This window comes from Melospiza melodia, unplaced genomic scaffold (assembly GCF_035770615.1).
Source record: "Melospiza melodia melodia isolate bMelMel2 unplaced genomic scaffold, bMelMel2.pri scaffold_32, whole genome shotgun sequence".
Classification (NCBI taxonomy): domain Eukaryota; kingdom Metazoa; phylum Chordata; class Aves; order Passeriformes; family Passerellidae; genus Melospiza; species Melospiza melodia.
This window is the reverse complement of record NW_026948638.1, coordinates 7,034,585-7,106,375: the sequence shown is the minus strand read 5'-3', so window position 1 is coordinate 7,106,375 and position 71,791 is coordinate 7,034,585. Positions and strand designations below refer to the sequence as shown.

General features: G+C 49.3%; 1 protein-coding gene and 1 pseudogene across 1 annotated transcript in view; both read right to left on the bottom strand.

The window, feature by feature from the left end:
- Nucleotides 1–8,619, bottom strand: part of LOC134434120 (olfactory receptor 14J1-like) — a gene marked incomplete at its 5' end in the record, with an annotated part of 20,124 nt that extends 11,505 nt beyond the window's left edge. The window contains one exon of the mRNA XM_063182811.1: nt 8,158–8,619. Within this exon, the coding sequence (XP_063038881.1) occupies nt 8,158–8,619 (462 nt within the window). The remainder of the gene's footprint in view (nt 1–8,157) is intronic.
- Nucleotides 8,620–40,286: 31,667 nt separating this feature from the next.
- Nucleotides 40,287–42,729, bottom strand: LOC134434155 (serine/threonine-protein kinase pim-1-like; annotated as a pseudogene).
- Between the last annotated feature and the right edge of the window lie 29,062 nt (nt 42,730–71,791).

Sequence of the window (71,791 nt, the reverse complement as noted above, 5' to 3'; positions counted from 1 at the left end):
CTTGGTCTAAGAGAAAAGGCAACAAGCTGTGAATTGTCCCAGTCGGTGCCAGCAATGGCAGCCAAGGAAGCGTCCCCACGCAGAGCAAGGAGTGCCCACGAGTTGCAGCAGTGGAAGGCGGCTGTGAGGGTGCTATGGGGAGATGGGGCACAGCAACAGCCCTGCCAGTGGCAACAAAGGGCAACAGTCCAGGAGCTGCCCCCAATGGAAAAGGAGGGGACTGAGCCAAAGCTGAGCCAATGAGGGGAAGGAAGTGTGAACAGGCAGGAGAAGCAGGCACATTCTCCTGTCCCCAGGGAGGAGGTGCCATCAGCAGGGACACAGAGCCCAGTGCCTGCTCCAGAAAGCCCCTGCTGCCTGGCCAGCCCCTCACCCAGCCCACTCGGAGCCAAATGCCCCAGGGAGCAGCTGGAAGAGGCAGAGCAGGGCTCAGTGCTGGCAGAGAAGAAGAGTAAGAAGAGCACCGTCAGCTGGCAATGATGAAGACTGGGAATCCTACAGCCAGACTGAGCTTTGCCAAGAGTGCCAAGGTGAGGCAGAGCCAGAACTGTCCCAAGGAGAGTTCAGCAGCTCCCAAGATCTCTGCAGCTGGGAAGACTGCAGTGAACCAGAGCTCAGAGAACTCCGAGATGATTCCATGGAGGAAGACAGCAGCAGCAAAGACCTGCCACAGGACTGCTGTGAAGGTAACAGCATCTTCAGCTTCGGGCCCACTCCCTTGCTGTGGGAGGAGGAGGAGGAGGATGACAGCTGGCATGAAGTCAGCATCCTGGAGCTGTCTGAAGGAGAAGGCAGGGCCCAAAGGCTGGCAGATCTTGCGGCAGATGGGCTGCCACTGCCCATCCCCACAGTCACTGCTGAGGCCAGCCCCAAACAGCACACATGAGACATGATTGGTGCCAGAGTGCTCAGCAGGGAATCCCAGAGTCATTGAGGTGAGAAGAGACCCTGACGCTCACCCAGTGCCACCGGCACCCTGGCAGCACCATCATCACCTCAAAACCACATTCCCAAGGACCACCTGGAAGCAAGGGACCGTTGGGACACTGTGGGGCCCCATGGAACTCAGGGAACATGGAACAGGTCTGGCTGCTTTGGTCACCCAGTGGCTACGTGACAGCTCTGGCTGATCTTAGGAAGTCAAGGGCTGTCTCTCATCAGCTCCTGGAGCACTGGGCCTCCGTGCTTTTCATGCTGTGGAAAAAACCTGTCTGACTTTTCAGATGCCCATTGCCAAAATTGGTACTCTCCCTAAAAAATTTCCTCTATGCAAGGGTATCTTGCGAAAAAAAACCTGCCAGCTCTGGCTGGCCTTGGCCTCTGGTGGTCACCTCTCATCTGTGCCTGAAACAGAGGGGCTCTGTTCCTTCAGTCCTATCAAAAAGAACCGACCTTCTTGTCCAGGGACCATGGCCAAAATTAGAATTTGGCCTCCAAAATCCCATATATCCAAGGATTGCTCCCACACAAAAGTAACCAGGACAGTCAGTTCAGGCTGGCCCTGTCCTCTGGTGAGCTGAATGTTTTCATTTCGAAACACTTGGAGAGGGCCCATAGATGTCCAAGGGGAGGGGTTTGGAGGCCTTGGGCACATGAGCGCTGGATAGGGACAAAGGAGCTCTGTGCTCAGTGGGGTGGAGACTGAGGACAGTGGAGCAGAGCCATGAGAGTGTTTAAAGGGAGATTTCAGGGATGGTGGGTCCTTTTGACATAGTGGAAAACAGCCAGAGAAAGAAAGAATTAATGCCAAGGGCAACTGGGGAGGCCCAGACTGTCACCAGGAGCAAGGAATTTCCCTGGCAGGGCAGGGCTGTGGTGCAGCACGTTCCCAGCAGGAGCCTGGAGCAGCCCAAGACTTTGTGTGGGCAGGCAGAGGCAGGCAGGAGGCAGAGCTGTCCGCAAAGGAAGGGCCCAGCCAGGTGGAGCAGCCGGGGGATGCCGACAGCCTGCAGGGACAGAGGCACAGGGCAGGGACACCGTGGGACAGCCTGGGCTGCACAGGGCACAGGGATGGGCAGCAGCTGCAAGACAGCCCTGTCAGAGCCAACTTGGGCAGCACTTTGGCCATGGCTGCTGGCCTTGGGGCCAGGAGGGGACAATTGACCCTTGCAGGCCTGGGGCCTCATTGCCTCCTTGTCCCTGCTCAGCAGCCTGGCAGGGGCCGCCCCATGCTTTTGCCCTTGGCATTGCACATCCCCACATGCCAGTGCCCATCCCGGGAAGAGCCCTGAGCAAGGAGGGAGGGACAGGATCTGCCTGGCCAGGGGCTGGGGCTCAGGCCTTGGCACACATCCCTGACACATATCCCCACCATTTCCCTCACCCAACCCCTGGCACTCAGAGCAGCTGAGGAATGGAGTCACATCCAGGGGTGTCCCCAAGGCTCAGGATTGGGGCCCAGTCAGTGAAATCTCTTTATTGTTGATCTGGATGTGGCCATCGAGGGCACTCTCAGTCAGTTCCCAGGTGAGCCCAAGCTGGGTGGGACTGTGGCTGTGCTGAAGGGCAGGAAGCTCTGCAGAGGGATCTGGACAGGCTGGAGCCATCCATGGGCCCAGGACAATTGGATGAGGTTCACTAGGGCCAAGGGCCAGGTCCTGCCCTGGGCTCACAACCAGGCTCCAAATCCCTGGCTGTGCCCTGCCCCGATCCCCACAGCCTGTCCTGTTTCCTTCATCCCTGCATTGCCAGGGACTCTCTGGGACAAGGGAGCTCTGCTCTGGGTATGGAGGGAGGTCCAAGTGCCACCACTGGAGTGGGAACCACAACTCATCAAGTTTGTGTCCTTAGGGGGTCAGGAACTGGTGAGACTCAGAGGCACAGAAAGTTTCTCTTCATGGCCAAAAGACCACAGTTGAACAGGAAACAATTTAATAACAATCTCACTCTTCCCTGAGCTATGTTCAATGTCCCAGCAGAATCTGATGAGTGCACCATCCACAAGTGATTTCCATACTAAAATTATTTTTAGACAAATGTGGTTCTGTGATAGATATAAACATAATTAAGTTCTTGTATCAGGATGCTCATCCTGGACTGAGGATAGAACAGCTCAAACAATTCCTGATTTGCGAATCTATGGATGGAAAAGGGAGGTCAGGCTGCTCTTGGTGTTGAGGAAATGCTGAAAGCAGCCTGACTCATTTCATCTCCTCCTGCCCTGGCTGATCTCTCATCTTTCTCCTTCCACCCATTGGCTTTTGTCTCCCACCAGCCACCAGAGAAGAGCCTGGCTCTGTGTTCTCCATCCCCTCCTCACTGGCACTGCCAGGCTGGGATGAGGAGCCCCTCAGCCTTCCCTGCTCCAGGCTGGACCAGCCCAGCTCCCTCAGCCTCTGCTCACAGCCCAAGGGCTCCAGCCCCACCTTGGAGGCCCTTCCCAGACCCTGCTCCAGCTGCCAGACATCTTTCCTGCCCTGGGGAACCCAACCCAGGCCCCAGTGACTTGGATAATCCCTTTCCTTGATGTCCTGGTCACACAGCCCTGGCCCCTTGTCCCCTGTCAGGCTCTGGGGTGGATCCTGTGGAACATCCTTTGGTGGAGGCTGTGGCTCCAGGTGGGCCGGGGGGATCCCGGGAGACAGGGACCCTGCTGGGCATGAACAGCGTTGGAGTTGTTGAGAGAAATTGTGAGGGGGAGCTGGGGCAGAGTGACCAACCCAGTGACCTGACACAGCCCTGCTGGGATGTCACACAGCCCCTCTGTGACGTTACAGGCTGATCTGTGATGTCACAGCCCATTCTCTTATGTCACAGAGCTGGACTCTGATGTCACAACCAAATCTCTGATGTCAGCATCTGCTCTGTGATGTCAGATCTCTGCCCAGTGATGTCACAGCTGGCTCTGTGATGTCACGGAGACAGTATATGATATCATAGATGCTCAATGACCTCACATATCCCACTCTCTCACATATCCCACTCTGTGATGTCACAGCTCACTCTGTGACCTCATGTTACCAGATGTCTACACCAGGTGAGCTGACACCTGGAGCTTGTTCTCCACAACCCCAGGCCTGTGGAAACCACACAGTGCCCATTGTGTGAGAAGGGGAACTGGAAGTTCAGCAGCCTCAGTGTCCTGCCAGCTCAGCCAGGCCCACTGGAACATTGGGGTCCATGACACTAGGGACCACCAGAGAGACCCCCAGGACAGAAGAACACATGCAAAAGGGGAGGGGAAACGTGTTAATGATTTTGGGGAAATGATTATCATATGTATGTTTAGTCCAGGACAATCAATGAATGTATGTGCAAAATACAGAAAATAAAGAGAAACTTCCCTGTTCTCAGCATGCACAGCTTTGAGAGGAGCTCTCCCCCACGCATCCCCCTGAATAAAAAATTCTGCTTCTTAATGCTACATTGGTGTTAAGGAGTTTTCTGTTTTACTGAATCTTTGGTAACACTCCCAGTGCCAAGGAAAGCTCTGTCTGCTGCTGTTCACAAACAGAGAAGGGCTGGTGGCAGATGTGGGGCTCAGAGGCTGCCTGGGGCACAGTGACCATGGAATAATCAAGTTTTCAAAGTTCTGTGAAAGAAGGAGAGGCGGGAACAAAACTTCTACACTGGAATTAGGAAGGGCAGACTTTGGCCTGTTTAGGATGCAGATTTGGGGAGTACCAAATCAGGTCATGATTTTTTTAAGAGAAACAGCCCTTAAAAACAAAGGGGTCCAGGAAGGATGGGCACATTTCAAGAAAGTAATCTTAAGGGGGAAGGAGCAGCCTGTCCCAGTGTGGCAAAAGATGAGCTGGTAAGGAAAATGACTGGCGTGGCTGCCCATGGAGCTTTTGTGGGAAGTCAGGGGAAAAAGAGTGAGCATCACCTTTAGATAGAAAGTCAGGCAACTTAGGAATTGTTTAAGGATTTTGTAAGGTCATGCAGAAAGAAAAGTTTTGATGTGAAAGCTAAATTAGAGTTTAACTAGGACACTTCCGTGAAAAATAATAGAAAATATTTCTATAAATAAATTAATAGCAAACAATGGGATAAGGAGAACCTCTACTCTTTATTGGACACACTGGAGAATATAGAAACTAACGATAAGGAAAAGGCTGAACTACTTAACACCTTGTTTATCTCAATTTTCAATATTAGGACAGGTTGTCCTCAGGACCAGTGTTCTCCTGAGCTGGTAAATGGGCACAGGGAGCAGAACAGCCCCTGGAATCCAGGAGGAAGCAGTTGGTGACCTGCTGAGCCACTCAGATGCTCACAGGTGTGGGGATTGGATGGGATCCATCCCAGGGGGATGAGGGAGCTGTGGATGATCTCCCCAAGCTGCTCTCCATCATTTAACATCAGTCCTGGCTCAGCAGGGAGGTCGCATAGGATTGGAGGTGCCAGTGTGAGCCCATCCCCAAGCAGGGCTGGAAGGAGGATCTGGGGAACTCCAGGCCTGTCAGCCTGACTTGGATGCCCGGCAAGGTTATGGAACAGATCGCCCTGAGTGCCATCACAGGGCACCCACAGGATGGCCGAGGGGTCAGAGCCAGCCAGAGTGGATTTAGGGGTGGCAGGTCCTGCCTGACCAACCTGGTCTCCTTTTATGATCAGGTGACCCACCTGTGGATGCAGGAAAGGCTGTGGATGTGTCTATCTGGACTCCAGCGGAGTCTTTGACTCTGTCTCTGACAGCATTCCCTGGAAAAGCTGCAGCCCATGGCTTGGGCAGGTTCCCTCCTCGCTGGGAGATTTAAGAGCTGGCTGGAGGCTGGGCCCAGAGAGTGGTGGGGATGGTGCTGCACCCAGCCGGTGTCCAGGCACTGGTGGTGTTCCCCAGGGATCTGTGTTGGGCCCAGTCCTGTTTAACATCTTCACTGATGATCTGGGTGAGGGGATCGTGTCCACCATTCACAAATTGTAGATGGCACCAAGCTGGGTGTGAGTGTGGATCTGCTGGAGGGCAGGACAAGAAGACACAGCCTTAAGCTGCACCAGGGGAGGTTCAGGCTGGACAATAGGAAGAAGTTCATCACAGAATGGATGAGTGGGCATTGGAAGGGGCTGGCCAGGGGGGGAGGTGGCAGAGTCACTGTCCCTCTCCAGTGGCACTTAGTGGCATGGTCTGGGTGACAAGGCAGTGTTAGGACATTGGTTGGACTTGATGATCCAAAAGTTTTTTCCAGCCTATTTGATTCTGTCACTCTGTGATGATTGGGACACTCTGGGGCCATTGTGACACTGCAGGGCCTTGTGGAACTAATTGGACCATGGTGACACCGTGCAGCCCCATAAAACCAGGGGTCCATTGTTGTGCTCCGGGACCAAATGGACCCAGAGAGTGCACTGTGACACTGTCAGTCCTTGTGGGACCACAGAAGCCATTGTGACACTGCAGGGCCTCGAGTAACCAAGGGGTTTCACCATTTTGGCACTGCAAAACCAAGGGCACCATTGGGAGACTCCAGGGCCGAGAGGAGCCAAGGGGCCATTGTGACACAGTGGGGCCTCGTGGAACCAAGGGGACATTGTGACACTGTAGAATCCTGTGTAACCAAGGGGCCACTGTGACACGATGGGGACCCAAGGAATCTGGAATAATGTGACACTGTGTGGCCTCGTGGAAACAAGGAGTCCGTTGTGACGCTGAGGGGACTTCTGGAACTACAGAGACCATGGTGACAGTGTGGGACCTTACGTGACCATGGGGTCATTGTGACACCATGGGGCCCCATGGACCCAAGGGGCCACTGTGAAACTGTGGCACCAATGAGAACATTGTGACACTGTGAAGCCCCATGGAAACAAGTAATCCATTGTCACATTTTGGGGCCCCACAGAACCAAGGAGACCATTGTTGCTCTGCATGGCCTCATGGAACAAAGGAGACCAGTGTGACAGTGCAGGGCCTGGTGTAACAAGGAGGCCATTGTGACAATGAGAGGCCTCACGGAACCAAGGACATCTTTGCAGATGACACCAAGCTGGATGTGAGTGTAGATTCTGTGAGAGCATAGGAGGTCTCTGCACAGGGCCCTGGACAGGCTGGATCCAGAACCCAAATCCACCAATGTGAGATTTAGCAAATCCAAGTACCGAGTTCTGCACTTTGGCCACAGCAACCCCTGCAGCACTAAAGGCTGGGGACAGAGTGGCTGGACAGCAGCCAGGCAGAAAGGGACCTGCAGGGACTGATGGACAGCAGGCTGGACATGAGCCAGCAGAGTGCCCAGGTGGGCAAGAAGGCCAATGGCTTCTGGCCTGGATCAGGAATGGTGTGGCCAGCAGGACCAGAGCTGATGTGCTCAGCACTGATCTGCCCCCACCTCTGCACTTAGACATTGCTGCTGCAGCTCCAGAATAGGGAACACAAGGGGATCACTGCAGAAAACTTTGCTGGGAGATCCTTTAGCTCCTTTAAAGACACCAAGAGCACAGCCCCTCACTGATGCAGTCTGTGGGCACAGGAAAGGTGCAGAGAACCAAAATGAGAAATGGCTCAAACAATGGTTTTACTTGGTGGACAATATAATAAAACTAAAACACAGGGGAAAAAAGAACAAATCCAAAAGAACTATCAAAGATTATTTATATTACAAATTATTTAGATTACGAATTAATTATATTACTTGGCCTGTCCCTGCTGCAGCCCCAGCACTGCCACCCCCAGGGCTGTGCCCGGCCCCGAGAGCACTCAGGCCCTACAGAAACACCAGGGCCACCAGGGCAGCGGGGCAGGGCCACAGCAGCAGCACTGGCAACACCAAGTGCTGCTGCTGCTGGGCACAGCTGCTGGGCCAGCACTGATCTGCCCCCAGCTCTGCACACAGACATTGCTGCTGCAGCTCCAGAGAAGGCAACAAAAGGGCATCTCTGCAGAAAACTCTACTGGGAGATCCTTTAGTTCATTTAAAGCCACCAAGAGTGCAGCTCCCCATTGAAATGGGCTGTGGCCACAGGGAAGGTGGAGAGAAACATAATGAGAAATGTCACAAGGAATTACATTTATTTTTAGATAATATGAAAAAAGTAAAACAAAGAAAAAGAACTTCCAAAATGAAAACAAACAGAAGTATCAAAGATTATTTTTATTACATTTATTTGTAGAAATTGGCAAGCATTTCAACGTTTCTGAAAGCATCCAGTCATCATTGTCTGCACTGCAGCCTTGAGCTCCTGGTTCCTCAGGCTGTAGATGAGGGGGTTCAGGGCTGGAGGCACCACCGAGTACAGAACTGACACTGATATATCAAGTGATGGGGAGGAAATGGAGGGGGGCTTCAGGTGAGCAAATGTGCCAGTGCTGATAAACAAGGACACCACAGCCAGGTGAGGGAGGCAGGTGGAAAAAGCTTTGTGCTGTCCCTGCTCAGAGGGGATCCTCAGCACAGCCCTGAAGATCTGCACATAGGAGAAAACAATGAACACAAAACAGCCAAATGATAAACAAAGGCTAACTACAATGAGCCCAAGTTCCCTGAGGTTTGATTGTGAGCAGGAGAGCTTGAGGATCTGGGGGATTTCACAGAAGAACTGGCCCAGGACATTGCCATGGCACAGGGGCAAGGAAAATGCATTGGCTGTGTGCATGAGAGCATTGAGAAAGGCACTGGCCCAGGCAGCTGCTGCCATGTGGGCACAAGCTCTGCTGCCCAGGAGGGTCCCGTAGTGCAGGGGTTTGCAGATGGACACGTAGCGGTCGTAGCACATGATGGTCAGGAGTGAAAGCTCTGCTGAGATGAAGAACATAAAGAAAAAGAGCTGAGCAGCACATCCAGTGTAGGAGATGTCCCTGGTGTGCCAGAGGGAATTGTGCATGGCTTCGGGGACAGTGGTGCAGATGGAGCCCAGGTCAGTGAGGGCCAGGCTGAGCAGGAAGAAGAACATGGGCGTGTGCAGGTGGCGGCTGCAGGCTACGGCGCTGATGATGAGGCCGTTGCCCAGGAGGGCAGCCAGGGAGATGCCCAGCAAGAGGCAGAAGTGCAGGAGCTGCAGCTGCCGTGTGTCTGCTAATGCCAGTAGGAGGAAGTGGCTGATGGAGCTGCTGTTGGACATTTGCTGTGCCTTAGCATTTGGATCTGTAAAAAAAGTGATCATTTGGATCACTTTTGGAGAGGACCTTAAATATCCCAGCACAGCTTGGGGGCACATTCCACACACTCCCTACCCAGGGCTCTGCTGGCTGGAGCTGTCCCTGCCAGCAGCTGCTTCCCTGTGCCCAGGGCTGGGCCCTGCCAGTCCTGCCAGAGCTCAGCCCAGTCCTGGGGGCTCAGCTCTGCCCTGCAGACCCCTCCCAGCTCTGGCACTGCCCAGGGACAGCTCTGGACCTGCAGGCTCTGATGGCAACGTCAAAGCAACCCTGAGGAGGCTGGATAAACAAGACAAAATGCAACTTCTAAGGGGCCCTGTGCTGTTTTCTGTCACTGCCTGGTTTAGCAATATCTGAGGAAATTTTTTTTTCTCATTCTGGACTGCCAGATGAATATCTGTGTGCAATTTCCCATCAAGACAACCCAGAGCAGTACTTTAAAAAAGCAGGATTTTCCCTTTTATGCAGTCCCTGCCTCGCTCCGCTCCCTGCATAATCTACTTGGAAATGTTCTGCAGTTAAATGCCATGCTGGGAGCAGTCCTGAACCATGCAGCATCCTCCTCACAAAAGGACAACACTTCCAAGCCTTACCAGCTATCTCCTCCCACCCAGATCTTGTCCCCCAGTGCTGGAAGCAGCTGCCAGGGCTGGCTGAGAGCTGTCCCTGGCAGGCAGCTGAGTCCCTGCCCCAGCACAGTGCCCTGGGCTGCAGGACCCTGCTCTGCAGGATAGCCCTGGCCACCCCTGGCTGCTCTGCACAAGAGACAATCAGAGAATGTACTCACAGGGTCTGTAGGCATTGGGATGTTCCAGCTTGAGGAGATGGCTCCGGGAGCTGCAGCTGCATTGTCCTGCAGCCAGAGGTTCCTGTGCCAAGGGCTGGCAGTGATTCTGCCCCAGGCACTTCTCAGCACCTTCCCAGCCCTGACTGATTGAAGCTCTCTGTGCCTCTGTGCTGTGTCCAGGGTGGCTGCAGGCAGTGCCCCAGCCCTGCTGGGCTGGCAGAAGAGCTGCTCATCAAGAGAAATGTGCTTTTGAAGCTCTTCTGGGTTACCAGGATCTGCCTCTGTGCCAGGAGCCCAGCCCAGCTCAGCAGCACAGACACAGCACAAGGACTTTAATGAGCCTCTGGGACCTTGTGCCCAGGTCCTGAACATCAGTCCCTGAGATGGAGCTGAAGAAACCTCTCCAGAACTCCAAGTCAGAATCACACTCCAAACTTTCTTGGACTTTTAATGGGTCCCACTGAGGTTCACGACTGAGCAAGTGTCCCCAGGCCCCAGGCAGAGCAGAGAACTGCAGGCAGTGATGACAGGTGGGGACAAAGAGAAGCCAAGTCTTGGTGCCCTGGGGCAAAGCAGGGTCTGTGCCACCAAGGGCTGTGAGGAGACACCTTGTCCTGAGGCACTGGGGCCTCCTGGCACAGCCCCAGCCAGGCTGGGCACTGTCATCCCCTTGTCCTGCCCTCAGCATCCCCCCCTAGCCCACATCCCAGTGGCCTCAAGGATCTGCTAGAAGGAGTCCCTGGGGAGCCTTGCTCAACAATGGCCCTGGGGCCTCCTTAATGCTCCCTGCGGGGACTGCAGGTTTTTCAAAGGACTTAGGGTTTTGCTTTTGCCTTGGAGTCTCTGAGAGGTTTATGCAATCCTGGCCTGCAATTATCTGCTGTAATTAGTCCCTGGAGAGGCTTTGTCAGTAACAACACTCATTGTGGCTCATTAATGCTTCAAGGTACTTCAGTTGTTTGAAGGTACTTGGTGTTTCCCTTTTGATACAGACTCTGTGAGAGGTTTGTGCACTCAAGGCCTCAGTTATCTGCTTTAACGAATCCCTTGAGAGCTTTGTACTGACACTCAGTGGGGCTCATTAATGCCTTGAGAAACTCAAGGTTTTTAAGATACTTTATGGATTTAAGAATACTTTTAGGTACTTTTAAGAATTTTCCTTCCCACGCTGAGTCTCTGAGAGGTTTTTGTGCCATCCTGGTCTCCAATTCTCTCCTCCAAGGGGTCCATGAGGAGCTTGTGTTGGGTATCTTCCCTCTTTCTGTTTTACAACAAAGATGGAACTGAAAGAATTTTGTAAGACTTTCTAAAAGCATTCAAACAAGCATGGGACAATTAACAATACAGCAACAATCAGTAAGAAAATTAATAGTCCTGTTTTAGCTAGACATCATCCAACCCTTTAGTCCCTTGGATTGGAAGAGTTTATTTACCCAGTCTTTGTTTTCTACTTAAAGCTTCTTGACTCCTTCCTTCAGTACCTGAATGCTCTTGTGGATTGACTCGCTGTGGATGGAGAGGTTCATGCAACACATGTCCTCAGAGTCTACACGGCCATGCCCCATGTGCCCACAGTAAAAACTCTATTGCTGTTCTGCAAGGTGGCATGTCTGATGGTCTCTATGTCTGAGAGCGGGCAACTCAATGTGAGGGAGGCAGCATTGTTTTGCTTACTTAACAGGCACCCAAGATGGTCTAATTGTCCTAAAGCTTTAGCTGCAGCCACCCAAGGTAGTCCATATTGAGGGTGCTACCATCCGATACCTGGATTAAAGCTTGCAAAGCCATGTCTTTGATATCATCCAATACTTCTCTGGGGATACCTGCTGCTTGATCATCTGGTAGGCTGTGTTGTCCTTCTCCAGCTAGATGGTTGATTGTCAATTCAGATCTTGCCTCATTATTAGCATTCTCTGCTATTACTGATTTAGTAAACACTTCCATCCCCCTTCCCACAGGGTGTATTCTGTAGGTGACAGCAACATGGTCATAATACATTTTAAATCATAGGGGGTTAAGACATGTGCTGTAAATATGGCCCTAATTAGGCCATTAAAACAAGGTTAGTCCTTCCTATGCTCTTTAGCTGCCCTACACAGATCCTTGATTTCCCCATAAACCAATGGCTGATACCTGGGATCCTGCCCCCTTCTTTTATAACATACAGGGACAATGAGGAATTTTGAGACTACATGCCAGTCTTCTTACTTTCCCAGGGATCTTCTGGGGTTGAGGGGCAAGGTGGCTCTCCTGGTGCAACGGGAGGATTTTGACTGGAGCTTTGCAAACAGTGTGTGCCTGCAGAGTGCTCTGGAAAATTTTTCAGGGCAGGTCATTTATCATCTGCCCAGTCATAGGCTACTGCATATGGCAAAATTCACACAAATCTCTTTGCGGCCCAAAAATAGTCAGGAGCCTGTGCAAGGACCCGCCGTCTTCACTGATGGTTCAGGGAAAACAGGAAAAGCCATTGTTACCTGGAGGGATGAATCTGAGTGGCAGGTTCTGGAAGGCCATGAGGATGGGTCAGCCCAATTGGTTGTAACTGAGGGCTGCTGTCATGGCATTTGAGAAATTTTCCCAGGAACCTTTCAACTTGGTCACGGATTCCGCCCATGTGGCTGATATTGCACAGAAGTTGGGTCATTCGGTTTTGAAGGAGGTCAGTAATCCTGCCTTGTTTCATTTACTGAAGACCTTGTGGTGTGCCATTCAGGCCTGGGTTCATCCATTCTATGTTCTGCATGTGAGGAGTCACACCAATTTGCCAGGCTTTATAGTGGAAGGTAATGTGAGGGCTGACAAGTTGGCTAACCCAGCGTGGGGGGTGCCTCAGCCTGATACACTCACGCAGGCCAAGGCATCGCATGGGTTTTTCCACCAGAACGCACATACCCTGCAGAAGCAGTTTCAGCTGACGCCAGCTGAGGCTCGTGACATTGTCGAGTCATGTGATGACTGCCATGCACTTGCTTCGCCTTTGCCGGCAGGGGTAAATCCCAGAGGCCTTAGGGCCTTGGAGCTTTGGCAGACTGATGTCACCCAGGTTGCCGAGTTTGGCTGGCTCAAGTATGTGCATGTCACAGTGGACATGTTCTCCTCTGCGATGTGGGCTTCGGCTCACACTGGGGAGAAGGCCCGTGATGTCCTTGGCCACTGGAGGCAGACCTTTGCCATTCTGGGCATACCTTCTGCTGTGAAAACCGACAGTGGTCCTGCTTATGCATCGCGAAAGGTGCAGCAGTTCCTGCTGTTGTGGGGTGTCTCGCACAAGTTTGGTATCCCTCATTCTCCGACTGGTCAAGGTATTGTAGAAGGCACTCATGGTACTCTGAAGTGGGTTCTTCAAAAACAAAAATGGGGAATGCAGGGTGAAACCCCGCACAGTCGGTTGGCAAAAGTTTTGTGCGCAGTCAATCATCTCACAGAGCCACAGAAGTCAAATAATCCTGTCACTTTGAATCACCATCTCTCGTTGCAGACTGCGGATGAGGCACATCAGCATCGAGCGAAGGTTCGGGTGTGGAATTTATTCACCAAACAGTGGGAAGGTCCCTATGACCTTATTGCTTTGGAGCGCAGGTATGCTTGTGTATCCACAGATACTGGGGTATGCTGGGTACCTTCGAAGTGTGTTTGCCCTGACCTGTGACCGCAGAGACAGAATCCAGCCGATGAGCAAGATGGAAACCGTGACCAACCTGAAAGGCATCAAGCGGGTGAATTGTCAGATGCAGATGATGAGAGTGATCACTCTGATGATTCCTCTGCAAGTGGGCACTGAACATTGTTCATGTTTTCTTTTTCATATTGTTCATTTTCTTTTCTCTTTTTCTTTTTTAAATGGAAAACGGTGAGATGTCGCCCTGGTATTTTAAGATTTTCTAAGCCTTGTGATGTTGACATTCTTGTAGTGAACTTTCTCACACACTTTCTGTAAATAACTCATTGTTTTGCATTCCTTTATGGAGGAGGAGAGAGTTGATGCACTGTTGGTTTGTCCAGTGTCATTGGAGAGATGGGACAGTGACCCTCCAATCCACTGTCACTTTTGGAAAACTGTAAATGTTGGAGTCAGAAAATAAACTTCTCCTTTTTACTTCACCTTGAGAAAAACGAGGTGAGCTTGTGTTCTTTTGTGTCCTATAGTGACACTCCTGGGCTAGCGACTCCCTCTGAGTGGGGCCTCTCCCAGCCAGGAACTCTCCCATTTGCTGCACTCAGGGATCCTGAACAAGGACGGAGCCTGGGCTGATCCCCCCATTCCTCCAGGCTCAACCCTTCACCCACTGGGTAGATGCCAAAGCATCCACAGGGAACATTTCCTGCCTTCAGGGGAATTTCTCACAGGTGCCTTGCACTGAAGGTGAGGGTCAGTCCAAAAATCTTTCATTTTTGCCTCACAACTATCATGAAGAGAAAAGACACTGAAAGGTTAAAAACTGTTGAGCCAATTGGGGAAGAAAGTCTTATGCTTATTCAGTGTGTTCACAGGTGGTGTTTGCAGAACATGTCATGCTGTACTCGAAAGGGACATGCTGCCCTTTCTGAACAATGGATCTGGACTTTCTCCCTACCTCCTGACCTGTCTGGTCTGAGCTCTGGAGTGGTTCCCCCTCTCCAAGGGAAGACCCCTTTTGCCTGCCTTCAACCACTGTGACAGACAAATAGAGATGTGAGCCTCTTCATCAAGGAACCAAGACAAGACAAGAAACCCCCTTGGCACCCCCCTGGCACCCCCCTGGCACCCCCTTGGCACCCCCTGGGACTGAGCCCCCTCCAGCTCGGGGTGGGGGTTGTGCACGAAGGGGGAAAATTGCCCAGAATAAACGCACATGCGAAGCGTTCAGCCATGCAAACAATGGAATAAGCACCCCCTCCTTTTGTTCCTATTCTTTTCCCCTCCTTGGAAACCTTATTTTGGCCACCCTTCCCCCAACAAAAAACAGTATATTTTGGGGTGCAATCTGACCATGCTTTGAGATCTCCCTGAGATGTGCACCAGTGAGCTTCAACGGCTGGATCCCCGAAGGACAATGACACGTTTCGGTAGCTATACCCCACCTGGCCTTCTTTCCTCCCTCTTCCCTTGTCTTACCCTTTTCTTCCCTAGATTCCCTAACCAAACGCATATTCAACTGTGGTTATCATCAATAAAATTGCATTTTGTTGATTTGTTACTGCAAACACCCTGTGCCTTGTTGGTTATTTTGCACCAAAAAATCATCCGTCACCCGTTCACTCAGGCGGATCTCGGCAACTGACTCTTAGTTTCTGTGTGCACAGAGGAGTGCCTGTGCTGGGGAAATATGGCAGAAATGCTGCTCTCTGAGAGGTTTGAGTGCCTTGGATAGCTGAGTCAGTCATGCCTATAAGTAAGGTCAAGTCACAAGGTCTAAGCTAAGTTAAATGCTGCTAAGAGTTGCTCTTTTGCTAAGTTGTTAAGTTTAAGTTATTAGCTAAGTTAAATACTGTTAAATGTAATTCCTCTGTTGAATTGCAAAGTCATAAGTTATAAGTTAGGTTAAATACTGTTAAGTGCTGTTCTTTTGTTAAATTGTCAAGTTTAAAGTATCAGTCAAGGTTATGTTAAGTCCTGTTAAGTTTGAGCTCTGTTAAGCTTTTAGGCCATATTCCTTTTATCCTTGCCCTCACTTTCCTTGTGTCACACACACACACACACACACACACACACACACACAAACACACACACACACACAAACATACACACGCAGTTCTCGGGTAATTTCTGGTTTGATTGCCTGGATTTGGTTTGGTTTTGTTGTTCCTTTGTTTCCTTGGTGTGCCTGAAGTGTCCAGTCAGGAGCAGAGTGATTCTTACCGAGGAACTTTGCCATTCTGTCCCTTAATATTAAATCTGGCTTTTGCTGTTCCCTTGCTGGGGATTTTTTCAGCGCTCTCAAGCCCTCGTTCATACCAGGGTGAAGGAGCCCTGGCCCAGGCTCTGGCCCTGGGGGACACGGGGATGCTGCTGGGGGGTCCCTGTCCCCCTGTGCCACCCCCAGAGCCCCGTCCCCGTGTCAGGCTCTGGGGTCGATCTCGTGGAACATCCTCTCGGGGAGGCTGCGGGGCCGGGGGCAGGGGGACCCGGCGGGACAGGGCACCCCACTGTGCACGGGCAGGGTTGGACTGCTCTGGGGGGGAACTGTGAGCGGGGCTGGGGCAGAGTGACCTCCCCAGTGACCTCACACAGCCCCTTTGATGTCACACAGCCCCTGTGATGTCACAGAGCCAACTCTGAGATGTCACCCTGTGATGTGATACAGCTGCTCTGATTTGGTGGTGTTCACAGGTGTCCCAGGACAAGGGAAGAGAAGAGAATCTTGACTCCATGTTTCAAAAGGCTGATTTATTATTTTATTATATATATTATATTAAAAGAAAATTATATATTAAAACTATACTTAAAGAATAGAAGAAAGTAATTCATCAGAAGGCTAGCAAGGAGTAGAAAGGAATGGAATGATTATAAAATCTTGTGACTGACGAGAGAGTCCGAGACAGTCCTGTGATTGGCCATTAATTAGAAACAGCCACATGAGACCAATCAAAGATGTACCAGTTGCATTCCGCAGCAACAGATAATTATTGTTTACCTTTTGTTTCTAAGGTCTCTCAGCTTCTCAGGAGAAAAATCCTGGCAAAGGATCTTTCATAAAATATGTCTGTGTCACTCTGTGATGTCACAGAAGACTGTGATATCACACAGTCACATTGTGACATCATAGTCTGTTTTGTGATGTCACAGCCAGTTCTGTGATGTTACTTAGTCACCCAGTGATGTCACAACCCACTCTCTGGTGTCACAGAGCCACCCTCTATGATGGCAGAGTCTGCACTGTGGCATCACATCCTACTCCATGACATCACAGCCAGCTCTGTGATGTAACAATCCCTTCAGTGATGTCACAAAACCCTCTCTGTGATTTCATACTGCCACACTGTAATGTCACAACACACACTTTGACATCACAGCCTGCTCTATGATGCCATACAGCCATGCCATGGTGTCACAGCCTGCTCTGTGATGTCCCACAATCCCCTCCATGTTGCTGTATCTGCTCAATGACCTCACACAACAAACTCTGTGATGTCAGAGCCCAATCTGTGACCTCACACAGCCCGCTCTGTGCTGTCACACAGCCCCTTGCTGACATCCCAGCTGCTCTGTGCCTCTATGACATAGCCACAGAGGAGCTGCTGTGTCACAGCCCCCTCTGGGACATCCCACAGCCCCTGCCAGTGCTGAGCCCTTGTGAGCTCTGTGTGTGCCCTGCTGGTGTCCCTGAGGGGCCCTGGCAGCGTCCCAGCCCTGCTGGGCTGTGCACAGGAGCTGCTCCTGGCCAGAGCTGTCTCTCTGCAGCGCTGCCCTTGCCAGGAGCTGCCTCTGGGCCAGGAGCCCGGCCCAGCTCAGCAGCACAGACACAGCACAGGGACTTTAAAGAACCTCCGGGGGCTTTGGTGCTCTTCGCATCAGACTCAGTCTCTCAGAGAGGGCTCAAAAAACTTCTCAAGGACTCAAAAAGAGAGTGAAACACTGAAGTTTCTCATACTTTAAATAGATCCATCTGAGGGACAGGACTGAGAAAGTCTCCCCAGGTTCCAGGTAGAGCAGAACACTGGTGGCATTGATGACAGATGGTGACAAGCATGGAAAAGGTGTCTCTGATGCTGAGCAAACCTGTGTCTCTGTCCCTGCAGGCTGTCGGCATCCCCTGGCTGCCCCACCTGGCTGGCCCCTTTCTTTGCGGACAGCTCTGCCTCCTGCCTGCCCACACAAAGCCTTGGGCTGCTCCAGGCTCCTTCTGGGGGATGTGCTGCACCACAGCCCTGCCCTGGCAGGGAAATTCCTTTTTCCTGGTGTCCAGTCTGGGTCTTCCCAGCTGCTCTTGGAATTATTTTCTTCTCTCTCTGGCTCTTCTCTGCTATGTGAAAAGGATCCACCATCTCTGAAAATTATAGTGGAGCCCTGGAAAAAGTTAAAGATAGAATCTAAAATGTTAGGCTTTATGCTTTCCCAGATCAACTGCACCTGCGTAAGCAGTATGAAAAATTATATAATTGTTAGATGTGATGATTGTTTAGTAATTAAATATAATTATTATATAACCATAAGAAGAATAATGAGAAACTATGTTGGAAATTCAGAGAGGGGCTAAATTTATGTATACAATAGAACAATATAAGTTTAATAATTAACATGAAAGTTATGTAATGATAGAGTATAAAACATGATCATTTAGGATGTATGGTCGGAGTCAGATTTGGGTTGAATATACCCCTGACACTCAGAGCTCTTAATAAAAAGCACCACATAAAATCCCCCGTGATTATGTTTTTGAATGTTAACATTTTGGGACCCCCAGATTGGACGCTTGTGCGTGCTGCTGAGTGAGTTCGCGACTCGATCATGCTCCAGCCAGCACCGAGGGATTCTTGGGGAGCCCATCAGCCGCGACCGCTTCCGCCACTCACAAACGTCCCTGGGATAAAGGTAAGGTGCTTTTTTTTACTTTGGTTTGGTTTTGGATGCCTGCCAAATAAGATGCAGCGAAAGCTACACTTGGTTGGGCTAAAGGAATTCCTGTTGGTACAAGCCTAGGCGCCGTTCCGTAAGACAATCGCAAAAGCCTTGTGGGTTCGGCATTTGTGGTGTATTTGAAATGGAGAAACTTAAAGGGATTTTGGGCAGTAACACCCCTATCCGGCAAAATTCTCCTTTGGAGTGCTTATTAGCACATTGGAAACAGGGTAATTTTGGAGAAGAATTATGTAAAACTAAGTTGATTGATTATTGTAATTCATGGTAGCCAGAATATACCTTGGAGAATGGCGAAAAATGGCCAAAATATGGTACTCTGAAATACAACACTATTTCATGGTTAATGTTGCTTTTTAAACAAGAAGGAAAATGGGATGAAGCACCATATGTTGATCTGTTTTTCTATTTACAGGGAAAGCCAGAATGGCAGGATGAATGTGGATTATTAATGGTTAAAACACCTGCAAAGTGTGGGGTTTGTGAGGAACGTTGTTTAGAACACTTGGCGTTAAAAGAAAGCTCGAGTAGGGAAAATTATACAGATATTGATTTACAAGTAGCTCCAATAGGAAGAAGAGAACTTAACCCTATCCCACCTGTTTCACCTGTTTCATCTGTCCCTATCCCACTGCCTGCTCCTCACCCACCTAGTCCTGAACCTGTCTCATCTAGACCTTTCCCTCTTTATCGTCCTCTCCCATCATCACCTGATCCCTCTTCCTCAAAAGATGAGCAAAACCAAACTGTGATGGAAAGGAGAAAGAGGTATGCAAGTGAAAAAGATAGCAACGGTAATGAATCAGTGACCCCAATAGCCCATAGAACCCGGAGTCATACAAAGCTTGCTCCAGTTACGCATAGGAAAGGCATAAGGAAACAAAAACGGACTGTGATTGCCCCCTTGCGACAAGGTGTCGGAGTGGAAGGGCCAGTATTTGTAAAAGTGCCTTTTTCCCCGGCAGACTTAGTAATTTGGAAACAGTCAGCTGGAACTTATGAGAAAATCCTGATAAAATGGCACGCATAGTAAAAATGGATATAAAAACTGAAAATCCTGACTGGGATGACATACAAGTAATATTAGATACTCTGATGGATTCTACTGAAAAAGAAATGGTACTTAAGGCGGCCAAAGAGAGGGCAAGAGAGGATATTAGAAATGGACTAGTAACAGGGAATTTAGATGTGAATTTCCCAATTGAGGATCCAAATTGGGACCCTAATTTATTGTGCGATATGAGGAAATTACGGAAATATTAAGAGTGGATCCAAATAGGAGTTCAGAATGCTCTGCCCAAAACAATAAATTAGTCCAAACTATATGAGGTTCGACAGGAAAAGAAGGAATCTCCCACTGCGTTTCTGGAGAGGCTTAAGGAAGGTTGCTTGGAAGGTATATATCAATCGCAGAAGAGAAGTTAGTAAAAAGGAGCAGCAGAATGTTTTGGCAGTAATACATGGAAAAGGGAACCCAAATTTCAGGGGACGTAACAGGAATCGTCGGGGTAGGAGACCAGTTACCCAGGGGTCAAGCCTGAATCAATGTGCATATTGCAAGGGGGTGGGACATTGGAAGCGAGATTGTCCAGAATTGTTTCACCAGGACAATCAGTTCCAGCAGGGAAACGCTGCCAAAGCCATGGTGTTAGGAGAATATAACTAAGTGAACCTGTGGAACAGGTTCAAGAACTCACCACAAATATGCAATAGAATTTAACCCATGAATATTTCCAGTAAAGAAACCAAATAGGTGAATATAGTTTAGCGCAGGATTTGAAAGCAAGAAATAAAAAGGGCATTTATCCAGTGGTAACAAATTCTCACACATTGCTAACATCCATAAAGGGGATATATAAGTGGTTTACTGTAATTGATTTAAAAGATGCCTTTCTCTGCATACCCTTTGACAAAGAAAGTAGGTAACTGTCTTTGAGTGGAAAAACCCAGGGAACAGAAGAAAGACCCAGCTCACCTGGACACGAAAAGAACTCGCCGACCTTATTTGGAAACTAACTGGCAAAGAAACTGGAGATTTGAAGCGAAATTGGGTAAGTACCAAGAGACCGATACTTATTGTTGCAGTATGTTGATGATATACTAATAGCTACAGAAGAAAAAGAAACCTGTATAAAGGTAACCACTGTGATTTAAATTTCACAAGGGCAACGAAAACTAGGTACTAACCATATCCAAGCTATTTGTGCTATTCCAGAGCCCCAGAATTTACATGAGCTGCGAGTCTTCCTCGGGATGGCAGGATGGTGTCGCTTGTGGATCATGGACTAGGGACTGATTGTGAAACCCCTGTATGAAGCTCAGAAGACACAGCCATTCACCTGGGGCAAACCACAGAAAGAAGCCTTCCTAAAATTAAAGGAAGCACTGATAACTGCTCCAGCATTAGGGTTACCTGATCTGTCTAAAGATTTTCAACTGTTTGTACATGAAAGGCTGTGCCTAGCACTAGGAGTCCTGACCCAACGTCTGGGAAGCTGGAAAAGGCCAGTGGGCTACTTTTCCAAACAACTCGACAACATAAGTGCCGGGTGGCCCCCATGTCTGCAGGCAGTCGCAGCTACTGTGATCCTGATACAAGAAGTCAGGAAACTTGCTATGGGAAGGCACCGAGATGTCTATGTACCACACATGGTAACCACTGTCTTAGAACAAAAGGGGGGCCATTGGCTATCTCCCAGCAGGATGATGAAATTCCAGGTAGTCCTGACTGAGCAGGATGATGTCACATTAAAAACAACTAACCTTTTGAATCCATCTTTGTTCCTAGGTACCACAACTGAAGAAGGCCCATTAGAACACAACTGTGTAGAAGTAATAGACTACACCTATTCAGCAAGAGAAGACCTGAAAGACGTCCCACTAGAGCAGCCGGAGTGGGAGCTGTTTACAGATGGGAGCAGCTTCGTGGAAAACGGAACCAGATACGCCGGATGTGCGGTAACAACAGTCAATACAGTAGTGGAGGCAAAGGCATTACCACCAAATGCATCTGCCCAGAAGGCAGAACTGGTTGCTTTAACCAGGGCACTAGAATTAAGTGAAGGGGAAAAGGTAAATATCTGGACTGACTCAAAATATGCTTTTGGAGTGGTGCATGTACACGGACCACTGTGGAAAGAAAGAGGACTGTTATCTTCTCGGGGTACCCACATTAAACATCAGGATGCAGTCCTCCAATTGATAAAGGCAGTACAAAAACCTGAACAAGTGGCAGTCATACACTGCAAAGCACACCAATCAGGAAACTCCAAAATCTGTGAGGGAAATCGAAAGGCAGACTGGGCAGCCTGACAGGTTGCTCGAGAGGTACAAACAACAATGGCATTGATACCTTTGAAGCTTAATGTATCCCAATTCAATTTGCCTCCAAAACCAAAATATTCAGTAGAAGATGAGAGACTGGCACGTTTGCTAAATGCACAAAAGAATTCAGAGGGATGGTATGTAACTGCACAAGGACAAATTGTGGTACTCCCCTTGATAATGAGAGAAGTTCTACAAATTAAACATAACAAATGTCACTGGGAGCAGAGGCATTGGTAAAATTGCTAAAGCAGAGTTTAATTTCAGTACGGGTGTTAACAATGGCAAAATCAGTAATGTCAAAATGTGATATCTGCTTGAAAAACAACCCAGTGGCCAGGAAACAGGCACAGCTAGGAAGACTTTGGATAGGAATAGAGCCAGGAGACTATTGGCAGGTAGATTTTGTAGAACTACCAAGAACTCGAGGATACAAATACCTGTTAGTGGGGGTTGACACATTCTCTGGGTGGCCAGAAGCCCTTCCCTGTCACACGAACCAAGCAAAGGAAACAGTTAAGTGGTTACTACAGGAGATTATTCCCAGATTCGGGGTATCCCTAGGGGTATCATCAGATAGGGGACCCCATTCCATAGCTACAGTAGTAAGAGAGGTAAGTAGGTTGCTGGGGATAAACTGGGACATCCACACACCGTGGAGACCCCAGTCAAATGGACAGGTAGAGAGGATGAATCAGACACTAAAAAGGCAAATCAGTAAAATATGCCAAGAAGCCAAATTGCAGTGGCCCCAGGCTTTGCCAATAGCACTGTTGAGGATTCGGATAAAGCCTAGGAGTGGGATGTCAGTCAGTCCTTATGAGATATTGTATGGGAAACCATATGAATCTCCTGAGCCTAACCCTAATGTACACGTCACAGGAAAGCAGGACGTATATAATTATGTTCTGTCTCTTGGGAAAACTTTAGCTCGGCTCCGGAGTATCCTCGTGTGGAATAGACCAGTGACTCTTGAGAACCCAGTTCATAACATACATCCAGGATATGAGGTGTACATCAAGAACTGGAACGAGGAACCGCTGAAAGAAAAGTGGAGTGGACCCCATCAGGTACTACTGACCACCTTTACAGCAGTCAAAGTAGCCGGCGTGGAACCCTGGATCCACTATACCCGAGTGAAGAAAGTCCATCCTGGATCACAGACTGTATAAACTCTGGAATGAACAAAGGCTGCAGATAAGACGTGTTTAATTGCTTTCAGAATGCTATCAGTAATTGTGCTAACGTTATGGTTATTAATATCTTTGGGATGTGGAATGCAAAATGATGAACTAACCACTCTTCATTCTAGAATGAAGAGAGAGGTACAAACGGAAACACAGGTGATAAAGGTTTCTAATGCAGTTCGGGTTGAGAATGTAATGATTGGATTAGGCAAAGATTTTGCCAAAATGCAAAACACCAGCCAAATAACTGCCTGTCTGCCAATACCAAAGGCAGCAGGAGACCCAGTAAATTGGGGAATCATAACATCAAAACTACCTGAAATACAAAAGAACAAAACAATTACATGTAAACAGGTTCCTGAATCGAGGCAAGTTACAGAAACCACTCTGCTATGGGAATGTGAGGCCAAGGATAAGAAAGATCAGATAGAACCTTGGGACAGTGCGTGGTCTGTGAGTATTCTTCAAAGATTCCAATATATGGCAAACACCCTTTGGTCTATTAAGTGAGAAGGCCCTGAGAATGAAACAGATCCAGCAATAACGAACACTGACACTAGTAGCAGAACGAGGGCAGACAAAGTAAGTTGGTGGGCATGTAATAAAATTTACGACTGCACTTCAGATGATGAAGAGATAAAACAGATGCCACCCCTGGCAATAGCCTTGCAAACTGGTTGTGCTTGCAGAGGGATTAAACATAAACAAGGCAGAGTGAATTATAGAGTAATTACAGGGTGTACCAGGGTTGCAGTCCGAGGTCCAGGATAATTTGTATGGGCAGCAAGTGATGGTACCTGGACAACACATCTGCATGTAGATGGGAAAGTAAAGGAGATTACTTTAGGCCTGCCAACCTTATGTCCAATTTGGAAAAAGTCCCCATTTAATGGAAAACATGAACTTCTGCAGATAAGAGCAAGACGAGAAGTTCTAGACAATGAAGATCCAGATGACACTTGGCAAGAACCCTTTAGTGGAATGAATTTTGGATGGGCCCTAGAGTCATTGCTTGGTCCTATAGCAAACTATCAGAGTAGAGAGATGCTCTACAAACTTACAGGTCAGGTAGGTAGACTGGCAAAAGTCACCCGGGAAGGATTTAAAGAATTGAATATACAATTACAAGCCACCACAAAAATGACTTCACAAAATCGATTAGCCCTATATATGTTACTCCTGAAAGAGCATGAGTATGTGGATTTTTAAAGGGACAAGTTGATCATTGCTGCATTCATATCCCAAATGTAACTGCAGATGTAGAATATGACATCAATCAGTTGAAACAAATAGAGCATGAAGCACAAGAAGAGCAAAAGGATTTGGCTACAAGCTGGTTAGGAAAAATCTTTAAAGGATTAGGGTGGAATGTGAGTTCATGGATTAAATCTATCATTGAGAGTGTGATAATCTTACTAATTGTATTCTTAGCAATTTGGTTAGTTTACAGCATCTTAAAGGGAGAGATACAGAAGAAAACATCCTGGAACCAGAGGATAATGAAGGCACTAACACGAGATCCATGCCCACCATCTTCTGGTCCAGTTTGTAACAGCATCCACGACAACGTTTACATCAACCCTGGATTTGAAGAACCAAATACGAACTGAGGAATAAAGGACAGTATCAAATGAAAACATTTACCCCTACAGTGAAGTGAAAATGCTTTCAAAAGGGGGAGAATGATAGTGGAACCCTGGAAAAAGTTAAAGATAGAATCTAAAATGTTAAGCTTTGTGCTTTCCCATATCAACTGCACCTGCGTAAGCAGTATGAAAAATTATATAATTGTTAGATGTGATGATTGTTTAGTAATTAAATATAATTATTATATAACTACAAGAGGAATAATGAGAAACTATGTTGGAAATTCAGAGAGGGGCTACATTTATGTATACAATAGAACAATATAAGTTTAATAATTAACATGAAAGTTATGTAACGATAGAGTATAAACACATTATCATTTTGGATGTATGGTAGGAATCAGATTTGGGTAATACCCCGATTCCCAGAGCTCTTTAATAAAAAGCACCGCATATAATCCCCGTGATTATGTGTTTTTGAACGCTAACACAAGGAGAAAATTTTTGTACGGAAAAATGGGGAGGGATGGAGATTGGAAAATACGTAGTTTGGGTGGTGTTCAGCACGTTTGAGGCATGGACTTGCAAGTCCTTGTATGATCACGTATTTGATTGCCGCCCACAGGATTTTGAGGAAATCGAGTATGCCGAGATGTGGAGGTACGCTTGTAGGAGTTTATACCCAGTATGAACCCTCCGACGCGCGGCAAAGAGGGGAAAGGAATGGGAGCCCTTTGACAATCTTCCACCTCTCTACCTTGTTCCTCTGCCCCAGCCCGGACTGGCTTAGGCACCACCCATGCCCGCATTGGCTCTAGAGGCAGCAATCCCACTGGGTCAGGTCTCGGCACCACCGCTCCCACCGGGGCCGGCTGCAGCGCCTCTCCTCCACGTGAACAAGCGGCGGCACCTCCGCTCCCATGTGAGCAACCACTGCCGCCAACCTTCCCAAAACTGAAGAAAAACAGGTAACCATTCCCAAAACCAGCTCTCCCCTGGCCCATCAAACGAGGCAGTTAACGAGGAGGGCAACCATGGGAGACAGTGGGGATGAGGAAGAGAAGCCTGGCTTCTTCCCTTTACGGAGGTGCCGACGACTCCTGGAGAGATTGGCTTCGTACACGCGCCAATTGATACCAGAGATGTGAGAGTGTTCAAGAAAGAGATGGGAAAATTAATGGATGATCCTTTGGGGGTGGTGGAAAGGCTAGATGAATTTCTAGGGACCAGCACCTACACCTATGAGGATCTCCAAGTGATCCTGAGATCGCTGTTCAACAATTAGGAGAGGGACATGATCAGACAAGCCACGATCATAGATTGGGAAAAGAGAAACACCACTGGGGAAAGTGGGAATGAGAGATGGCCAAACCAGAAACCATCCTGGAATGCCCAGATGGAGAAGGGGAGGCAGAAAATTATAAATTTGAGAAATATGATAATTCAGGGTATCAGGGAAGCGGTACCCAAGGGACAGAACATGAGCAAGGTACTCAGGGAGTGCCAGGGGAAAGGTGAAACTCCCATGGAATGGTTGGAGAGGCTCCGCAAGTGTTTGAGAATGTATTCAGGGACGGATCCCGATTCTCTGATCGGGGCGGTTTGTGGCAAAATCCTGGGAAGGCATTCTGAAAAAGCTAGAAAAGATAGATGGTTGGCAGGCAAGGGGTTGCAGGAACTGCTTCAGGAAGCCCAAAAAGTCTACATGAGATGAGACAAAGAGAAACAGAAGATTCAAGCTAAGATATTGGTAGCTGCGGTAAGGGAAGCACAAAAACAGGAGCAGGACAGAGAAACGGCAAAGAAGGCACAGGCAAAGAAGCAGAACTCTTCCCAAGGGAAAGGATTGAATGATCAGAGGAGAGATTTTGAGTGCTATTACTGCAAGCAAAAGGGACACATTCGAAGGAATTGTCCCAACAAAGCCAAGGACCAGGCAATGTTTCAGGAAGATTAGGGTTGCCAGGGGCTTTTCAGTTTGGTGTCCAGAACACCGAGGGAGCCCTTGATAAAATTAAAAGTAGGACCCCACAGGCAGGATATGTGGTTTATGGTAGACTCAGGGACAGAACAGACAGCTGTGCAGCAGCTGCCGCAGGGGTGCTCCCTGAGCGACAATTCCATGATGGTAATCGGGACAAAAGGGGAACTCTTTGAGGTCCCGATCATAAAAGATGTAGAAATAGAAACGGAGAACAAAAAACATACAGGAAACATATTATTGATATGGGATGAGGTATTCAATTTGCTGGGGCAAGACATGATGGTTACCCTAGAAATCAGCTTTGCAGTGGAGAATTCCCAGCTCAAGAATGTATAAACTGAGGATGTATAAACTCACCGTCCAGGATGAGGAGAAAATAGATCCAAAGTTTTGGTATGTCCACGGGGAAGCTGGGAGGTTGGACATAGAGCCAATCCACGTTGAAACTGAGAGACCAGAGGACCCTTTCAGTTGTTTGTGGACGTGAGCAGTCACACAGCACATGGGGTGCTGACACAGGACTGGGCAAGGGTCAGGAAACCAGTAGGTTACTTGTCGAGGCTTTTGGACCTGGTCAGCAGAGTCTGGTCCACCTGCTTGCAGGCGATAGTCACCGCAGCATTGCTGGTAGAGGAAGCTAAGAAGGTAACCTTCGGCGCACCATTGGTAGTATTTGCACCACATAATGTGCAGGGCATACTACAGCAGAAGGCAGATAAATGGCTCACTGATGCAAGGTTGTTGAAGTATGAGGCCATTTTGATTCACTCACAGGATTTGGAATTGTGGACAATGACTGCGCAGAACCCTGTGCAGTTTTTGTTTGGGGAAGCTTCAGAGGAGCTCGTTCACGGTTGCGTGGAGGTGTTTGAATTACAAACAAAGATCAGATAGGATTTAGAAGAGGAAGAGCTAGATGAAGGAGAAAAATGGTTTGTGGATGGATCAAGCAGGGTGGTTGATGGGTAAAGGAGATCAGGATACGCAGTCATGGATGGACAAACGGGAAAAGTGATTGAAGCAGGTTCCCTGAGTGCGGGTTGGTCAGCACAGGCTTGTGAACGGTATGCAGTTCTGAGAGCCTGGAAAGGAATGAAGGGGAAGAAGGGAACAGTTTTTACAGACTCTAGGTATGCCTCTGGGGTGATTCACACATTTGGGAAAATCTAGGAAGAAAGGGGGTTGATCAACACACGGGGCAAAGGACTGATGCATGGACAACTGATCCAGCAAATTTTGGAAGCAATAAGAGGGCCGGAGGAAATTTCAGTTTTCCAAGTGAAGGGACACCAGGCAGGGATGCAGTTCCGAACACGGGAAACAATTTGGCAGACCAGGAAGCCAAGACTGCAGCACTGATGACGGTAAGTACCCTGGAGATGGAAGGGATCAAGGTCCCAGACAACCCTCCTCAACCCTCCCAAAATGAGATTGAAAGCTATGAGAAGACTGGGGGAAAACTGGAGGAAGGAAAGTGGAATTTACGAGATGGGAGAGAACTAGTCTCTAAAGGTTTTACCAGAAGGATTTTGAGGAAACTGCACCAGCAAACACACTGAGGGGCAAAGACCCTGGCAGAACAATTTTTGAAATTTTTCAGGTGCAGGGAAATTTACGAATTGGCCAAACAAGAGGTACAAGGATGCCTGATTTACCAGAAATTAACAAGACTAAGGCCATCCTGGGGAGTCACCCCATCGCGTATCGACGATTTGAAAGGATTCAAGTCAATTTCACTGAATTGCCCAAAGTGAGGATGTTCAAATTTGTGCTTGTGATCGTGGACAAATTGACCCATTGGGTGGAAGCTTTCCCCAGTCCACAGACAATGGCTCAGACAGTGTCCAGGAAATTGCTGGAGGAAATTGTGTCCTGATATGAGGTGGTGAATTGCATTGATTAGGACCAAGGAACTCATTTTACGTCAAAAATTATTAAGCAGATGGCAGAGGCACTAGGCATTCGGTGGGAATACCACACTCCGTGGCATCCCCAGAGCTCAGGATAGGTGGAAAGGATGAATCAGATCTTGAAAGCACAGTTGTGTAAATTAATTTTAGAAACTCGGATGTCCTGGCCGAAATGCCTACCTTTAGCCTTGCTTATTATCAGGAAAATGCCTCATTCAGAGACAGGGCTCTCACCCTTCGAGATGCTATATGAAATGCCATATAAACATGGGATGCCAGTGGGACACCCCAGACTTGAGGACAGCCAGATTCAACTGTATTTGGTTGTGATACACAAAAACTTACAGGAACTGAGGAAACAAGGGATAGTATCTCAGAGTGCTCCTCTGGGATTTGCTATCCACAAAATTCAACTGGATGACAGAGTGCTTGTGAAAGTGTGGAAAGCTGTACCCCTCTCTCCTCACTGGGAAAGTCCTTTTCTTGTGCTCCTGACAACAGACACGGCCATTTGGATGGCAGAGAAAAGCTGGACACACGCATCTAGGGTGAAGAAAGTCGAACACCAGGAGGAAGCGCCCAAGTGGTGGGTCACTTCTTCCCCAGGCGACTTGAAACTCAAACTCCAACGTCATTGTAAATGACCAACGGTGAGTGGATAGGTTGTATACTGTCTGACTGTGTATGCTATCCGTTTGTACATTTCAAATGTGAATATTGTCAGGAGGTGTTTGTAGTACACTGTAGAAGGGGGCAGAGGCCGAAGGGGTTGTGCACTCAGTGTCTGAAGAAGGAGCTTGAGCTGACTGACCAAATCCTAACCCTAGCCACAAGCCTAGGAATCATTGACTTAGATTTACAGGAGTGGTTTCAGATTTTTCAGAACAGGGTGCATGGAAATCTTAGATCAAAGGCAGAGGTTCTGGATGTGGAGTGCTGGAAATCAATCAAGGTACCGTGCAGCTCGGATGCTGTCAAGGTTTCACAGTGAGGCGCCTTTAAAAGGAGGTATGCGGCTAGGTCAGAGAATGTGTTCCCCGAAGAATACTCCTGCTGCCGTGAAGATGGTCTTCCTTGCAGCTGATGGCACCCCAGGGGGCGGAGGGAAAGGCAGAGGAGTATGCCTGGTGGGAATCCTGATTGGCCTGAGCCTAGTCGTGTGCGGGATGCAGAGTCTGCACACTGAGGTCACAATGAGAGGCGTAAATGAGAGCTCTGCAGATGAGTGTGGAAGTTGCTCTCAGATGGTCCGAGTTGAGCAAGGGGACGGGAACCCCTCAGCATACCAAGCCCCGGAGGAGTGCATCAAGGAGCCTGGCAGGTACTGTTGGAGAAACGGCATGAGGGTCAAATTATGTAAATTGGACAGAGGGATTTGGTGTATCCATCCCAAGGCAGGGTCAAGGAACAGGCAGTCAGACAAGCACAAACATCAGATACGGAGAAGGAATGCAGAAATAATGTCAATCCCTATTTGCAACCAATGTAATCGAACAATGTGGGTTGGGGGAAAAACGGAATCGATTTTTGTAGCGTATCACCAGGTGAACCCATTGTGTTATGACAATGCAAGGCTAGGGATATGCATGATGAATGGGAAAATGTATTGGATGGGAAGAAATGTTAAATTTGATAGCAAGTTTACCTTGTGCAGGGAACCAATCATATTGGATTTGGCACAGGCAAATGATGATAGGGTGTGCCTGCAATATGACAGGGTTTCTGCTTCGTGAAAAAAAAGATGGTGAGGATCCTGAGGGAAGAATGAGGGAGATCACTCAGGAATTGAAGAGAAGGGGGTCAGAACTGAGGAAGAAATGAATTGAACAGAAAAGCTTAAAACTCCAGGAGAACAGTATTAATTACTTGAGAAACAATACGCTGATGGGGAATTACCTTAGGAACCTATTACCTAAATAGGAACATATTTATTGATTTGATGCAATAAATAGCAACTCTGATTTGTGGGAGGCTGAAGTCAGCAGAAAAATGGCCATGGAAAGGGGAAGGTTTGGCTCCAGAACAGCCTCTGAAATGGGACAATTCATGGGTCTCAAAATTGGCACAGAGGCCTGAGGGGTGGATTTTGGACCAGAGGGTGATTGGAACCATGTTTTATCAGTCAGGAAGGAAAGGAATATACTGAGGTGGTGGAATACACTCCGTGTATAATTACTCTAACAGTAAATTCAAACAATAAGGGCAAGGTTGGGCAACTAGAACCCCCTCCAGGGTACTGAAGTCAGAAAAATGAGACCAATTGTGAATGGAACAGAAAGATAGGACTTTGCTGGGTCAAAAATCCGGGAGCCAACCCTTACCAATACTTGGAGGGCCTGAGAGAATACTGGGGATACCCAGGGAGAATAAACCTTAGATGGAAAGCCCCGGATGGAATTTATTGGATTTGCAGGAAAAAGGCATACAATGAGTTACCCCCGAGGTGGAAGGGATCATGCACTCTGGGCATGATCCGGCCAGTCTTCTTTACTCTCCCTCGAACGAAAAGTAACCTACTAGGGGCTCCTCTGTATGAGACCCTGAGGAGGGAGAGAAGAAGTCTGAAAAAGATGATGCCTGTCTTAAGTGGCAAACAAACTTGGGGGGAGGAAGAGTGGCTGGCTGCAATAATAATTGATTATTATGGGTCGGCCACGTGGTCCATAAGCTCAAGATGGAAGCTACGGGTATAGGACTCTAATTTATCTACTGAACTGGCTGATTCGGCTGCAGGCAGTGGTAGAAATTGTATCAAATCACACCTCTGAGGCCCTGGATTTACTTAGTCGGCAGCACACCCAGGTAAGGGCATTTTTGTACCAAAATCAAATAGTTTTAGACTATTTGCTGGCCAAAGAAGGGGGAATGTGTGGAAAATTCAATGAATCGGAATGTTGTATTGAAATTGATGATTATGGGGAAACCATAAGAGGATTGGCAGCCGAAATTAAGAAGGTGGCCCATGTCCCAGTCCAAAAATGGAATTCAATTTTACAATTATCCAGGTGGGACAGATGATTTGATGAGGCCTGGTGGAACAAAATAATATTCTTTGTCCTGTGTTCAGTAGCAGGAATCCCATTTCTCCCGTTTCTAATTCCTTGTTCCTAGATTGCCATTGTGAGTCAGAGAGGAGCAGAGGGAGGAGCTTCCTGAGTTGCTGTTGAGTGGCTGATTATAAGAGGTGTCTGGGGAGCGCGGAAACCTGGAGCGCAGCGAACAGGAGTGGGCAAACAGGGGTATGGTGAGTCTCTGGGGCATATATGAGGCAGTTTGCGTGGCAATTCACGCAGGCAGGGCTGCCAGCTTTCTTGCTAGTAAGGAGTCCTCTGTGCTGTTTGAGGTCTTTTTGCTGCCTAGTTGTGTTTGAGGTGTTTGTCAATGGTTTCTACATGGTCTAAAACTGTGGCTGGTATAAGTGACCAAGTTGAGCCCTCCAAAAAGCATGTGTCTGTACAGACCCATCCATGCCCAGAGTTTTTGTGCTTATCGGTGGTTTCAGGGAGTCTTGTGGAGGAGATCTGCCTGCGGTATGAACAAGTGAATGACCTTCTTTCACTGGTGGCTGAGCTTAGGGAGGAAGTTGAAAGGTTAAGGAGTATCAGGGAAAGTGAAAGGGAAATAGACTGGTGGAGTTCAGCCCTACCATCTTTAAGGGAGGCTTCTGACCAAGAGACTGAGGACTTATATGCCTGCCCCTCTCAGGCAATAGAAGGGCACCTGGTAGATGAAGAGGAGTGGAAATGGGTCCCCATTCGGGGAGGTTATAACAAAAAGTCGTCCCCATCCCCATCATCCAACCAGGTACCACTTCAGAATAGATATGAGGTCCTAGATCTAGAAACCCAACTAGATGATTTAGGAGAAAATTGTCTGCCCAGTGAACCCCCCAATTATGATTCATCTGCAAGACGGATCACTACCTCTAACATCAAGAAAAAAAGAAGGGTAATCGTAATAGGTGATTCCCTTCTGAAGGGAACTGAGGGCCCCATATGTTGACCAGACCCATCCCACAGGGAGGTCTGTTGCCTCCCTGGGGCCTGGGTGCAAAATATCACTGAGAGACTTCCTGGGCTGATTCAGTCCTCTGATTATTACCCACTGCTGATACTCCAGGCTGGCAGTGATGAGATTGATAAAAGTGTCAAGGCAATTAGAAAGGACTTCAGGGTACTGGGTCAGGTAGTTGATAGGGCAGGAGCACAGGTAGTGTTCTGCTCAGTCCCTTTGGTAGTGGAGGAAAATGATGAAAGAAACAGGAGAATCTGCATCATCAACAAGTGGCTTAAGGGTTGGTGTCACCGGCAAAATTTTGGATTCTTTGATCATGGGGAAACTTTTACAGCATCTTCTCTGCTGGAACCAGATGGGGTACACCTCTCTGTTAAGGGCAAAAGGTTTTTAGCTCATGAACTGGCAGACCTCATTGAGAGGGCTTTAAACTAGGTTTGAAGGGGGAAGTGGAAGAAGCTGAGCTAACTGGAAGCAGGCCCAAGAGTTGCAAGGCTAAGTTAGGGCTGAAGTCAGTAGCCCAGCTGAGGTGTGTGTATACCAATGCATGCAGTTTGGGCAACAAACAAGAAGAGCTGGAGGCCATGGTGCAACTGCAGAGCTATGATGTAGTTGCCATCACTGAAACATGGTGGGATGACTCGCATAACTGAAGTACTGCACTGGATGGATACCAGCTCTTCAGAAGAGACAGGAAAGGAAGAAAAGGTGGAGGAGTGGCCCTTTATATTAAGCAGACTTTCGATGCCATGGAAATTGAAACTAAGGCAGATGGAGTTGAATGTCTATGTGTAAGAATTAAGGGGAAGGCCAACAAGGCTGACACCCTACTGGGAGTCTGTTATCATCCACCCAACCAGGAAGAAGGGGTAGATGACTTATTCTATAAGCAGCTAGGTAATGTTTCAAGATCATCAGCCCTTGTTCTTGTAGGTGACTTCAACCTACCAGACATCTGCTGGGAACTTAATACAGCAATAAAGAGGCAGTCCAGGAAATTCTTAGAATGTGTGGAGGACAACTTTTTGTCGCAGCTGGTGAGTGAACCCACCAGGGGAGGAACTATGTTAGAACTGTTTGCAAATAGAGATGGGCTGGTGGGAGATGTAGTGGTTGGAGGTCACTTGGGGCAGAGTGATCATGAAATAATAGAGTTCTCAATATTTGGTGAAGTCACGAAGAGCACCAGTAAAACTCTTGCATTGGACTTCCGGAGGGCAGACTTTGGCCTGTTTAGGAGACTTATTCAGAGTGTCCCTTGGGAAGCAGCCCTTAAAAACAAAGGAGTTCAGGAAGGGTGGGCATGCCTCAAAACAGACATCTTGAGGGCACAGGAACAGACTATCCCTGTGTGCCGAAAGATCAGTCAATGGGGTAAACGTCCAGCCTGGCTGGGCAGGGAGGTTTTGGAGGAACTCAGGAATAAAAAGAGGATGTATCAGAGTTGGAAGGAGGGTCAGGTCTCTAAGGAAATACTCAAGAAGGCTGCTAGACCATGCAGAAAAAAAATCAGGGAGGCCAAAGCTCAGTTTGAACTTAGAATGGTGACTTCTGAAAAGGATAATAAAAAATGTTTTTATAAACACAATAATGCTAGAAGGAAGGGTAAGACCAGCCTTTGTTCTTTATTGGACAAGGGAGGGAACTTAGTATCTGAAGATGAGGAGAAGGCAGAAGTGCTTAATGCCTACTTTGCCGCAGTTTTTAGTGGGAAGATGACTTGCCCTCAAGACACCTGCCCGCCTAGGCTGGTTGGTGGTGTCAGGGAGCAGAATGGTCCCCACATTATCCAAGAGGAGGCTGTCATAGAACTACTGAAATGCTTGGATGTTCATAAATCTATGGGACCAGACGGGATCCACCCCAGGGTAATGAGAGAGCTGGCAAATGAGCTTGCAAAGCCACTCTCCATCATTTACCAACAGTGTTGGCTCACTGGTGAGGTTCTGGATGACTGGAAGCTGGCCAATGTGATACCCATTCACAAAAAGGGTGCAAAAGAGGATCCTGGTAATTATAGACCAGTCAGCCTGACCTCAGTACCTGGCGAAATAATGGATCAGTAAATATTAAGTGCCATCACATAGAATTGACAGGATGGCCAGGTATCAGACCCAGTCAGCATGGGTTTAGGAGGGGTAGATCATGTTTAACCAACCTGGTCACCTTTTATGACCAGGTAACCCGCCTAGTGGATGCAGGGAACGCTGTAGGTGCTGTTTATTTGGATTTCAGCAAGGCCTTTGACACTGTCTCCCACAGCATACTCCTAGACAAGCTGGCAGGCCATGGCTTGGACAGGAACACTCTGCTGAGTTAGAAACTAGCTGCATGGCCGGGCCCAGAGAGTGGTGGTGAATGGTGCTGCATCCAGCTGGTGGCCAGTCACGAGTGGTGTCCCTCAGGGGTCTGTGCTGGGGCCAGTTCTGTTTAATACTTTTATTGATGACATGGATGAGGGTTTAGAGTCTTTCATTAGCAAATTTGCAGATGACACTAAACTGGGAACGTGTGTTGATCTGTTAGAGGGACAGAGGGCTTTGCAGAGGGACTTTGAACAGTTGGATGGATGGGCAGAATCTAATGGGATGAAGTTCAGTAAGTCCATGTGCTGAGTCCTGCACTTTGGCCACAATAACCCCCCTACAATGTTCCAAGCTGGGGGCGGTGTGGCTGGACAGTGCTCAGGTGGAAAGGGACCTGGGGGTGCTGGTGACAGTCGGCTGAACACAAGCCAGCAGTGTGCCCAGGTGGCCAAGAAGGCCAATGGCATCCTGGCCAGTATCAGGAATGATGTGGCCAACAGGAACAGGGAGGTCATTCTTCCCCTGTACTCAGCACCGGTGAGGCCTCACCCGGAGTATCGCGTCCAGTTCTGGGCCCCTCAGTTTAGGAGGAACGTTGAGATGCTTGAGCGAGTCCAAAGGAGAGCAACGAGGCTGGTGAGGGGCTTGGAGCACAAGCCATATGAAGAGCGACTGAGGGAGCTGGGGTTGTTCAGCCTGGAGAAAAGGAGACTCAGAAGTGACCTTATCACTCTCTTCCTGAAGGGTGGCTGTGGTGAGCTGCGGGTTGGTCTCTTTCTCCGGGCAACAACAGACAGAACAAGAGGACACAGTCTCAAGTTGCGCCAAGGGAGATACAGGCTAGAATTAAGGAGGAAGTTTTTTACAGAAAGAGTGGTCAAATACTGGAATCATCTACCCAGGGAGGTGGTGGAGTCACCATCCCTCGATGCGTTTAAAAAGACTGGATGTGGCACTTGGTGCACTGATCTAGTTGAGGTATTAGAACATGGGATGGACTCGATGATCTTAAAGGTCTCTTCCAGCCTAGAAATTCTGTGATTCTGTGATTCTGTTCTATTAGACTGATTAATTCCGTGGTACGGGGTATGCAGATAGCAATAGTACCCATGGACCCAGAGTTGGCTTCTGGAAACAACACATCCAAGATCATGAGCTTGGGAGAGGGAAAGGGTGCAAGCAACGCTGCCGAATTCTTGGCAAAATTTGAAAAACAGGTCAAAACTAGTTTGAACAATAATACTGGTTATCAGGGAATCCCACAAGGAGAACATGGAATAAGGATCTAATAAAGTTTTTCTCTTTGTAGGAGACACTTAAAGGTGGAGGGTAGAAGTAGAGAATCAAAGAATGTATTTTATAAAGATTGTGAAATCCAAATGTGTCTCTGCCCACACACAGCCTTAGAGAGGATGCCTATTCAGATTCTAAGGATTCCCAGACAGGGCTAAGATAACGATCAACACTTTAGCGTAAAAATACACACTTCCAGGAGATTATCACTGGTATCTGGAGTCCTCGGAAACTGCCTAAGAGCAATCATCGTCCTGCAGATAACATCAATCAAGATAGCCACGCCAAGAACATACATGTGAATACATTACTTCCCCAAACGCAATCAACGCTGGCGATCAACCAGGACACAGCCTTTATCCAGCTCTGCACAGTGAAAGACCTAAACTATGAATGTGAAGAGCTGCAAAAGAAATTAGGACTCCTTCGCCTTGGGCAAATAAACTGTGTAAAATCTCATTGCTGGAAGTGACTCTCATGAACGGGGGGGGTGGATCTGATGTGATAGAGGTCGGATCCAGAGGTTTACCCAGCACCGATCCCGGGCTCAACGCTGTCTCTTTGGCTGTGATGGTTTTGAGGATCGTATTTTGGGCACATGAAGATAAGAAAAATATTTTTGCATTTTTGATAATCTGGCTTTCAATTGATCATTTATAGCAGGGCTGATCCCCTTGGTCCCTGCTCCCTCCTGGCAATGGCAAGAGCTGGCTGGGATGGCCCTTGCGGGGGGCTCTCCTCGGCTCATCGCAGCTCCAGCTTCTGACCGTGGCTCTGTTCTTCTCTCTTGCAGCCCTGGAATGCCTGAGGGAGGACACCAGCAGTGCCGTGTCATAGCTGGCATTTGGAACACTGCATGTCCTCCGGCCAATAACATGTGGGCAGTATTCCATCTTCCAGAGGCTGCAAGATCAGCTGCGCAGGGAATTGGAGACTCAGCCTTGTCTGTCGGGGCTTTGCTGGCTGCTCTGCAGGAGATCTTCAGAGAGCTGATCTGAGAGGCGCTCTTTGCTGGGACCACATGAGTAAGGGGGAGTTTTCCTTTTCTTTAAAATTTTTCTTTTCTTCTTTTCCATTTTTTATCTCTATTATAAATAAATAAATTTTAGAATGTGTTATGATACACAGACTGCCAGGAGCACTCTTTTGCTACCCGGGGTCTGCAGGGCAAGAGGCAGGAAAGGGTGAAAAAGGAACATTGTGCACAGCAGCACAGCAGGCTGAGGGGTGATGAGGCCCTGAAGGGGGAAAAGGATGCTTGTGCTCAGCAAGCTGCCCAGGCGTGCAGTGTTGCAAGGAAAATGGCCAGAAGCCCCTTGGCCTTTGGTGGTTCTGCTGAAGCCTTTGTGCTGGTGACAGAGTGGGTAGGCAGGGGCCAGGGCTGCAGGGATCCCTGCCAGAGCGGTGCCTGGAGATGGCCACAAGCCCTGTGCCAGGCAGGAAGCGCCATCCGTGTCCTCCTGCCCGTGTGCTGCTGGCTGCCTTGCTGAGGGCTCCCAGGTGCCTCTGGATGGGGCTGCTCTGGAGCTGCTGTGGGGCTGCGGCGCTGCTGCCGGGCAGCTTGGCCGGGTTGGGGGAGACCGTGAGGGGACAGGGCCAGGAAGGGACAAGGGGCTGGGAAACCCTGACACAACATGGCAGTGGGAAGGCACGTGGGGGATGTGTGAGGGAATGGGTGGCTGTAACGTTGGCTGGGGGGGAGTGGGTTGGAGAAGGACAGAGCACTGGCCCCGATGTCCACATGGCAAACAGAGAGCGTTTATTCTCAAGCTCTTCCTTCTAAAGGGCCTTTGAAAAACCCAGTCTGGATATTTTCATTGCTCTGATCCCTATGCCTTGTTAGATTCTGGCCAGTAAAATGCTGCAGCCCTGGGAGAGATGTGACTGGGCGAGGGCCCTGGCAGCCAAACCAGGGCTGGTACATTCACACAGCATGAGCCAGCCTGCACTGTGACACACGGCCACAGAGTACAAGGCACAGCTCTGGGTGCTGCCCAGGAACCTCAGCTCTGGGAGCACTGTCTGCCCCAAGCTCCAGGGGCTGCAGTGGGAGCCTGGCTGGGCTCTGCCCTGGGGCCATCCTGCAGGGACAGCTGGGAACAGGGAGCATTTCCTTGCCACAAATAGCCAAGCCAGGGCTGCAGGGCAGCTGCTCCAGCCTGGACTGCGCTGTTGTGTGCTGTGCTCTGGGGCTGGGGCTCCCCGCACAGGGAACTGGACTGGTGTGCCACAGGAGACTGAGAAGCTTCAGCTTCAGCCTAACTGAGGGGGGTGCATGGGCTGGGAAGAGTGGGGAGGCTCAAGGGGATTCACAGAGCTCATCCTGCTGCAAGGATGAGGAAAAAGGAGTGGGAGCTCAGCAGTGAGGAGAGCTGAGGGCTGGAGAGTGGCTCTGAATGACACTAAAATCCCACTGGACCTCTGAGACATTGCTGCTCCTCAGCCAGTGACAGGATGAGTCCCTAAGCCTGGGGCTCAGCCTTCCTTGGGGTGAGGGGCATCAAGGAAGGCAACAGTGTGATGGAGACTGCAATGGGCTGGGAACTCACTGAGGGAAAAGAGGGAGCAGTTGGGAAGTAAAAGGCAGCTGGGAGGTAGAGAACTGTTCAAAGAAGGGCTGAGCTACAGCTTCAGCAAGCTGAAAAACGTCATTTGGGGTCATCCCAGATTCATTTCAGAAGTTATTGAACAAGTTTATTTTTTGGGGGGTGTCATGTTTTCCCTTGGAGGTGTACACTCTGCAGACTTGAGCTATGCTGTGCCAAAATGCTCAAGCAAGTCTGTGCTGCAGGTCACATGATTTCTTCTTTGGCTGGCCTGGTGCTGAGCTCCAGCAGAGCCCTGGCAGAGCCCAGAGCAGCCTCAGCACCTGCAGAGCCTGGCTGCAAGCAGAGAAAGTAGAAACCGCCCGTCAGCTGAGGGCTCCTGTGCCCTTGTCCCAGCCGCCCGTGGCGCCCAGGCCGTGCTGGCCATGCTCAGAGCGGTGCCCAGAGCTGCCCATGCCTTCTTCCTTTGGCACAGAGCAGGAGGGCAGGACATGTGCCCAGCCTGCAGCCAGCCAGGGCACATCCACCTCCTCAGCAGCTGCCCAGAGCAGGATGCTCCTGTGCTCGCTGCCAGCTCCCAAAAGCTCTGATCCCACCATGTCAAGCAGACGGGGACCCACCTCACGGCATCCCCCGCTGGAAGAAAAGCTGGTCCCAAACGATGTCCTCAGCCTTCTCCAAGGGCACAGCCCATCCACGCCACAGCTGCTCCCAAGCACTTCCTGATCAAGGCTGGAGCCCACTTAGAATGATTCCCCTAGAAAAACAAATGAACAAATTATTGAAAATAGATTACAGACAAAAACATGAAACAAGAAGAAAGGTAAAAACTCTTATCTCTGTCAGGGCCTTGAGGAAGGCCCAACCCCTGCATGCCAGGGAAAAACCCAGCCACAGGTAAGGGAAGCCCACACTTTCTCCCTTCCCCCCTGCACTGCCCCCCAAAATCAGGGTGACCCCAAAGCAAACAAGGGCAGTGGAGCAGCCCAAGCCCTTCCTTGCCTGCACAGCAAAGCAGCTGTGCAGAGGTTCTGGAGCCCCACCTCTGCTCCCACCATGGGGGTTTGTTTGTGTCGGGCTAGCTGCCCCAGCCCGGGGCATGGGGGGTGCTGGGGGCTGTTGGCAGGGCCAGGAGCCCACTCCTATTTTGTACCCACCCCAGCCCATGCCCCAGCCCTGCCAAAAGCAGCTGGGCAGCCGACTGAAGGATCAGCTGCATCTGCCCCAGCAATGGGGGAACCTTTGGTTCCCAACCGGGCTGTGCAATGCCCAAATCTGGGAGCATCCCCCTGTGTGTGGACTCATCTACAAATTCCCTGTGGAGCCTGGCTTTGAAGAAGGTGCCAGAACTCAAGTCCATCATCTTCAGCTGGCCAGTGGCCAGGTCCAGGAAGAGGTTGTCATCCTTGATGTCATCCTCACTGTCCCCAGCAGCAGCAGCCCCACCTGGTACAGCTTCTCCAGGGGCTCCTTTCCCTTCCCTGGGGGCAGACCAGGCTCTCAGGGCTCTGCCCAGGGCCCCAGCTGTCAGGGAACCAGGACAAGCAAAACCAGCTTGGATGGCGGCCACCAGTGCTGGGCAGAGCAGCTCAGCTCCAGCACAAGGGCTGTGTGTTCCCATCTGATGAGCCCTGGGCAGTGACACAGGCAGGACAAAAAGTCTGGGTTCCTTTGCTCATTATCGCCAAGACATGTGTGCACCTGTACATTGCCAGGGCCCTGCATCACAGTGTGCCTGTGGCTCTCTCCCTTCTTCTACGGCAGATAAATATCCTGCATCCAAGGATGACAGAACAGCTCCTCTAATGAGGGCCTTTCCAAGTCCAGCATGGATAAACACTGCCTGATCAGATCTTGGCACTCTGGCAGAGAAACCAGAAACCACTGGGCAGTTGGAGAAGGCTCCTGTTGGCTTTGTCCCACTATTCCCATGCCCAGGCCGTGCTGGATGTGCTCAAAGCTGGGCCTGAACTTTCCCATCAATTCCCTGTTTTGGAGGAGAGCAGGACATGTGCCACCTCCTCAGCAGCTGCCAGTGCAGGATGCTCACAAGCCCGCTGCTGGCTCCCAGCACTGGGATTCCCCCCGTGCCCAGAGAAGAGGATCCACCTAGAGAGAGCCCTTGTGGCCGTGAGAGCTGATGGTCCCAGCTGATGTTCTGGCCCCTCCTGAAAGGGTGCTCCCCGCAGACCATCTGGTGCAGCAGGATGCCCAGGGACCAGATGGTAGCTGGCTTGCCATAGTACCGGCCAAAGTGGCTCCATTCCGGGGGGCTATATGACCGTGTTCCTATGGAATACAGATGGAGTTCATCAGGGGGATGCTGCTGCTCCCAGAGCCTGGCCCCAGCATCCCTGGGCATGTGGGGGCTGCCCCAGTGGCACACAGGGTGACCCACTGCCCTCTCACCAGCACCTGGGACTTGTGTACAGACTTGGGGTTGGAAAAGAAGCCACTGGTGATGGAAGAGGAAAGTGGAAACCATGGCAAGGCCTGACCATGACAAGGAGGAACCCACTCAGTGCTGGGAAAAACCATGCCTTCATCCTCCCTATCTGCATTGCAGCAAAAAACATTATGAACCCAAAACAAACCAGGTGAGTGAAGCAGTCCAAGCCCTTTCTCACCTGCACACCAAACCGGCTGGGGCACATATTCTGCCCCTGCCTCTCTGCTACCCCCACCAATGGGTGTTTTTGTTGGGCTGCCTGCCCCAGCCCCAGTTCTGGGCACAGTGGTGGGCAAAGGCTGCCACCACAGCTGGAAGTTGTCTCCCCACTCAGCCCTGCTCAAAAGCACTCAGCTGAAATCTCAGTGCCATGAAGGGCAGCAAAAGGGGGAATCCCCACTGCCACAGCCAGCTTGGGCTGTGAGATATTGGGCCATGAGATGCCGGGACAGGGAGCACACCCCTGCATGGGCTCACCTGCAAAGTGAGTGTAGGCTGTGTCTTGCAGGTAGATGCCACAGCCAAAGTTGATCAATTTTGCCTGGCTGGTGTCCAGGTCAAGCAGGATGTTCTCTGGTTTGATGTCCCTGTGCAGGACCCCGCAGCTGCTGCAGTGCCGCACGGCCTCCAGCACCTGGCGGAACAGCTCCTGCGCCTCCTCCTGGGGCAGGAACCGCCGTGCCCGAATGAAACGCTGCAAGTCCTGAGAGCACTCTGGGTGCTCCAGCACCATCACAATGTTGTTGGGGATCTCAACAACAGCAGCTGGACCACACCAGGGAAGCCAGTGGACACCTTGGCCAGCAGCACTATCTCCAGGGGTGCGCTGGTGCCGTCAGGCTGCGGGAGGAGCATGATGCCGTCAGTGGGGCTGATGCTGTGCCGTGGCTCGGGGAGCCCTCATCCAGCCCGGGATGCTCTGCGCCCTGCGCTGGCCCCACGCCCGCTCTCCCTCGGGGTGTCCTGGCAGCTCCCACCCTGCCGGATCTCGGCTCATCCCCAGCCGGCAGCCCCAGCTTCTGCTGCTGGTCCCGCTCACTCACCAGCTCGCCCCAGTGCCGGACGCGGTTCCGTGGCACCCTTTTGATGGCCACCTGCAAGCCAAGAGCAGCAGCGGGGTGAGCTCGCCGCCCGCCCTGCCCAGCCCCATCCTCCCTCCGCCTCCTCCGCCTGCACCGGCCGCCGGCCACCGCTCACCGGGGTGCCCTCCGAGAGCCGCGTGGCTGCGAAGACGCTGCCAAAGCCGCCGCGCCCCAGCAGCAAGCCCAGCCTGTCCTGCTCTTTCAGGCCCTGCTGCGCCTTCCCTGCGACCAGGACGCGGCGGTCAGCGCTCGGCCCGGGGCCAGCAACGGCGCCCGAGCGCCCCTCACCCGCCCCGGGCCGGCCATGCCCAGGCGTTCGCTCTTCGGAACGCGGCACGGGAGGCTCGGGGCCGGCGGCCGCGCTGCCGAGCGGCGGAGCTCGGGCCGGGGGAGCCGCAGCGGAGGCGGCGGGAGTGGCCGTGCCGCGTGTGTGCTCCGCGGGCCCCGGGAGGAGCCGGGGCCGGGTTTGGGGCCGGGCTCAGGCCAGGCGGAGGCAAAGGAAGGCGATGCCGCCCCAGCCCCAGGCACTGATGCCCGCCCAGCAGCGCCACCGCAGGCACGGCCAGAGCTGGCCCGAGGCGAGACCACAGCGGGGTGGCCGGGGCTGGGCACCGGGCAGCCCTGCCCGGGGTCAGGGGTGGGCCGGGGGTATGGCCCGGCCAGGCATGGGGAGAGAGACTGGGAGAGGAGGGGACACCGGGAAAGGAAGAGTGGGAGAGGGTGCGGGACTCTGGGAGAGGGAGAGGAGAAGCGTGAGGGAGTCGACAAAGGCGCTTCTTTCGGGTTTTTTTGCTGTTTTTGCTGCTTTCCCTGCCGATGCTGCTGCTGCTGCTGCTGCCGCCGCTGCAACTGAAGCTCTGGGGCCGTTTGTCCCTGTGTCTGTTTGTCCGTAGCCCGCTCGCTCCTGCGCTGAGCCCGCACTCCCTGGGGGTCGCCCCTGAGCCTGTCCAAACATGGGAACTTTGCTGTGTTCAGCCAAGACCCAGAGTCTGGACTCAAGGCAGCGGCACAGGAATCCCCTCGGTCACTGCTGTGCATTTTCCCTGCTGAGGGTCAAACACTATTGGAGCCTGTTCCCTGAACTCATAATTTTTACCTGACCCATGCACTGCATTTACCTGAACAGCACTGCTTTCCATAAAAAAAAAAAAAACAAAACAAAAAACAAACAAACAAAAAAAAAAAAAAAACAGGGGAAGGCAAACTGTGCATATCTCATGGTATTTTAGTGTCTAAAACATGCCAAGTCATGGATCTTAGAGGTGAGATCCATTTGGAATTAATAGACTTCCTAACAAGTCCATTTTCATCCCAGATTCCGCATGAAATGGGAACCCTGAGCTTGTGGAAGTGCCTGAAAGATGCCCTGTTCCTGTGCAGGGACACTGAGGCTGAAGCAGGAGCCTGAGCTCTCTCTGGGGCAGCCTCCTCCCAGCTGGAATTTGTGCCGTGCTGGGAAAGGAGGAGGAGGGGGAGAGCGCTGGCGCTGTGTGGCAGGAGCAGGAGGTTTGGGCCGCAGGACATTCTGTCTGCGCCGCTGCCCCGCAATGGGCGGCCGTACCCGGCGCTCTGGGCCTGGCCCCACGTGCGCTGAGCTCCCGACACTGCAGGAGCTCCCCGGGCTGGGCTCAGCTTCCCGCTGGGCCTGGGCAGCAGGCTGGGCTCCAGCTGGGATCAGCAGCAGCTGGAAATACCTCTGCACATCTCCATTTGCTGCTGCTGCTTGGAAGAAGCGATGGAGAGAGTCAAGAGGTTCTGTGTTCTCTTTCTCCTGGTGGATTTTTTCATTTGATTTGACTCTCAAGAGGCAATTTCTGTGATGGCCTCTGTCAGTTGATTCTATTTCAGCAGTGGCAACAGGGCTGTGTTTGAGCACTGCAAATGTTGCCTGTGTGGCTTTAATTCTCCTTGACTTTGTGCTCAGGGATTTGTGAGCATTTCAAGATCTGCTAATCCTGATGCCTGGGACCAAAAGCCTGACTTCAGCTATTGCTGGCCACGGGCTATGTACAAATCACCAACAGGACGAGACTGCTGAGGAACGTGTATCGAGCTGTTTATTTTCCAGCATCAGTCTCATTGCATGGTTATGACAATGGGAAGATGCCAGCACCTCGTGTCCTTGGCAGCAGACAAAGAACTTAATGCTACAACTTAGTTGAAAAGTTTTTTGACCAATCACAAAAAGAAAAAGCATATTGACAGTAGTTCTATCCAACCACTGCAAGCACAGGTTCCTTTGGTTAAAACAATGGTTGCTTGTTTTGTATACAATACCTGCTTGTGAGCCTTTAAACACAATGCACAGATCTCCATTATTAAGCTTAGAACTTCCTAATATCTCTGTGGCTTAGGGATTTATTCTAGACAAGCGTTAATACACCAACCATTGTTCTATTTGTCCTTACTTTCTACTTCTAATATAACTTTTCTGCTAACAAATCTTATGGCTACCGCTTAGCTCTAATCACAGTTCTGCTGTCTCTGAGGCCCGCCTTTTGCAGGTTTCCCAAAACCCTCTGATTTTAAGGATTCCCACATTCACCATCATGAAAGTGCTCAGGGTAGAGCTGATCAAAAAAGGCAATTGCAGTTTAACAGATAAATTTCAAGTGGCAAGCAGAAGAGTGGCAAGAGCAGCCAGGATCTCCAATTCACAAGGCAAAGGCAGCAGCAGCCTCCTGCTGTCACCTCAGGGTGAGTAAAACAGTGCTGAAAACAGCGCTGGAACCCGATCCTTTCTTCCTCTGAGGGCTGGCTCGGGGCAGCACAGTCGGGCCCTGAGCAGTCAGGGCTGTGTGTGGGTGCTGGTTGGTCTGCTCCAGAATTGAGCTGGAAAAAGCCCTTGGGAGCCGAGGCAGGAGCAGGTGGGAAGGGGCCGGCACTGCTGCTGCTCCTGGCCGGGAGCCCCGGCTAGGCCGGGCCAGCGCCCCCTGCGCTGCGGCTGCTGCTGCTGCCAGAGCCGGGCGGGACTCAGGGACAGGGAATGGACACGGGGGGACAGCAAAGGCCTGGCGGCTGCAGGGATGGTAGTACTGGGGCCAGCGCCAGCACAGAGCTTCAGCCCGCAGTTAACCCCGAGGGAAATGCTGGGGAAAGGCTCCATTTCAGCCTTTCTGCACTCGTTGCTGTGAAGGGACTGAAATTAATGGAGAACAAGCAGGACCCGACCCCTTCTCCTTTGGGAGGAGCCCCAGGCCTGGGGCTGTGAGGGGCCATGAGGGGCTGTGAGGGGCTGTGATGGAATTGTGAGGGGTCCTGAGGGGCCAGGAGGAGTTTTTAGGGGCCATGAGGTTCTCTGAGGGGCCATGAAGGGCTGTTGGGGACCTTGGGGGAAGAAGGTCTCTGAGAGGCTTTGGGAGGCCAGGCACCTAATGGAAAAAAGGATCCATTATGACACTGTGGAACCAAGGAGACTGTTTTTTACAGCATAGAAACTTATGGAGTCAAAAGTCCATTGTGACTTTCTGGGGCCTCATGGAACCATGGAGACCATTATGACACTTCAGGACTCGCTGGAACCAAGGGCGGCCATTGTGACACTGCAGAGCCTCATTTAACCAAGGGCTCATTGTAGCACAGCAGGGCATCATGGAATCAAGGGGATCGTAGTGGGGCTCCATGACACCATGGGGACATTCTGACTCTGTGGAACCAAGGAAACCATTGTGACACTACAGGGCTCGTGGAACTAGGAACTCGTGTAACAGTGAGGAGCCCAATGGAATCAATGGGCCATTCCGTACTTCAGGGAAACATGGAGCCAAGGTGCCCTGGTGACACTGTGGGGCCTCATGGAATCCTGGAGACCATTATGGCACTTTGAGGCCTTGTTGAATCAAGGGGCTCTGCAGGGCCTTGTGGAACCAAGGAGCTCTTTGTGACACTGCAGAGCCTCATGGCAGCAAGGAGCAAGTGTGACACAGCCACACCCTCAGGAACCAAGGGTTCACTGTGATCGTGGGTAGCCCTAAGGAACCAAGGGGCCATTGTGCCATTGCGCTGTTCCATGAAACCAAGGAAAGCATTTTGACACTGCAAGGCCTCATGGAAGCAAGGGGCCATTGTGCCACTGAACAGCGAAGGAGACCATTGTGGTATTGCTGGCCCTTATGGAAACAAAGATCTGTTGTGATACTACAGGCTCTCATGGAACCAAGTGGACATTGTGATGCTGCAGGGCCCCAGGGATCCAAGAAAACGGAAAAATTCTGATTGGCTTGGCTTGACTGGTCCAGCTGACCTTGTCATGTTGAGAGTTGCTTCTCATCTAGCCCTGGAGTTCTGTGCTTTCCTTCTTGTGGAAAAGAACTCTCCTTATCCAAGGGTTCATGGCTGAAATTGGGATTTTACCTCCATATTTGATTAAGTCCAAAGATTGTCCCACATGTAACCTGCCAGAACAGATAGCTCATGATGGCTTGAGCATTTTGGGGGCCACCTTTCATCTGCCTTCAAAACACTGGGAGGCCAAGCTTTTCTTTCCATGGAAAAAGCATCTTTCAAGTCTAGGCGTCCAAAACCAAAATTGGGAATCTGCCTCCAAAATTCCCTATATCCAAGGACAGCTCTCAGACAAAAGCTGTCAGGACTGTCTAGGTTCCCTTGGCTTCCTAAGGGCCAGTACTCATCTACCTGTGAAACACTGGGGCTCTGTACTTCCCTTCCTATGGAAAAGAACTGTCTTTCTCATCCAGGTGCCCATGGACAAAACTGGGATTTGGCCTCCCAAATTCCCTCCATCCAAGGATGGAGCACCTAGACAAAGGTAGCCAAGGCAAACAGGTCTAGCTGGCCTTGGCCTCCTTAGGGCTGCCTCTAATCAGCCTTTGAAATACTGGGGCTCTGCCCTTTCCTTCCTGTAGAGAAGAACTGTCATTCTGGTCCAGGCACCCATGGCTGAAATGGAATGCCATCTCCAAAACTTCCCAAATATCCAAAGATTGCTTTCAGACAAAAGCTGCAAGAACAGACACATCTGGCTAGAAAGCCCAGATTAGGAACAAAGAGAAAGGAATTTCCCTCCCAGAGCAGGGCTGTGGCACAACACATTCACCAGAAGGAGTCTATGTTAGCCCCAGGCTTTTTGTGGGCAGGCAGAGGCAGGCAGGAGGCAGAGCTGTCAGCAAAGGAAGGGGCCAGCCAGGTGGGGCAGCCGGGGGGTGCCGACAGCCTGCAGGGACAGAGGCGCAGGGCAGGGACACCGTGGGACAGCCTGGGCTGCACAGGGCACAGGGATGGGCAGCAGCTGCAAGACAGCCCTGCCAGAGCCAACTTGGGCAGCACTTTGGCCATGGCTGCTGGGCCTGGGCCTGAGGCAGGAGCAGGAGACAAGTGACCCTTGCAGGGCTGGGGCCTCATTGCCTCCTTGTCCCTGCTCAGCAGCCTGGCAGGGGCCGCCCCATGCTCCTGCCCTTGGCATTGTACATCCCCACATGCCAGTGCCCATCCCGGGAAGAGCCCTGAGCAAGGAGGGAGGGACAGGATCTGCCTGGCCAGGGGCTGGGGCTCAGGCCTTGGCCCTTTGCATTCCTGAAACACATCCAGGTTTGCTCAGCACCAGAGACATCTTTGCCTTGTTTGTCCCCAGCTGTCATTACCACCTCCAATGTTCTGCTCTAACTGGAACCTGGGGACACTTTCTCAGTCATGTCCCTCTGTGGGACCCATTAAAACTTGAAGAAAATTTGGAGTTTAAATTTAATTTTGAGTTCTTGAGAAGTTGTTGAAGACCCTCTCAGGGACTGAGTCTGATGTAAACAACAGCAAAGCCCCAGGAGGCTCATTAAGGTCCTTGTGCTGTGTCTGTGCTGCTGAGCTTTAAAGGAGCAGCTCTTCCCAGGACAAGCTCCTCTCCCAGTCCAGCAGGGCTGAGGGCTCTGCCTGCAGTCACTGAGGGGACAGGAGCCAGGCAGAGACAGGCTGAAGGCAATCAGGATTTGGAAGACATTGAGCTGAGACTTCACCTGGGGAAACATCTTCACAGCCCTGGGCATGGTGAGTGTGTGGGTGCAGGGCAATGTCTCCTGTGATCCTGGAGGGATCTCCTGGCGCCAGCACATCCCACAGCCTGGGGGATGTGTCATGAGAACTCTCCCAGTTTCTCTGTCAGCAGAGGAGGAGGAGGAGGAGGTGGATGTGCTGCAGAGCGGGGCTGCCCTGGGCACCGTCAGAGGGACAGGGCAGGACGGCTCCTTCTGCCAGGGACAGCTGCAGTGGATGAAGCTGGGGCTGCAGCCAGGGCTGCTTAGAGCTTCAGCTCATGCCCAGCTCATTTCTAAAGTGGACTTGTCATGAGCTCATTCAGGAGTTTCGTGCGTGGGTCTCTGCTTTCCTGAATCTGTGCTCCCACTTTTCCCTGGCTCAGCTTGGTGGCAATGGAAACTCAACTGTCCAGGGCAGAGCAGGGGCTGAGGCTCTTAAACCATCACACTGAGTTTTCCTGGGACCTCAGCAATTGCCTGCACCTGCCCAGCCTCCAGATCCATGCACTTTTCCATGGTGCCCAGGCTGGGGGAGCTGTTCTTTAATCCCTGCAGGGCCCAGCAGGTGCAGGGCAGGGCTGGCCCAGGGGCTGGGCTGGGCTCTGGCAGCTCTGGCAGGGAAGGAGCCCGGGGCCACAGGAGCAGCTGGGGCTGGGACAGCTCCAGTAGCAGAGCCGTGGGCAGGCAGGGAGGGAGGCAGTGCTGAGGGAAGCCCTGCTGCAGGGCAGATGTGGCACCTGCCAGGCCTGCCCTGCAGGGCAGACACTGCCCTGAGCAGCACAGCTCTTGTGTCCCCTCGCAGACAGCACAGCCCTCAGCCCGGGGGCTCAGGGCCCTCAGTCCCTCCTGGGCCAGCAGAGCAGCCCCAGAGATGAAGGGCATCTCTGCAACCCTGTGCCCATTCCCTGATGTCCAGGGCCTGAGGGCCACTGTCCTGCCCTGCTGCTGCCTGGCAGGGGCTGGGCAGGGCTGGCCAGGGAAAGGCTTTTCCTCAGGCCCGGCTCCCTCTCTCTCTTGGCCTTGCCAGGGTGCTGCTGGCATTGCTGAGGGGCTCTCTGCAATGCCAGTTCCAGCTGCAGGGCCAGGCCCAGCCCTTGGGCTCCTCCTGTGCATGCTGAGCACAGCAATGGGGTGTCCCAGCTCCCTGTGCCCGGGCAGCTCTGGGCAGGGCTACACTGTGGAGACTGATGACTGGATGCTTTCAGAAGGATTAAACTGGTTGCCAAATTCTGCAAATTACTTTTTATAGAAGTCATCTTTGATACTTCCTGTTGGTTTCTTTGCTTTACTTTTATAATATTGTCCCTAAACAAAAGACATTTATCCTGACATATCTCATTTTGTTCCTCCACACCTTCACTGTTACCCACAGACTGTGCCAATGAGGAGCGATGCTCCTGGTGGGTTTAAATGACCTTAAGGACTTCCAAGCAGACTTTTCACAGGCGATCCCCCTTTTGTTCCTTCTCTGGAGCTGCAACAGCAATGTCTGTGTGCAGAGCTGGGGGCAGATCGGGGCTGGCCCAGCAGCTGTGCCCAGCAGCAGCAGCACTTGGTGTTGCCAGTGCTGCTGCCATGACCCTGCCCCACTGCCCTGGTGGCCCTGGTGTTGCTGCAGGGCCTGAGTGCTCTCGGGGCTGGGCACAGCCCTGGGGGTGGCAGTGCCGGGGCTGCAGCAGGGACAGCCCATGGGCACTGCTGGGGCAGCGCTGACGTCTCAGGCCAGGCCCTGGGGGCTCCAGGCTCCTTGCCCAGGCTCTCTCAAGGACACAGCCAGGCAAATGCTCAGCACAGAAAAGCCCCGTGGGCAGCCCCAGGCTGGCCGTAGGCAGGCTGGGGGCAAACAGCATGGCTGGGGCTCTGCAAGGGCCGTGGGGGAGATGGGAAGGAGCAGCAGAGCAGGGGCTGATCCATCCCCAGTGCGCTGCACAGCCATGGGCAGCATCCCAGAGCGTCCTCATGGAGCTGCCAACAACATCCCCCCTCTGCAGCCCTGGCCTCTCTCCCAGCTCACACAGGTGCCCCATCCTTGCAGGCACAGACACGGCAGCACTGGATCAGGAGCCCCTGATTGCATTGCACAGAGCAGGGGGAGCACCCCCATGCTGTTGGTGTGGGGACATGAACCTGAGGGAGCACAAATGCCATCAGTCCTGGGGCTCCAGCAAGGGCTGGGGCACACCAGGGAAACCACTCAGCTTTGTCCTGGCCTCTGCAGTCAGCCAGAAAGTTTGTTCCCATCAGCTGGAAGTTTCCTGTCTCACTGCAGATGCTGTTGCCACTGCTCCAAGGGTGGTTTCAGAGTGTGCCAGAAGAAGCAAGGTTGGAAAAGACCTTGGAGATCATCAAGTACAACCTGTTCCATGACACCACCTTGTCTCCCTGCGTCTCCTCTTCTCCAGGATAAACAACCCCAGCTCCCTCAGTCACTCCTCACAGGATTTGTGCTCCAGACCCCTCACCAGCCTTGGTGCCCTTCTCTTGACATGCTCCAGCCCCTCCATGTCCTTCCTAATCGAGGTGTGGCCTTACCAGTGCTGAGCACAGGGGAAGAATCACTGCCCTGCTCCTGCTGGCCACACCATTCCTGATCCAGGCCAGGAGCCATTGGCCTTCTTGGTCACCCGGGTACACTGCTGGCTCCTGTCCAGCCTGCTGTCCATCAGTCCCTGCAGGTCCCTTTCTGCCTGGCTGCTGTCCAGCCACTCTGTCCCCAGCCTGTAGTGCTGCAGGGGTTGTTGTGGGCAAAGTGCAGGACCCGGCACTTGGACTTGTTCAACCTCACCTTGTTGGGTTTGGGCCCTGGATCCAGCCTGTTCAGGGCCCTGTGCAGAGCCCTCCTACCCTCCAGCACATCCAAACTCACACCCAGCTTGGTGTCATCTGCAAATTTGCTGATGCTGGACTCAGTCCCCTCATCCAGATCATCAATGCAGACATTGAAATCCACGCTGGCTGGCTCTGATCCCTCGGCCATCCTGTGGGCGCCCTGTGATGGCACTCAGGGTGATCTGTTCCATAAACTTGCCAGGCACCCAGGTCAGGCTGACAGGCCTGGAGTTCCCCAGCTCCTCCTTCCAGCCCTTCTTGGCGATGGGCTCACATTGGCACCTCCAGTCCTCTGGGACCTCCCTGGTGAACCAGGACTGATGGTAAATGATGGAGAGCAGCTTGGGGAGCTCATCCACAGCTCCCTCATCCCCCTGGGATGGATCCCATCTGCTCCCAGAGACACCTGTGAGCATCTGAGTGGCTCAGCAGGCCCCCAGGTGCTTCCTCCTGGATTACAGGGGCTGTTCTGCTCCCTGTGCCCATCCACCAGCTAAGGACTTGTCCTGAGGACAATTTGACTTAGTCTTGAAAACTGAGGCAAAGAAGGGGTTAGGTACCTCAGCCTGTCCGTCATATTTGCTAACCACATCTCCCCTAATAATGAATGGAGATTCTCCTTGTACCTCCTTTTGCCATTAATGTATTTATAGAAACATTTTTATTATCCTTCACAGAAGTGGCCTGGTTAAACTTTAAGCTTTTACCTCTCTTCTTTCTGCATGACCTAACAACATCCTTAAACATTTCCTGAGTTACCTGCCTCTCTGTCCAAAAGTTGATGCACCTTCTTTTTTGCCCCATGTTCCTGCAAAAGGCCCATCACATACAGAACGTCACCTGTTGGCTAAGGAACGCCTCAGAGCAGGAAAATACAAGAGTCTATAAATTAAAAGAAGGAAAGCAAGCTAGTAAAGTAAAAGAAGAAAAAGAGGCTGGGAAGGCTGACAAAAACTGGGACCTTCCTGACCACTTACCTCGTCCTACCCTTGCAGTACCTCAAATCCTTTCTCAAATTCCTCTTTCTGTGGACCCAATTCCTCCTCCTCTCCCAGCTGTCATTCCTTTACCACCTCCTAACCCAGTTATACCTCCAACACCTTCCCCTCCACCCTCTGCTTACTCTCTTTAACCTTCATTACTGTCTCCTTACCTCTACCATCTCATGTACCCCTTATTCACCAGCAAGTTCCTGCTCTGCCTCCCCACCACAAATGAGAAGCCAAACAACATCTCAGAATCTCATGCCCAAGAGTGAAGTTACCCAGTCAGCCTCCACAGCTGATGGTGTAACACCCAGTCCAAAGTGGCTAAAGTGGAAAAATTGTTCCCCCTCAGAGAAGTTCCCATGGGTAGGGTGGCCTGTGAGATTGGATTTGTAAACGCTCCTTTGACTGTGTCCGAAGTTGGAAACTTTAAGAAAGAATTGGGAAATTTAGTGGAAGACCCAGTAGGAATACCAAATCAAATTGATCAATATTTAGCCCCTAATATTTATACATGAGGAGAATTGTACATCTTAAGCATCCTATTTTCCCCAGAAGAGACTCAAATAATAAGAACTACAGGAATGAAAATTTGTGAGCGAGAAAACCAACCTGGGCCCCAAGGTAATAAAAAATGCCTTCAGTGGAGCCTGACTGGGACCCTAATCAAGAAGAGGGGAGAAGGAATATGAGAGATCACAGGTCCCTGATGACCAGAGGGATAAAAGAATCAGTCCCTAGAGGGAGCAATACCAGGTTAGTGTTTGATAGCACCTAGAAAAAAGACAAGACTCCAGCACCATGGCTTAATAGGCTAAAGCAAAACTTCCAGATTTACTCTAATGTTGACCTAGATAGCCCCGAAGGCCAAGTCCTTCTCAACACAAAATTTGTAACTAAATCCTGGCCCGATATCAGATGAAAATTAGAAAGAATAGAGGACTGGCAGTAAAAAAGTATAATGAACATCTGAGAGAAGCCATAAGAGTATATCTGAGAATAGAAGAAAAAAAGACAAAAACAAAAGCTAAAATTATGGTAGCCATAGGCAGAGAAAGTGTAGGAGCCAACAAGGATGGGCCAGTAGAACCACTTAGAAGAGACAAAGGTTTTATTGGACCAAAAGGGGCTAGGGCTCTACTCAGGGACAAATATTGTTATTACTGTGGAGAGAAAGGACACCTAAAGAGAAATTGTAAGAAACTCCACTTAGATGAAGCCATAGCCCAGGAGCAAGAAACTCTAGAGAACATCTTAAGAAGAGATGAGAAATATGCGGAATAGGGGTGTCAAGGGTTCTATGCTCTGGGGAATTTAATGAATCATCTAGAAGAGCCCTTGGTAAATTTTGAGATTGGTCCCCAGAATGATGAATTTGAATTTTAGTTGATACCGGAGCAGACAAGTCATGTGTGACTAAAATACCAACAGGAATCACAGTCAGTAAAAAGGTCTGCAAAGTTTGAGGGGCCAAAGGAGAATCATTTGAGGCCCAGATTATAGAAGATGTAGAAATTAGAGAAAATTCAAGAGAGTGTTGAGCTAATTTCATTTACATCCCTAGTTAGGTTGTGATTTATTAGGATATAATTTACAAATCAAATTGGGAATTGGAGTAATGCCAAAAGAAGGAAAAATGGTAGTACAAATAATGGTCTATACAAAGGGAGACATAGATGAAATCAACCCAAATGTGTGGGCAGAGGAGTGAAAAATTGGTTGTTTGAATAGTCCACAAGTAGAAGTAGAGATGCAGAAAGACATCCCCCCCATTTGAGCAAGGCAGTATCCAATTTCCCCAGAGGGAAAGAAAGGACCAGCCCCAATAACTTACCAGTTATTAAAGGAAGGATTTTAGAACCGTGCATGTCTCCACATAATACTCCCATACTAGCATTGAGAAAAGCTGATGGAAGGTATCGATTAGCACAAGATTCAAGAGAAGTTAATAAAAGAATGATTGTGAGGCACCTGGTAGTACAAAACCTGTACACCCTTTTAAGCCAAGTATCTAAGGAGCATGCATGGTTCTCTGTCATCGATTTAACTCTGTCATCGATTTAAAGGATGCCTTCTGGGTGTGTCCCCTGGCTGAAGAGTGCTGGAACTGGTTTGCCTTTGAATGGGAGGACATTGAAAAGAAAACACCAACTAAGGTGGACAGGTCTTCCCCAGGGGTTTAGAGAATCCTCGAATCTCTTTGGCAAGCTCTAGAAGAACTCCTAGAACAGTTTAAACCTGACAATGGTACATATTTTACAATATGTTGATGATTTCCTTGCATCAGAGGGAGAACAGGACTAAGTTAGAAGTTCTAGCATGCAGTTCCTAAATTTCTTAGGTGAAAAAGGCCTAAAAGTAACACAACAGAAACTGCAATTTGTTGAACAAGAAGTAACATATCTAGGATATAATTGGCCAAGGGTATAAAAAGTGAAGCCCCAAGAGAATGTTGGGAATTCTGTCCATCCCTGCCCCAAAGCCCAAAAGGGATGTTAGAAAATTACTAGGTTTGTTTGGGTATTACAGGTTATGGCTTCATCAGTATAATAAAAGTGTTAAATTTCCATATGGCAAATTGAACGAATCAGAGCCTGTAACCTGGACCTCAAATGACAAGAAACAGCTTCGGAATCTGAAAATTAAATTGTCCCCTGCCCCTGTACTGAGCCTGTCAGACCTTATAAAGAACTTCGACCTATTTGTAAACATGGAAGAGGGGACAGCTTGCGGAGTCCTTACACCGGATTGGGGAGGATGCAGGAAGCCTGTTGCATCTCTCTCCAAGTTGCCAGATCCAGTAGCCAGAGGGTGGCCAGCCTGTGTGCAAGTGATAGAGGCGACAGCCACCCCAATAGAAGACACACAGAAACTAACCTGATAGGGGAAGATCCGGGTTCATACCCCACATGATGTAAAAGCTGCTTTAAGTCACAAGGTCCCTCAAGGGCTAACCAACTCCCAAATACTAAACCATGAAATAATACTAATAACTACCAAGGGCCTCGAATTAGCCACTTTAAAATGTTTAAATCCAGCCCAGTTCCTCACAGGAGAGCTGTTAACAGACCCGGAGCGTGATTGTTTACAAATGATTGAAAAGCAAACTAAAGTGAGAGAAGATTTAGAAGACGGGTCCCTCCCATATAGGAGAATTTTATTTACAGATGGATCATCATGAACTGTGGCCAGTAAACAGGTCTCAGGGTATGCAACCATAGATGGGCAGAACATGCAAGTTGAGGAAATGGGAAAGCTACCCTCAAATTGGTCTGCCCAGTGCTGTGAAATCTATTCCCTGAAGAGAGGGCTAGATTTACTAGAAAAAGATAAAGGAACAATCTATACCGACTCCCAGTATGCTTTCGGAATTGTCCATACATTTGGAAAAATATGGGAAGAACAGGGGTACCTAAATTCTAAAGGCAAAAATTTAATACATTAAGAGCTAAGAAAATTAGTACTAGAGTTCATAAGGAAACCAATAGAGATAGCCAAAGGTCACATAGAAGGACATCAAAAAGGGGACACCCTTGAAATAAAGGGAAATAATTTCGCTGATCAAGTAGTGAAAGAAGTAGCTTTGCAACAGGAAAGTCCAGTTAAAATTCTTAAGATAGAGGGAACACCTAGTAGAGAAAGAAAAGAGGAAAGACTCATCTTTGACGAGAACAAATTAAGAGAGTTAGAAAAGATGAGAGGACAGCAAAAAGAAAATGGAGAATGGTGGACCCCTGATGGACGGCAAATTTTAAATAAAGCTCTAGCCCGAAAGGTGATGACAGAGTTATATGAGTTGACCCATTGGGATATACAAGGATTATGTGACCACTTTCCAAGGGATCATATGTGCATGGGAGTACGTACCATAGCAAAGGCAGTTACCAAGGGATGTTTAACTTGCCAACAAATCAATCAGAAATTAATGAGAAGAGTACCGTCTGATCTGGGGGAAGAGAGTTGGCCTTGCGGCCGTTCCAAAGTGTGCAGGTAGACATCACAGAAATGTCCCCTGTTCAGGGATACAGACACTTATCAGTGACCGTGGATCACCTCACCCATTGGGTAGAGGCGTTCCTGACCAAAACAGAGACAGCCCAAGCAGCCACAACAAAAGCAATCCTTGAAAACATCATTCCCCAATATGGGTTGATAAATAATGTTGATTCTGACCGAGGTCCACATTTTGCTGCCAAAGTCTTACAACAAGCTGTTGAAGCCCTGGGAATGAAATGGAGGTTGCACAACTCATTGGCATCCCCAGAGCTCCAGAAGAGTAGAAAGAATGAATAAAACCATCAAAAACACGTTAACTAAATTAGTTACAGAAACCCAGATGAATTGGCTTAAATGTCTACCCTTAGCACTGTTACAAATAAGAACAAGTCCTCAAACAGGTATAAGAATCTCACCGTATGAAATGATGTTAGGACTCCCCTTCTTGACAACCCCGTATAGCATGGGAATTTATCCAGAAGGAGAGACAGCCACCCAAAAATAGGTAAAGGCCATAGGAAGGAGATTCAAAGATCTTAGGAAAAAGGGCTATGTCCTTCAAACCTCTCCCTTAGACACTAAGGGACATAGCATCAATCCAGGGGACTGGGTGTTAGTTAAATCATGGAACTCTGCACCTTTAACCTCTAAGTTTGAAGGTCATTTTCAGGTCCTACTCACCACGAATACAGCCATATGACCCAAGAGAAGGGGTGGACACATATAACCCAGACTAAAGGACCTGTACCACCTCCCACTGAAGAGTCAAAACCAACCACATCCCCTACTAAGTCTTCTAATTAATGGATTTGACTAATCACTCAGACGATCTAAAACTAACCCTCCAGAGGAGACCTAAAGACTATTAGAGACTGTCTATAGTAAAAAACTTGTTAAGAACTGTTTAAATAATCAAAACTTGTTAAGAACTGTTAAAAATTGCAGTTAATGTTATTTATATTTTACTTTTGAGTTTGAAAAGTAGATACTTTCCTGTTGCATGTATTATTAGTTAGTGTTTATTAAATAATGAAGAAATTTTTGTTTACGTTGGAGCCTTTGTTTGTTTTGGCGTATATTATGATTTTGTAGGATTAGGCATAAGGTGTATTATGATTTTGTAGGATTAGCATAAAATCATACTATTATTTTGTAGGGTTAGGCATAAGAGTAAATACCTTGTTATTTGTTTGGTGTGAGTATTTTATCTATCATTTTGGATACCGAAAATTCTTAAAGTCATCTGACCGTTGAGTTCAAGGTTTTTAGATGAATGTTTTTGTGTTAAAAAGTTAAAATACCCCAGTTAACTCCAATCTTAGTGTATAAAGTAATCTCCTGTAGAACATCCCTCAGGGCAAAAATAAATTAGTAAAGAAAAGTCAAATGTGTTGACACCGAGAAAATAAAAACTCTGTACTAAAACCAACGAGCTCTTCTGTAGGAGAAAAGCATAACCAGGAGGCAAGGCTGGGTGAGTATACAGTCCGCCTAAAAACAGCCACTCCAATCACTGGGTGCAGCTCAGTAGTTGTAGAGTTTAGGGGAATGCCTCATACCAGATTCTTGGCAATGCTCTTACTGATCTAACTTGTTTAACATCACACTGGGAAGTCAGAAGAGCCCATGTGCTAAATGTTACTACCCCCTTTACAGAGGGGAAGAAACCGAATCTTTAATACGAGTACATACAAATTTAAACCTAAACTGTGTCAACCTCTCTCTGTTAGCAACCTGTCTAGGGGAAGGGAAGACTTATTGGATTTCACAAAATATAGAATGACTGCAATGACTGCCTGGGGAGTGTCCTATAGGAGATGCTTGGCTTTGCTTTGAACGTAAGTCCAATCAAAAAGGCACAGCAAACTTAATAAAAGAGAAAGAAGTAACAACATCAGTAAATGAGAAAGAAGACATAGAAACATCTCGTGGGAAAAACTTGTTCATAGATTTAGTGGAAAAGATCAGTAAAGAGTTAAATGTTACTAATTGCTGGATCTGTGGAAATACACAAATGGCCAAAGTCCGGCCTTGGGAAGGGATCAGCTAAAGACCAATAGAAATCTTAAAATGGACAAAAACAAGAAAAAAAGTACCAGCTATTGGACAAATAGGAAAAGAATGGTGGGAATTAAAGTCTAAAATAATTGGAGAAGAGCAGTGTATATCAAGGAAAGGGAAAATGTATAAATTTATAAAACCCCAGTAGGAGAAATGTCCTGTAAGAGATATTTAGAAATAAAATATCCAGTACCTGGGTAGGTCCCTAGAGAACCCAATAAATACTGGAAGTATTATTAATTATTTATATACTGGAAGTATTATTTACTATTTATATACTGGAAGTAGTATTTACTAAATTAGAAATAATAAAATTATTCGTTTATTAAAATATTATTGATTAAATAATAATACGTAATATTACCTTATTAAAACAATAATTATTTTAATAGTAAAAAATAATAATATATATTACACAACATATTAATAAAATATATTATTAATAATTAATATAATATATTATATATTTTGTAGTATATATATATTAATTAATATTATATTACCATACATTACTATAATATTATAATATATATTATTATAATATTGAAATAATAATTAATAGTATAAAACTAAAATATATAATTATTAATAATGAATATAATATATATTATATGCTTTATAATATTATATAGTGTAGTATAACATAATAAATAATAAATAATAAATAATAAATAATAAATAATAAATAATAAATAATAAATAATTTAAACTATAATATATATATAGTTTATATATATAATATATAATATATAATATATAATATATAATATATAATATATAATATATAATATATTATATATTATATATTATATATTATATATTATATATTATATATTATATATTATATATTATATATTATATATTATATATTATATATTATACATAATGTATTATATATTATGTATTATATATTATATGTTATATATTATTTATTATAAATTATTTATTATGTTAATATAATATATTATATATTATATAATATATAGAAATATAATAGTATATATTATATTGTAATTTATTATATATATTATTTTATTATTTTCTATATTATTATTATTATTATTATTATTATTATTATTATTATTATTATTATTATTATTATTATTATTATTATTATTACTATTTTAAAAATAATAGATACTGAAAATCCATTGGGAAGAATGAAACGGTGTGTCCCTACCAAGAAGGAAAAGGAATAAATCAAGGAATAAATCAAGGAATAAACCCATTCTGGGAAGTGAGAGAAATAGCCAAATACTGGGAATTTCCAATGACTCTCAGTGATGCTTCTTGGAAAGCTCCAGAAAACCTGGTTTGGATATGTGGGAATGTGGCTTACACTGAATTACCCGGGGAGTGGAGCAGCACTTGCACTATCGGAATTATTAAACCGTCATTTTTCTTACTCCCAAAAGAGCTTGGATTGAACCTAGGGGTCCCAGTATGCGATTATTTCAACAAATCTAGCTGACCAAAAAGAAACTTAATTGAAATTGGAGGAACACAGACATGGAACACCCAGGAAATAATTTGCACTTATGGACCGGCAACCTGGGCTCAAGATGGGTCCTGGGGACACCGGACCCCAATTTATACAGGGTTAAATCGGATTCTGAGATTACAGGCAGTGCTCGAGATGGTATTGAAACGAACCTCTCTAGCTTTAGACCACATAAATGACCAACTATCCCAGACTAGAACTGCGGTGTATCAAATCAGACTAGCAGTAGATTATTTATTATTTGTGGAAAATTTAACTCCCCCAGTGCTGCTTAGAAATGGATGACTGCAGTGAAGTCATTAGAAATATCTCAAAGGAAATCCGGAAGTTATGTTGGAACACAAGAGTGGACCCCTACATTCGATACCAGCTGGTGGGACAATTTCTGGTCATTAAAAGGAAACTGGTGGGAAAAACCAGCCTTTTTCATCCTATGTGAAATTGCTAGTTTGATACTCCTACCTTGCATGCTCCACTGTATAATCCGAGTTGCAACATCTGCTGTACAAGCAAGTGTAATGATACCAAGAGAGCTTAATAAGAAAGAAGTAAAAGTAACCATGATAATGAATGATCAAGAACATCAAGATGCCAAGCAAATTCACAACCAATTTTAAAAATTTTACTTTCAAGAAGTATTTGCTAATTGATGCATGCTTGAGCCCCAATTGAACAATTAGAGGGGGAAATTGTAGAGAATACATTGTTAAGGGAGTTGATATAAAGTTCATTGTTAAAGGAGTTAATATAAAGTTCCAATGTTAATTATAGATTGTTTGTTGAGTGTTTAATAGTTATGTCAAGTTCCAATATTAGGTAAAGGATTTATAATTATGTAAATCCCCTCACTGTCAGGTGTTACCCCCACTGCTCCTGTCAGCGTTCAGAAGCACATAATCACGACAATGATTCTATGCAGGTGCTTTTATTGAAGAGCTCTGGGTGTCAGGGGTACAAACACAAATCTGTCTCCGACATGCATTCAGGATGAACATGTTTTTATATTCAATCCTCATATAACTTTCATGTTCATTATTAAACTTATATTGTTCTATTGTATACATAGATTTCATCCAAGCATGGGCTCCTCGTGGCTCCCCTTTAAATTTCTGAAATAGTTTCTCATGATTCTTTGTATGATTATACAATAATTATATTTAATTACTAAACAATCATCACATCTAACAATTACATCTTTTATCATATACTGCTTACCCAGGTGCAATTTCACATGATCTGGCAAACACAAATTCTAACGTTTTCAGAGTCTTTTTTAAACATTTTCCAGGGCCCCACTAAGTCTATAGCTTCTTTCTAATTCTCCAAATTTCATTATTTTAAAACCTTTTACTGTCACTCCCACTCATCTAAGATGGTGAACCACCTGACACCATAAAGAAGAGGATTATGTCATAATAACCAAATATGAAAATGCCATAAGACCTAGCAGAAAAGAATGACCTAATGAAAACCCCTAGAACAACAAGCCACCATGCAAATGAAGAATTAAAATAACACCGCTAACCAAAGAAAACATAACCATGGTCAGAGCTTTTTGCCTTCGTCACCCTAACCAGAACAGGCCAAGAGCAGCACAGGGACCATGGACCTGAAACCAGCAGTGCCTACCCAGAGACTCTTGAAAGGAGAGAAAACCCAGCCAAGCCAGGCCTTGCTCAGCACTGCAGTTCCCTGCTCAGAGCCTTGGGCTCCCTGCAATCCTGCCCTCAAGGATCTGCTCTCACCAGGCCCTGGGCAGCCTTTGGCACTCCCTGCCCTCACTGGGGCCCAGCCATGCTCCAAGGCACTTGGAGTTTTGCTGCTGACTCCTTGAGCAGCTTCTCCATCCTTCTCTGCGTGACTGAGGCTCCTGGAGCCAGCCCCAAATCCAGCGTGGGGCTGATTAAAATACAGAAAGCCCTCAGGAGCTCTTTGTCTCCCTTCCATTGTCTTCCAGTCTCCAGGGCTTGTGCAGGGATTGAGTCAGTTTGGAGTTCTCTTCAGGAGGGAGATTCCAAAGTGCACATCAGGATTTTTGGTTTTAGTCAAGGAAATATTTTTTTTATTTTTATTTCAGAGAAGAGGGGGACAGAAGGATTCCTCAGGTGATCTTGATGCTGAATGTCTCCTTAGGAGGTCTGGGCAGGGAGAAGAATGAGCCCCTTGCAGGCTGAGCCTGTTTGGACAAGCTGTTCCTCACCCCAAACCTCACCATATCTCACATCACAAAACATGAAAAAAATTTAAGCATTTTTCCTTCTAAATAAAATTTAATTAAGTAACAAAATTATATTTATATTATTTTAGTTATGATAGTATTATTCAATATTTTACTACCTAATTTTTATATTTATATTTAAAAATCAATACTATTTTAGCAACCAAAAAAATTATTTCTCATTAGTTCAAAGTAAACACAATACGGTTCATTAATTAATTAAGCTTTATTGGCTATTTATTTCTTCTTCTTTACGGTAACTAATAATATTTGTAGTCCTTTTGGCACCATTTTTATAAACTTTTTCTCCAATAGGGTCAAGGGGCGGCACTTTGGGGTCCATGGAGACATTTCTGGGGCCCTTTTGGGGGAGTTTTGGTTCTGGAGAGGGAATTCAGGGAGAACTTGAGGGTCTGGAGGAAACTCTAGGGAGCCGGGTGGGCACTTGGAGGGGCACTCAGGGATTCTGAGGGACAGTTCGGGGCGTGGGGCAGCACTTGGGGGTCCAGGAGGGCCCTTGGAGGTCCGGGAGGGGAATTTGGGGCCCCTCGGGATCCGGGCGGGCCCTTGGGGGACTCCAACGGGGCGCTCAGGGGAGCAGGGTGTGATGGGAGTTGTAAGCGCGGGTATCGAAGGGTTAAACGGGGTCGCGGAGGATCACGGGAGTTCTAGGCGCAGCTGCAATGGCTTAGGTGAAGCGCGGAGCATGATGGGAGCTGTAGTTACGGAAGTGGTTCAAACACGATGTTTGGGGGTCCAGGAAGGCTCTTGGGGGACACTTTAGTGTCCAAGCCGCGACTTGACGACCTCGGGGGAACTTAAATGGTTTGGGAGCACTTGGAAGGATCTCTGGGTGTTCCAACCGGGCTCCTTAGAGCTCGGGACACGGCAGTATTTTTTGGCGCGGGACTGTTCTGAGGGGCTCTGGGGCCGCGGGAGATGAGAGGAGATGAATTCCCAGAAGTGGCTGTACCGGGAATCTGTGGGGTTGGGAGCACTCAGGGGATCCGGGGCCGCTTTTGTCCGGAATGGGCGCTGAGGGGGCACTGAAGGATACTGGAAGGTCTGGCGGACACTTAGGGAACAGATGGGGGCGGATCCCGGGGTTCTGTGGAGCGCGGGGCCTGACGGGCTTGTAGTCCCGGCTGCAATCGTGCTATACCCGGCCGCGGTGCATGATGGGAGTTGTAGTCAATAATAAAAGAAGGCGTCTATCGAGGTACCGCCCCCAGGCCCAGATCTCTGGCGCTGATAGGCTGCTGGAAGTGATGGGCAGGAGCCTCGGCAAATGATATGGGGAGGAGGCGGGAACAGCCCATGCACCAGCCTCCACTCCATCCCAGTACAGCCCATTTCGACCCAAGTAGAACCCAGTAGAAACCCAGTACCCCTCCAATCCCTCCCAGTACAGCCCAGTCCCTCCCAATACACCTGAGTTTCTTCCCTGTCCCTTTCAGTTTCCCCCCAATGTCATGCACAGGATGCACCAGTGTCCCCAGCCTTCCCCACTGTCCCTAGTGTCCCCAGTATCGCTAAGTATCACTCCCAGTATATCCTGGTACCTGCCAGTATGTCCCAGTGTACCCTCAGTGTCCATCCCAATCCACCCAGATTCCCCCTCAGCATTCCTTGAGTCCCCAGTTTGCCCCAGTCCTCCCCAGTGTCACTCCCAGTACATCCCAGTGTCTCCCACAGCGTTCCCAGTGTCCCCAGTATGTCCCAGTCCTCCCTAGTGTTTCCAAGGACAGTTTCATTTCTCTCGGTGGCTGTGGCAGCCAAACCCAGCAGTGGAGTCAGTGCAGTGCCCATGGCCACAGCCCCTTGCAGGGGCCCAGTGCAGCTTGGGCTGATGATCCACCCTCACAGCTGGCCCAGGGCAGCTCTGCATTGCCTTTGGTGGCACCTGGGGCTGGCACACACCTGAGCAGTGTGTCTGTTTGCAGTGGGGAAACTCAGCAGTTTCAGATTGCTTCAAAAAACCCCAAAAAATGAAAACCCCTCTTAGGCTGGGTGCAGCCAGCTCTGCAAGCACAGCAGGGCCCAGGGCAGTGAGGACAGACAGGATGGGGCTGGGCAATGGGGAGCAAGGTTGTCCACACTGGGTCAGAGCTCCAGGCACAGCTTCTGTGAGCAAGCCAGAGCTGCTGAGGAGAGACCCTGGGTCAATATCAATCACAGAATTCTGCAACCAGATCTGCTCTAAAGAGAAATAAAATAAAATACCTCCTTTAAAATAGGAATGTGTATTTTTTTACAAGGTGTTTGAAATCCTTCTCCATAACAGGACTTGGAAAATTTTAATGACCCTCTCAGGGCTTTGCTGTTGTTTACCTCAGACTCAGCCCCTGAGAGTGTCTTCAAAAAACTTGTCAAGAACTCAAACTTAAATTTAAACTCCAAAGTTTCTTGAAGTTTTAATGGGTCCCACTGAGGGACATGACTGAAAAAGTGTCCCCAGGTTGCAGTTAGAGCAGAACACTGGAGGCAGTGATGACAGCTGGGGACAAACAAGGCCAAGGTGTCTCTGGTGCTGAGCAAAGCTCGATGTGTGTCAGGAATGCCAAGGGCCAAGGCCTGAGCCCCAGCCCCTGGCCAGGAAGATCCTGTCCCTCCCTCCTTGCTCAGGGCTCTTGCCGGGATGGGCACTGGCATGTGGGGATGTGCAATGGCAAGGGCAGGAGCATGGGGCGGCCCCTGCCAGGCTGCTGAGCAGGGACAAGGAGGCAATGAGGCCCCAGGCCTGCAAGGGTCACTTGTCTCCTGCTCCTGCCTCAGGCCCAGGCCCAGCAGCCATGGCCAAAGTGCTGCCCAAGTTGGCTCTGGCAGGGCCAACTGGTAGAATTACATGTCCATGTGAGATTGAGGGTTATGCCTCCTAGACCTCAGGCCTGAATAAACGATACCCTCTGAAATAGCAAATGACTGTTAAGGAGCCTTATTCTGATATTTAAGAGATTTGCTGACAGCGGGGCCTCATAAAACCAAGGAGTCAGCTGTGACACTGTGCAAACTCATGGAACAAAGGGTCCATGGTGACACAGCAGAACCCCATGGAACCAAAATCCATTTGAGCACATTGGGGCCACATTGAACCAATGGCCTGTTGTGATACTGCAGATCCAAGGAGACCATTGTGACCCTGAGAAATCTCTTGGAACCAAGGGTCCATTGTGACACTGCCGAACCTTACGGAACCAAGGTGACCGTGTTCTACTGCGGAACCTCATGGAACAAAGGGTCCATGGTGACACTGCAGAACCAAGGAGACTGCTGCTGGCAGTATGAGAGCTCATGGAACCACAAGTCCATTGTGACACAGCTAGGCCTCGTGGAACCACGGGTCCCTTGTTAAACTGTGTGGCCTCATGGAACCATGAGGCATTGTGACACAGCGTGGCCACATGGAGCCAAGGGGCCACTGTGACCCTGTGGATCCAAGGAGACCATTGGGACTGAGGAACCTGATTGAACTAAGAGTCCATTGTTCCACTGTGGGGACCTGTGGGACCAAGGGGAGCGCAGTGACATTGTGGGGCCTCATGGAACAATGGAGACTGTTCTGACACTTTGGGACCCACTGGAACCAAGGGGCCATTAGAGCATGGCAGGGCCTGGTGGAATCAAGGGGACAACAGTGAACACTGTTTGTGGCCATGGGATGAAGTGTCCATTCTAAAACCGTGGAAGCAACAACTCCATTGTGACACTCTGGGGCATCATGGAACCAAAGGTCCATTGTGACACAGCAGGGCCTCATGGAACCATGGAGGCCATTTTTACACTTGGAGGCCTTGTGGAACCAAAGGGCCATTGTGGCACTTCAGGGCCTTGTGAAGCCAAGGGGACCACAGTGACACCGTGGGGCTCCATGAAACCAATGGTCTGTTGTGACACTGCAAGGCCTCGTGGGATCATGGAGACCATTGTGACACTCTAGGTCTCATGGAAGCATGGAACCATTGTGACACTGTGGAGTCTTGGCAAGCCAAGGGGCAGTTGTCACACTGTGTGGCACCATGGAACCAAGGAGTCCATTGTAACGCTCCAGGGTGCCATGGAACTAAGGATTCATGGAACAATGCAGGACCCCATGGAACCAAAGGTCCATTGTGAGGCCTCATGGAATCCTGGAGGCCATGATGACACTTGGAGGCCTCGTTGAATCAAGGGGCTCTGCAGGGCCTCATGGAACCAAGGAGACCCTTCTGACATTGTGAGTCCCCATGGAACCAAGGGGTCATTGTGACACTGCAGCACCAAGGAGACCCCTATGACACTGCAAAGCCTCATTGAAGCAAGGGACCATTGTGACACTCTGGATCCCCATGGACACAAGAGGCCAGTGTGACACATCTGGGCCTGATGGAACCAAGGATCCAATATGACACCACCTCTGTGACACTGCAGGGCCCCATGGATCCCAGGGAACAGGTCTGTTTGGCTTGGCCTGACTGGTCCAACTGCCCTTGGCATGTCGAGGGTCTCTTCTCACATAGCCCTGAAACCCTGGAGCTCTGGGCTTTCCTTCAAATGGAAAAGAACTGCCCTTCTCATTCAAGCATTCATGGCCAGAATGGGCTTCCCCCTCCAAAATTCCCAATATCCAGGGTTGCTCCCAGACAAAAGCTGCCTTTCCCAACAAGCCTGCCTGCCCTTGACTTCCTGAGAGCTTCCTCACATGCCTAATGGAACAATGCAGACCATTGTGACACTTCTGGGCCTTCAGAAATGAAGTATCCGTTGTGACACTGCAAGGTACCATGGGTCCAAGAGACCATTGTGACACTGAGGGGCCTCATGGCACCAAGGCCATCAGTGTGGCTCTGCTGGGCCGCTTGGTCCCAAGGGCCCAGTGTGAAGCAGCAGGGCTTTTTGGAACCAAGAGGCCATTGCTGCATTTCAGGGCCTCGTGGAACCAAAGGGCCGTTGTGATCCTGCGGGGCATTGTGGATCCATGGAGAGCATTATGGAATTGCAAGGCCCCATGAAATCATGGAGACCATTGTGATACTGTGGGGCCCCATGGAATCAAAAGGCCACTGCAGGGCCTCAGGGAAGCACGGGGCCATTGTGACAGTGTAGAACCAAGGAGAACATTGTGATACTGCAGGGCCTCCTGGAACCAAGGGTAGATGAAGCAGGTTTGGCTGGTTTGGCCTCCCAGGGGCCACCTGACAGGTCCAGCCGATCTTGGAATGTTGAGGGCTTCCTCTCATCAGCCCCTGGAGCACTGGGGCTCTGTGCTTTCCTTTCTATGGAAAAGAACCATCCCTCTTTCCAGGTGTCCATGGACAAAACTGATACTCCCCCTGAAAAATTCCCTATGTGCAAGGGTTCTCCTAGACAAAACCTGCCAGGACAGAGAGCTCTGGCTGGCCTTGTCCTCTGCTGGTCACCCCTCATCTCAAGGAAGCCCTGAGCAAAGTATTTGAACAGGTTTGACCTCTGAAATATCAATGAGTCTCTCCTCCTCTGAAAAACTCAGATGCTCTTCTGATCATATGTGTCTTTTATTACTTATTGTGTATTATGCATGAAATATTATTTTCAGGTAAATAACATTAATCTTCTAGTTCTACCAGTGTTATCTGACACAAAACACCTCCTCTACATATGGATCCAGGTAATCTGTTTAAGCAGACACAAGAAGGAATCCAGCAGGAATGATTTGTGTCTGTTCCCATCTGTCCCATCTCCTCTGGAGCTGGAGGTGCAGCCCCAGCCCTTGGCAGGGCTCAAGGGCTCCCAAGCTCAGCTCCCACCCAGAGAACTTGCAGACCCTGGGCTGCTCTTCTTGGCCCCTGCACGCTCAGCCAGGCTGAGATGGACACTGATGGTTTCTGGGCCAGGCTCTCTGAGCCCAGACCAGCTCCCTGCAAGCTCTGCCAGCTGCCCTGAGCTCTGGGCAGCACCAAAGAACTCTCCCCAGCCCAGCCCAGCCCAGCCAGCTCTGGCCCCACAGCTCTGCTCAGACCAGGCTGCTCTGGGCACTGCCCCACGGCCTCAGCCCCTGGCAAGGGCACAGCAGCAGCTGCAGCTGCCACAGGACTCAGCCCCAGCCATGGGGGAAGGTGCTTGGCCAAGGCCAAAAGAGGCTCCCTGGCTGCCCTGCTCCCCTCGGGCTGAGGTGCTGAGAGCTCTGCAGCCCCTGCTGCCATCCAATCTGCCCAGGGCAGCACAAGAGCCGCTGCCTTGTGGCCCTCAAGAGCTGCTCCTGCTGCAGGCCCAGGGCCCATGCCAAAGCTGGGGCAGCCACAAAGCTGTGCCCATTTCTGTTCATTTCTGCCCTGATGGGGATTGGTTCTCAGCCACTTGGAGGTTGATGATGAATTTTATTTCTCCAGAGGCCTCTTGTTTCTTGAAGTCTTCCGTTCAGAAATTCAATGTAAAAGGCTAATAAATATTTGTTCCAAACACACCTGAACAAGAAAAGCCCTTGGGAATAATCTAAGTTTTCAAGTGTTCTTTGGTTAATTAGACAGATTTCAGAAGTCTATTTAAAGTGAATATACTGTATTTAAAACAATGCAGAGAGAATTGTTCTTTCCTGTTTTCTTATTTTGCTCATAGATTGATATCAGCAATGTCCAATTGATATTGACCCCCAGCACCTCTTCATGCAGTTTGAACAGATATGAAAATCCAGACCCTTCATGGCTGACAATCAATCACACTTTGTCTCTATCTCCTCCCCCCCATTTCCCTCATCCAACCCCTGGCACTCAGAGCAGCTGAGGAATGGAGTCACATCCAGGGGTGTCCCCAGGGCTCAGAACTGGGGCTAGGTCAGTGAAATCTCTTTATTGCTGATCTGGATGAGGCCATCGAGAGTACCCTCAGTCAGTTCCCAGGTGAGCCCAAGCTGGGTGGGAGTGTGGCTGTGCTGGAGGGCAGGAAGCTCTGCAGATAGATCTGGACACGATAGAGCCATGGGCCCAGGACAATTGGATGAGGTTCACCACAGCCAAGGGCCGGGTCCTACCCTGGGCTTACAACCACCCCAAATCCCTGACCATACCCTGCCCCTGATCCCCACAGCCTGTCTTGTTTCCTTCATCCCTGCATTGCCAGGGACTTTGTGGGATAAGGGAGCTCTGCTCTGGCTATGGAGGGAGGTCCAAGTGCTACCACTGGAGTGGGAACCACAACTCATCACGTTTGTGTCTTTTGGGGGGTGTGGAACCGGTGACACTCAGAGGCACAGAAAATTTCTCTTCATGGCAAACAGGCCCCAGTTGAACAAGACACCATTTCAAACCAATCACAATCCTCCCTGAGATATGTGCAACGTCCCAGCAGCATCTGATGAGTCCACCATTCACAGGTGATTTCCATACTAAAATTAATTTCTGGCAAAAGAACAATTAAGTTCTTGTATCAGGATGCTCGTCCTGGAGTGGGTGCAAAACAGCTCCAACAATTCCTGATTTGCCAAGCTGTCAGTGGTGGATGGAGATGGGAGGTCAGGCTGCTCTTGGTGTTGAGGAAAAGCTGAAAAAAGCTGACTCATTTAATCTCCTCATGCCCTGGCTGATGTCTCCCCTCCTTCCCCTTCCACCCATTGGCTTTTGTCTCCCACCAGGCTCCCCAGTGAAGAGCCTGGCTCTGTGTTCTCCATCCCCTCCTTGCTGGCACTGCCAGGCTGGGATGAGGAGCCCCTCAGCCTTCCCTGCTCCGGGCTGGACCAGCCCAGCTCCCTCAGCCTCTGCTCACAGCCCAAGGGCTCCAGCCCCACCTTGGAGGCCCTTCCCAGACCCTGCTCCAGCTGCCAGACATTTTTCCTGCCATGGGCAACAAAATCCAGACCACAGTGACTGGAGAACCCACGTCCTTGATGTCCTGGTCACACAGCCCTGGCCCCTTGTCCCCTGTCAGGCTCTGGGGTGGATCCTGTGGAACATCCTTTGGTGGAGGCTGTGGCTCCAGGTGGGCCAGGGGGATCCCGGGGTACAGGGACCCTGCTGGGCATGGACAGCATTGGACTTGTTGGGAGAAACTGTGAGGGGGAGCTGGGGCAGAGTGACCAACCCAGTGACCTGACACAGCCCTGCTGGGATGTCACACAGCTGGTCTCTGATGGTTGGTCACAGCTGGTCACAGCCAAATATGTGATGTCACAGATGGCTCTGTGATGTCACAGAGGCAGTATATGATGTCATAGCTGCTCAAACACCTCACATAACCCGCTCTGTGATGTCAAAGCCCACTCTGTGACCACATGCTACCAGATGATAAATTGTCTCCACCAGGTGAGCTGACACCTGGAGCTTGTTCTCCACAACCCCAGGCCTGTGGAAACCACACAATGCCCATTGTGTGAGAAGGGAACTGGAAGTTCAGCAGCCTCAGTGTCCTCCCAGCTTAGCCAGACCTACTGGAACACTGGGGTCCATGACCACCAGGGACCACCAGAGACCCCCAGGAGAGAAGAACACATTCAAAAAGGGGAGGAGAAATGTGCTAATGATTTTGGGGAAATGATTATCATATGTGTGTTCAGTCAGGGAAAATCAACGAATATGTGTGCAATATACAGAAAATAAAAAGAAACTTTCCTGTGCTCAGCCTGCACGGCTTTGGAAGGAGATATCCTCCGTGCATCCCCCTGAATAAAGAATGCTGATTCTTAATGCTGCATTGGGGTTAAGGAGTTTTCTGTTTTACAGAATTTTTGGTGACAACCTCACTGCCAAGGAAAGCTCTGTCTGCTGCTGTTCACAAACAGAGAAGGGCTGGTGGCAGATGTGGGGCTTGGAGGCAGCCTGGAGCACAGTGACCATGAAATAATCAAGTGTTCAATGTTCTGTGAAAGAAGGAGGGGCAACAAAAAAACTTCTGCACTGGAAATAGGACGGGCAGACTTTGGCCTGTTTAGGATGTAGTTTTGGGGAGTACCAAATCATGTACTGATTCTTTTAAGGGAAACAGGCCCTAAAAACAAAGGAGTCCAGGAAGGATGGACACATTTCAAGATAGTAATCTTAAGGGGGAAGGAGAAGCCCTTCCCAGTGTGCCAAAAGATGAGCTATTGAGGAAAATTACTGTCCTGGCTGCCCATGGAGCTTTTGCAAGCATTCAAGGGAAAGAAGAGGATGCATCAACTTTGGAGAGAAGGTCAGTCAACTTAGGAAGTATTTAAGAATGTTGTTAGGTCATGCAGAAAGAAAAGTTGAAGTGTGAAAGCTAAAATTGAGCTTAATCTGACCATTCTGTGAAAAATAATAGAAAATATTTCTACAAATACATTTACAGCAAAACATGAGATAAGAATCTCTACTCTTCATTGGAGGCAGTGGAGAATATAGAAACTAAAGATAAGGAAAAGACTGAGCTGCTTAACACAATGTTTGTCACAATTTTTAAAATTAGGACAGGTTTCCCTCAGGACAGGTGTTCTCCACCAGGCATTGATGGCATTTGTGCTCCCTCAGGTTCGTGTCCCCACAGCAACAGCATGGGGGTGCTCCCCCTGCTCTGTGCAATGCAAACAGGGGCTCCTGAGCCAGTGCTGCCGTGTCTGTGCCTGCAAGGATGGGGCACCTGTGTGAGCTGGGGCAGAGGCCAGGGCTGCAGAGGGGGGATGTTGTTGGCAGCTGCATGAGGACGCTCTGGGACGCTGCCCTGGGCTGTGCAGCACACTGGGGATGGATCAGCCCCTGCTCTGCTGCTCCTTCCCATCTGCCCCAGGGCCCTTGCAGAGCCCCAGCCATGCTGTTTGCCCCCAGCCTGCCCACGGCCAGCCTGGGACTGCTCAAGGCGGTTTTCTGTGCTGAGCATTGGCCTGGGTGTGTTCTTGAGAGAGCCTGGGCAAGGAGCCTGGAGCTCCCAGGCCCTGGCCTGAGGTGTCCGCGCTGCCCCAGCAGTGCCCATGGCCTGTCCCTGCTGCAGCCCCGACACTGCCACCCCCAGGGCTGTGCCCGGCCCCGAGAGCACTCAGGCCCTGCAGCAACACCAGGGCCACCAGGGCAGTGGGGCAGGGCCACGGCAGCAGCACTGGCAACACCAAGTGCTGCTGCTGCTGGGCACAGCTGCTGGGCCAGCACTGATCTGCCCCAGCTCTGCACACAGACATTGCTGCTGCAGCTCCAGAGAGGGCAACACAAGGGCATCTCTGCGGAAAACTCTGCTGGGAGATCCTTTAGTTCCTTTAAAGC